General features: G+C 39.3%; 1 protein-coding gene across 4 annotated transcripts; it reads right to left on the bottom strand.

Moving 5' to 3' along the window:
- Positions 1–5,238: 5,238 nt before the first annotated feature.
- Positions 5,239–59,614, bottom strand: si:dkey-246g23.2 (solute carrier family 66 member 2). Of its 4 annotated transcripts, none has more exons than XR_007249159.2 (6): positions 59,417–59,614; positions 58,887–59,318; positions 52,592–52,725; positions 29,759–29,975; positions 8,165–8,690; positions 5,261–5,348 (listed from the first exon to the last, which is right to left on the bottom strand). XR_007249159.2 is itself a non-coding variant. In XM_048547051.2 (5 exons), exons 2-5 carry the CDS (start codon positions 59,096–59,098, stop codon positions 8,516–8,518), a joined length of 738 nt encoding a protein of 245 aa, XP_048403008.1. In that variant the 5' UTR covers positions 59,099–59,318; positions 59,417–59,614; the 3' UTR covers positions 5,239–8,515. The 4 variants fall into 4 exon arrangements, 1 of the variants encoding a protein (XP_048403008.1); XR_009446808.1 differs by lacking the exon at positions 5,261–5,348 and adding an exon at positions 10,981–11,142 and having other exon boundaries at positions 8,587–8,690; XR_009446809.1 differs by lacking the exon at positions 5,261–5,348 and adding an exon at positions 10,981–11,139 and having other exon boundaries at positions 8,587–8,690.
- Between the last annotated feature and the right edge of the window lie 1,334 nt (positions 59,615–60,948).

Here is a 60,948-nt window from a genome sequence, read left to right as displayed (position 1 = left end):
TGGGCACGAAATGCTAGCCTAGCCAGTAAAGCCCTCATTTCTTAATATATAAAATTATTTATTTGTTAAAAAAAATCTATGATCTGGTTTTTCAGTTAGTAACCGGTGGCTTTTTCTGTTGGTCTGATGTTAATTGTTGCACTGTAAATATTTCAGTATCTGTGGAAAATTAAAAACAAAATAATTATGAAGCCTGGCTATGAACTGAATGGCTTTATGTACCAGTGAACTTGTGATGATTTAAGATAATGTATTACTCAGCACGCTAAACAATAGGACTTCAAAAGTTTGTTTGAGAGGTTTGGAATTTTTTTAAGCTTAAGGGAAAGACTTATAGATGGGAGAATTTTAGTTTCACTTTGGGTAACAGTCTTGAGATGAGCTTGGGACAGAATACATACAGCAGTTCTGCAAAAGGATGTAGTGAGTTAGGTCCTTAGAGTGAAGTGTTAGTCTTGATTCCAGATCAGAGAGACTCATAAATAATTTTTTCAGATAAATGCAGATAACCTTGTGTATGATAGCTCCAGGAAGAAGTTATTGCAGCTTCAGTTTAGCAATTGAAATCCCAAGTGATTTAAACCTACTAAAGTGTTAGTTACAGGGATTCAAGTGTGAGTATTGTACAAATGGTATCTTGAGAACTTTACTAGTGGTGTACTCTGCACAAGCTATATTGTTTATTTTCAATTTACAAAGGATTACCTTGGGATTAATGGAATTATACTTTTATTGTATTTTTAAAACATTTTAATTCATATTACAAGTAGTTTGGATAGTTCTATGCTTGTTTCTTTTGGAATAAACGTTCTTTTCAAAGTTGAAATAAAATCTGCAGCAATGCATGCTTCTATTTCAGCGAGAGACCATTTTGTTGAGACCAAAACGAATAAAATTATGATCCATTAGATGGGATCCTGCCAATGGTGTAACTTGTCCAATAATGGCATCAGCTAGGATCACAATACAATATTGTTCCAGAAGAAACTAGCCCACATACCCAGAAAAAGGAGCTTATTGAGACAACAATCTTCCAACATGAAAGTAATTGAGACATTTTGAAAGCAATGTTAACAATTTCAAGGAGCTGTGCAGTTTGGAAAAGAGCTGTGGAGCTTAATACTGAGATCAGTCAACTAGCAAGAGCTGTGAGATTTATTTATTCATATTTTTTATTTCTTTAATACTGTTCTTTCATCTCACCACCAGACGTTTTACATATTTATTCGGTACTTGGTATTTCACTGCAAGCAAATCCTGCCTTGCTCCTGCCAGTTAGTAACAGAATGTTCTGCATGAAAATCAGAAACACTGTGGGGTATGTTTGTACAACTGGTTGAGGATAATTTAATTACAGGGTCTCATGCTGGAGCTGTCTTTAGATCTGAATTTCGAGTAGCTTCAATTATACACATGTCCTGCCTGGATATGAACGATATAATTCTTATTGAAAAAAAAAGGTTCTGTCCGGTTAATAGAATTACCATTTGGAAAAATTATAATGTACTAAATTTATCAGACTCCACTGCAATGCTTAATTTGTGGCACCACTCAAGCTTGGTTTTTTCAGTTCTGTGGAGATGTAGTTGTAGGCAAGCTACCTATAAAACTGGCATCCTGACACAATCCTGCTGTTGGGAAATTTCCCATGGTTAGGTGGGTAAAAGGATTGGCTATTAATTTTATGGAGAAGATGGTAATCCTGTAGAAGCATGCTGTAAAATATATGTATGCATCACAGGGTTAACAGTCATATTAAGACTTGCATGAAGGTTACCCTGTATATCACTGGGTGCATTCATTGCCTACTAAGTAATCTTACGTTACTTCACATTTTTGTTACAGTAAAGGTCTCTTGTCATGCATTGACCAGCTTGAGAATTTGTTGAATTGATAGGTAAGAAATGCCATTTAAGTATGCATTCACCAAACTTGACCACCTATGCAAACTCATTAGATTTATTGTGATAGAGTTGCCAGAATCTCAACTCTATTTCCTGCCTCCAACCTCTCTTAAATTCCTTGAAATTTCCTAGGCTGCAGAAGCATTATAGCATTTCTCCTCCTGTCTACCTCAACCATTAAAACCTCCTTTTCCTTCTTTTGAATCACAACAATAATAACCAGCAAACATTAGTTTAATAGTTTATCACTCAATATACGTGGGGCAGACTGTGCTTAAGATCAGACAGCTGGATACATAATTTATTAAAAAGTTAGGCTGTTATTCATTAGTGTTTATAAGAATGAGTGATGATCTTATCGAAACATACAAGATTCTGAATGAGCTTGACATGACAGATGTTGACAAAATGTTTCCATTAGTAGGGGAATCTTGAACTTCGACACATTAAGTGCAGAATGTAAAGATCTCCTTTAAAACTGAAATGAAAAGCCTGGAATTCTATACCCTCGAAAGCTGTAGACTCTAGATTGCTAAAAGGATTTAGAGAGGAAATAACATATTTTTGAAATCACAGGGAGCTGATGGCTATGTGGAAGTGGTACAAAAAAGAAATTGAGACTTGGGGCAGATCAGCCATGATCTTGTTAAATGGCAGGTAGGCTTCAGGGGCTAAATGCCCTAATCCTGCTCCTATTTCTTATGTTATTATTAGCTCCCCACCGTTCAACGAGGCAACCAGTGGATGCTTGACCCTTGGATTTTTTAAATACCTAAAACCAGATAAATGGGGCAGGAGCACCAAATTTATGAGCTACCATTCTCTACAAAAATCATTAGGTTGCAATTTTCAGAAAAATTTCTTTTAACTAACTATGTTTCATGCATCACATCCAAAATGAATGCATTCAGAGTTCTATTCAATTCAAAGTATTATTAACTTTAAATTAACTCATATGTTAGGGTTAAATTGCTTTCATAAAAACTAAAATTAATGAATCATCAGTATGAACAAAGATCTATATTTTTACAAAGTGTTTTAATGCAGCAATCCAATATTGTTCTCCATATTAACAATGGAATATCAAGCATGACATCAAATGCAACATTTTCCTGCTATTTTGCACAATAACATTTACTTGTCTGAACACAATTTCTTTCTTCTTTACAAAACAGTATTTGAAAGTAAACAGGTTGGTTTATATAAACCTTATTAAAAGTTACATTTGACACATAAGATTCAAAAGAAACAAAGTTAATTGTTTGCATTGATCAATATCAAATCATTTACAATATTTATGCACACATCTGCAGAAATTCTAAAAATCTTAGCATGAGCTTCAACAGATAGGATTTGTAACATTGTAACTCAATTAAATGATCAGCTGATCTGGCCAGGCAGGCGAAGCTGGCATCTTCATAATACCATCTTCTGCATTCTACTGAGCAACATTCATTGAATTGTGAGACATAACCCAGGGAAAAGCTCATTGGTTCTGTTGCATACAACATTTGGTATAATAGAATCCAACTGGAGTCAACTAGAAGCTTAACATTAATCTCACAGATGAGACATCAGTGACACTGGCAGCACACAAAGCAAAATTGGACATCTTTGAGGAAGTCTCAGATTTTCCATTGCCAACTGTGTGTTTCAGCAATCCTGATTCAGCAAGTGATGATTAACTAAGCATCTGAAATTCTCCACACAAGTTTCAGGTAACAAGATGATTTCAAAGAGAATTTCATCAACAGAAACTAGAAGTGAAGGTCCACCACTCAGGTTCAAATAGCTGACGATAAATTTCAGTTGTGCAAGATATTTCTCTTGGCACTCATGCAAATGTTCAGCTTAACCTCTTCTTGTGCTATTTCTGTCAGAATAACCAAAAACCTGTAGTTACTGCCTTAAATTCACTGAGGTATCCAGTAGAAATATGCACAAGCTTGTTCAATCACTGTGAGTTATATATTGTATCAGAAATGCCTGCAAAGAATATTTGTTCTGCATTAAAGCATCTTAAATATCATCAAGCAGCTGAACATAAAACTCTGTCACGCATATATGAATGAATAGCTGAGCTAAAATGTTATGTTGTTGTATTAAATCTAGACATCCTAACTGATGTTTTTTTGAGCACCTGCCTACACTTTCAGAATGTGTAGTGAAATCAGTCCCGCAGTGATAGTAGATATTTATTTATGCTAACGTTTAAAAGGATAAAACCAACGGGTTTCAGATTATACTGATAGGAATTACACAAGAAAACTGTTTCTGCAGATTGTGAGAATCTGTACACTAAAACATCCAAAGAGGATCAACATCCTTAAATTATTAAAAGACTTTGGCAATGGAAATGATGGATTAATGTCAATCAATGACACAGCACATCAATATACAACATTTCTTCTATTGTTATTGCAATATCATCTTCACCTATACTTGCATGTATTAGGTAACAGTCCAAAGTCAACGCATAAGACAATAATTGGCATAGACATCTCAGGTAAATTCACTGTCAGTGTATGACTCATGTACACAAAACATAATTAATTATGTAATGTAAAGTCGCCCAGCCCTGCTGGAGCTCTGTGAAGCCGAACCTGAGAATCATAGTAGCAGTACATTCTGTAACAGCATAAACTAAGAAATCAAACCTTTTTGAATGGTCAGGAAAAACTTCACCACTCATGATTGTCTATGCACAAACCATCTGATGCTAATTTTTGCATTGCACTAGTAGAGTCTGCTATATTTATGTAACTTAAATATACTTTAGAAGAATACAATTTTTAAACATTTGTGCAAAATGTTATAGACAAAAACAAAATGAAAATCCTATGTATAAGCCCCCAGATTACAAAGGTTGCAATCGCAGTAATTGCTTTGGTATTTCACCAGTGGCACGGTGTAGCTTTAACACCGTCACAGTGCAGTGGTAAGCTGGAGGTTGGTAAATCCAGTGAGCACCAACTCCATTATGTGTCTGGCACCAGCCTGTCCATGTTTCAGGGTGTTCAATTGTCTAACTTCCATCTGGAAAGTAGGAAGAAGGGATGGTTATGAAGCCCAGGCCCAAACTTCATCTGGAAATGATGGTCTTGGACTTCAGAGAGACCATGTACCCACACCACTTTCATGGGTCCAGGTTGTCTCTTGGGGCTAGTTCCTCTGGTGATCCTCATCTCTGCCAGTCTGCGGATTGGTATGCCTCATATAACTGGGATACTCATATCCAGGTGGAATTTGGAATGAGGAACTTACAATACATTCACTCCCAATTCACAAATGTGTCTGCTGGAAAATAGTTGGTTGGGAAGGGGCCAGCCTTTAAAAGTGGCATTTCCCAGATGTCAGTCATTTTCCAAACTGATCCATCAGATTCTTCCCAAAGGTACAACGATAATTTGGTGAAACAGCTAAGAAAATCCAGTATTTCATCACCTGGAGTAAAGGAATTGATAAGTTATGGAAAGAAGTTTAAATAAAAATTATATTTCCAGGTTGATGTAACATGACATTATAGAGCACCTGGCCAATGAGTAAGAATGAAGTAGATTCTCAAACAGTAAAATGTTGCAGGGCATTAGAATGAACTTCTTATTAATACTTTGATCAGATGATAGAAGTCTATATAGTGTACTGTGCCCTATTAGAAGTAAAGACAAAGGGAAATGTGCTTATACTGATAAAATAAATTAGCAACAGTATTTTGTTTAATAGAAAAGCAAAATACCATAGAGTCTGAGTTCTGATGAAAGGTAATTGGCCTAAAAAGTTAACTCTATTTCTCTCACTGCAGCTGCTAGCTGACAAAGTGAGTATTTCTATTTAATTTGTTCACTGGATGTGGGTATTGATGGCTAGGTCAGAATTTATTGCCTATCCCTAACTGCCATTGAGCAGGTAGGAGTGAGTTGCCTTTTTGAATTGCTGCAGTCCATGTGATGTAGGTATACCCACAGTGCTGCTGGACAGGAAATTCCAGGATTTTGACCCAGTGATAGTGAAAGAACAGTGACAAAGTTCCAAGCTAGCAAGGTGTCTGGTTTGGCAGGGACCTTGCATATGGTGGCATTCCCCTGTATTTGCTTCCCTTATCCTTCCAGGTGGTAGAGATCATGGGTTTGGAACCTGCTAGCTATGGACCTGAGTGAGTTGCTACCATGCATCTTGTAGATGATATGCACTGCTGCCACTGTGCTTTGGTGGTAGAGGGAGAAAATGTTGGTGGTGGTTGGGGGTGCCAACCAAGTGACTGCTTTGTCCTGAATATGCAGAGCTATTGAATACTGTTGATGTTGCACTCATCCAGGCAAGTAGGGGATGCCTCATCACACGCTGAACTTACACCTTGGATAGGCTTTGGGAATTAAGGTACTGAGTTACTTGCTGCAAAATTCCCAGCATCCAGCCTGTTCCCATTGCCACTGTATTACTGTGCTGATGTAGTTCTGGTGTTTTGTTAGACTTTTATTGTATTATTTTCATTCTATTTTTTGCTGACAACTTAAAATGAGTATTAGAAGTAAAATAAAGAAACAATGCTCATTTATAACTTTGAAAGCCCTTTGTTATGAAATTTTAGGCTGAATCTCAATTGTTGTCTATCCTTTGTTTGCTGGACAAAGAAATGTCCAGCAATTGAAAATCAGTTTGTCGGTTAGGTGTGGAAATTGGCTGTGAGTGACCCACGATATCTTCTCAAAGGAATTTTCAGGTGCACCACCTATTGTGTGAGTATGCTGCCCATCTGAAACAGGCAGGAGAATGCATGAGAATGAGAAATAGCTGGCTCTGGGACTGAATGGCAACTTTTAGCTTTGCACTACATCTACTTGTAGAGGGTGCTGTGAAGCCTAATCAGTGCAGTTCACAAAACAAATCCAAGAACCAGAGTTACTTCCATACAGCAGGAGTCTTCCTCCTGCATCTGCCATCAGCTGCCTTCCTGCCCCATTTGAGACCCACCTCTGAATTATGAATCTACCTTGCCTCACCAAACTGACCTGACTTGACATGCCAGCTCAACTCTTAGGTCAATCTATAGCCCTCCTGAGCCTAGCAAGTATAGCATTTTAATGAGGCTAAGGCTTCCATTGGCCTCATTCTCACATTGGCAAATGTGGGAAGGCAGCGCAGTCTCACTGACATCCTTTCTGTGCACTGCAGGCACCCAGTCACCTCTGATCATAAAAGAAAAATACTTCCCTAACTCCCATCTCCAGAAGGACAAAGTATTTACACTCTACAAAACAAAACAAACTTTGGATCTAATGACTGGAAGCACTGCTGGATGCACAATGTGCAGAATATTTTTGAACCTTGAGTGGTACAATGAATGCATTTATGTTGGACTGTTAAATAGTATCGAAATAAAAGTTAGCTTTTTATGATTGAAATATCTTTATGTTATCTTAAGTTTGGCAAGAGAAAGCTTTATTCTCCTTTAAGGTGCTTAAAAAAATCTGACTAAGCTGGAAATATCTTTTAAAATACTTTTCCAGGAACAATATGTTTTAGAATCAGAACTGTTTTCAGCAATAATGTCCATCTTTATGACACTCATTATTCAAAGTTACTACCCTAATTATTCACTCATAGACCTCACTGTGCATTTATGTTATGGCAAATTAAATTTTATGTTTAGTTGCTGTACTAATTGGTTGAACAGGCTAAGAATAAGGCTGCATAATTGATTTTTTTAAAGACAACAATGTAACAGTGTGAAATACAAAAGAAAGTAGAAATAGAATAAAACGTTGGAGGGGACATCAAACAGGACTATTTTCAGTGTTTCAAATGAACAACAGCATGCAATAAAATACTGGAACTGATTCTTGAGAAGGTCATATTGAAGAATATTTTCTCATTGATTTAGGCTCCAAATATGCACTGTATTTTTAAAATTTCCAAATTAGTTTAGATGAAACTTGTTTTAAAATATTGTCTTTAATCAGGAGACATGAAACGCTACAAATGCTATAAATAAAGCACGTATCAACTCTTTTTAGATTTTAGCAATTCGTGCAAGAACTATTAAAGGATTAAAAAGGAAGTAACTTTCTGTTTATGCTCTGACAATGCACGAACCGAAACCACCACCAGTGCATAGTGGAAAATGACAAGCGATGTATTTGCGGTGAGTATAGTTCCCACCAGCAGCCTGTACATAAAACTTAATCAATAATACAAGTTTAGTTTATATTAAGGCGTGAGGAGATTTTTCTTGTTTTCCAGCAACATTCATCTTGCCTGACCTTACTGCACAATTATCAAGGCTGAATGCCTCTCTGTTCTTGTTGCTGCTGTTCTTGTTGGCCTCATTGTACTGATAGCTAAATGGTGAGATTTTAAAGACACCTCTTCCCCACTCATGTTGGAAGTACAATTTGCTTCATGTTTTGGAGATTTTGGACATCAACAGAATGCACCCTGCAGGAAATAAGTTATGGTAGAATTTTTTTTCTATTAAGGCACTTTAGATACTTTCAATATTGTTAAAGCACAGGATATTCTTCCATAGAAATGGGAAGAAAAATATATTAAAGCGACATTGTGCATAGTATTATACCACCCTGGCAGTCATTCCCTGTCACTTTTCAATCTTATTACATATATTTCTCATGCTCTCCTTGTCCATAAGTGAAAACCTGAAAGAAAATTGCAATGTCAATGCAAATCTGAACAGTTCCACAAATCCAGAATTGTACTGGAGTTGCATTAATAATGAAGTAAGCTGTTTTAAAGATATCACCCAGTGTCCACAACAGCACCATCTTCACACTGAAAAAAAAAATTAAAAGTGAAAATTAATATGCTGCATTCAAGTAATGTGATTTGTCAAATACAAATTTAACATTATGATATTAAACAGCAATTACAGCAAGCACTGTTAATGTTAGAAAATGATCAACACTTCATAAATGCATCAGGAATTAAAAATGAATTTGAGTTGCTTTTAAGAAAGAATCCCACCTTTATCAAACCTGCCCCATTTTTAGGATTAAAACAAAATTCCCACAGAATCTACAACACTAAGGAGGTCATTTAAACTACTGTGCTTATGCTTGTTCTTTGAAAGAGCTGTTCAATTAGACATACTCCTTTGCCCATAGCCTAGAAAATGGCTTTCCAGGTATACATTCAATTACTTACTTTCAAAGATACAATTGAATCTGTTCCCAACATTCTTTCAGGCTGTGCATCATAGATCATAGCAACTCATTGTGTAAAACAAATCCGGATTATCTTATCTTATCTTATGTCCCTCCTCAGGTTCTTTTGCCAAATATGATAATAAATTGCATGTGTCTTAGTCGGATTTCTGCGCTGTACCTCAGTAAAAAAACTGATATTTACATCTCTATTTTTCTAAACTTTACAGATTTCATAACTTTTCACTCATCTTCCTCTCTTTGTTATAATAATTTTACATCATCATCAACGGTTGCTGGCCTGTTTCCCTTCCAATTTTTTTTATTTAGAGGTGATATCTAACTTTAGCATGTACGGGTTTTAGTTGAGGGAAATACCACTTCAAACAGGATGCAAAAATAGCGCTTATTCACTGTCATGCATTTACACTCCCACTCTTCTACTGGTAATAAAATTCACCCCCAAAACCTTTATTCCAAAGTATTAAATGCAAACTACGTGATGCAGGAGATAAAATGTGTTTTTCAAGGATTTCTTTTCAGGCATTTTGAGGGTTACTTTTTGATTTTTCAGAGCCATGTTTTCATTGCCTCTGAATAAATGAGGTCAGTCAGCCAGTTAGTAACAATACCTCTGTATCTATCTTGACGTGTGCTGCATTTTGACACACAGAAATGTAGAATTATAACAATTAATCAATATCCTCAATAATAATCAATGCCCCATTAAATTTAAAGCCACAGTACAGGAAAGCATTAACTTCCCAGACACTACAATCTTTACAAGACAACAAGGTTAGCACAAAAATTTTATTTCCAAAATAATGCTCAAGCCCTTCCACATACAAAAAGCGATCACACAAAATACACTTTCTTGATGTCACAGATAATGTGATTCCATCATAAATGCACAAAATGGAACATTTTTCTAGACACTTACAACCCTTTATACTGTATCTCAGATCTCAAACCCAGACTTAAATTTAATAATTAACAATATTCATTACAATAGTATACAATATAACTTTTCCCAAGCATAGTAACTCCTGAACATATGCAGTCTTAAACTAGAGACTCCACATTTATTTGCAAAGAATTCACTACCTCATTGTTTCAAAGTACAATTGGATTAGAGTTAACTGAATATCTCATTGATGACAAGTTAACAATTGTTCACTCTTCATTGTAGACCACCCACTGTTCCTCTTGCAACCTCTATCATTCCCTTAACACTCTTGCAGCTTGCCACTCCTGCCCAGTCCTCTTTAGCAGCCCCCTTTTCCCTCCACAAACCTTTAGCAATTGCCTTCTACCTTCCACCTACATTCGCCCTGCAGCAGACTTACCATTATTGCTTACCTAACTGCTTGCTGCTCTGACATTCACAGGTTGCTTCTTTCCCACACTCATGAATGAGCTTGTCAACAGCATGCATGGAAGAGAGCCACCCTGTGATTGGGGAAGCAGCATTTCACCACTTCCAGAGAAAGCAAGAACTGAAGATGCTGGAATGAGAGATAACACAGTGTGGAGCTGGAGGAACACAGCAGGCCAGGCAGCATCAGAGGAGCAGGAAAGTTTACGTTTTGGGTTGGGACCTTTTTAGTGGGGATTTAGTGTGTGAGCTGAATGGTGGGTTTTTGTGTAATCTGATGCTGTTGTTGGTGCGCTCGCTGAACATGTTTGTTAGTTCGCATTACTCTGCTGGGTAACATCATCAGGGCAGCCTCCGGTGAAGTGCTGTTGTGTTTTCCTTCCTCGAACCAAAGACCCCTTACCAATTATGGACAGAACCAACGTGATATACAACATTACATGCAAATTCTGTGTCAAACATTACATTGAACAGATAGGAAGCAAACTGGCCACAGGAATACATGAACACTAACTAGCAACAAAAAGACATGACCAATACTCACAAGTTTCTATTCACATGGATAAGGGAACCACCAAGTTGACTGGGACAACATCAGGATCCTAGGCAGGCCAAACAGAGACAAGCACGGGAATTTTTAGAGGCCTGGTTCTCCACCAAGAAGGCCATCAACAAACACATAGAACTAGATCCTGTATATACACTGCTGCAAAGGAAAGCCAGAAATGACATAATCAATTCCAACGGACCCCAGAATTTAAATACCAGGTGGGAAAACACAACAGTGCTTCATCAGAGGCTGCATTGATGATGTTACCCCAGCAGGGCAATGAAATGTCTGTGAACTAATGAACCAGTTCAACGAGTGAAGCGACCACAGCATCAGATTACACAAAAACCCACAACCAGCTCATACATTAAATCCCCTAACAATGCTATTTTAGCCCATCATCTGTAGCTTACATCAGAGTTTTAAAATATTAACATTAAAAAATAAATCCTCTGTGGTTCATTACGGCTGTAAGTGCAACTGCATTATCAAAGTAGAGCCTTCCATCTTCATTTCTCCAGTCCTAGAGATTAATTTCATAACAAAAGCACACAGGCAAGTTGGGCATAACCCTGGTTATTTCTCAGTCAATCACTCTTGCCACACAAGAAACATTGCTCTCTTTGGATCAGTTGACTATTACTTTTCAAATTCATCTAAGACTAAAATTGCAATTGTTTGTGAGCGACAGCTACAACAACTGCAGCTATACACTGCCTTTTACAAAGGCAAACATCCCAAATTGCAATCAAACAAAATTTGATACAGCCATGTAAGAAATATTAGAGTAGGTACCAAAAGCTGATCAAAGGGGAAAGTAAGGTAAACAGATAGGTTTAGAGAGGATTCCAGAGCTCCAGGCCAGTTAAGGGCATGGCCACCAATGGTGCAACAATTAAAGTTGAGGGAATATTACAGACCAATATTGGAGGAAGACAAATTGGAGGAAGAAGCTGGAAGATTGTGAGCTCAAGGAGTTTGCACAGATAGGATCAGCTAAGGCCTTGTAGGGATTTGAACACAAGGATGAAAATTTTTAAAATCAAGATTTGTTTAACTGGGTATTGAGAGCAACGACAGAAAGGAAACATCTGAACTTTTAAATTGAAAATTTCAGAGATCCTCCTTGCGACGTAAATATGTCAATCATAGTATAAGATCCAATATGGATTCAATCACTGTCAAAGGAATGACTAGTTTATGATCATTTTGGCTCTAGAACAGATAACTTGAAAATTTTACTGAATCAGAATCTACAACTTTAATGACCCTGAGAATGAATTTCATAAGTTTAGAAGAATTATAGAAATCCCAGGAAAATAAAGTTTCCCCAAATGTGTGTGAGAATGCCTCAGAGACTGACGCCTTTTACAGCAGTGGCATTTTCTACCACTTTAATTCCTCCTGAACTTGCGTAGAGGTGTGCATTACTCTGCTTCATACCTTCCACGTAATCTACTTTCTTGTAAAGAGCTTTTGACCTTCATAAACATGTAACCGAGTCATACTTCGGTAACTTTGATTGATGATGTACTTAAAATCATTAGGATGGGTGCATTTTTATCTGGAATAAACAATGGTGGACTTTACAAGGATCTTGATTTATTTCCTCCTTGATATTAAATGTCACTAGTATTACTATGCTAGATAAAGCATTTCAAATGATAGGTAATTACTTTTACCAATACAGCAGCAATCTATTAGATGAAGTGGATAATTACAAAGGGTTATACAAAATGTACAGAAGCATACCTCATTCCAGGCTATCTAAAGTAAAATGCGCTCTGAACAATTTTTCTTTATAACATTTGTTTCCTATTCTCCACTCCTAAAGGTACTGAGACCCTGCTAGGGAAAAATGTCTTGCCAAAGTAAAACTGAATTTTAGAAAAGTATTTTAGTATGACAGATAGTACTAGTTCCTTCTCACGCATGCACACTTCCTACAGAGGATGCTGAAAAACTGACATATTTTCCTTCTGTAAGTAGTGCATGCAGAGACCAACTGAAGCGGCCTAACATCATCTGGGTTGTGATCAATTAATTCAGCAGACAGCTGGGATCAATGCAATCGCTGCATGTGTTTTGACTCAGCTACTCATTGGATGATCCATTAAAGAAGTCAGCAAAAACTTTCAACCAATGTTTCAAATGAATTATGGAAGGTGACAATGATAAGGCTGCAAGCCCATGTAAATCTAACACTGGAGTCATTTCCGAGTTGTTCATCAAAAGATTGTGTAATTTGTTGTATTTCTAAGGTGCCCATGGGTGTTGAAAACATTGTCGTGAAGGCAAAATGCTGTCAGTGTTAGGAATCTGAATGAGGGTCTCATTTTGGTTGGTATGTGCAATAAAGTTTATTTCATCATTTCACTGATTGATTTTCTGTGAAATTTCTTAATAAATTGTCAAATCAAAGATAACTTGTGGTGATTTATCCACAACAAAACAAAAACACAAAACAGCACATAACAGGAGGCTGGCTTCAAGAATTATAGTATCTACAATGTAGTTAAAGACGCATTTACAGCAGTGATGGATAATAGAATCAATGACATAATTTTATCTCCTGGCCAGATCTAACGAGCAAGGTAGAAACTCAACTAACATACAAGAAATGCAGCATGAATCGTTTAAGCCCACGTTCCATTTAAATTCCACCAACGACTTCCACACCATTCTGGCTGCTTACTGAGACTGGGGAGGTGACAGAAATGGCAACTGAACTTGCCCCATGATGTCCCAGGGAAGTATGTGAGGAGGTAGCATGCAAAGGATAAGCAAATGCACAGCAGGAAAATAGACTAAGATATTTCACCATCCCTCTGGTACCCACAAGGAAAATCAAGGAAAAACGCTTTGATTATATTTTGGGCCTCTTTTTGGTCCTAATCTTCCCTGCCATTTTCAATTGGCAGAAAATTTACTTTGATGTCTCACTCAACTTTCCAAATTAAAATTACCATTATGCCCGACAGTATCAACTGAGTGACTCCTTGATGGATTTAATATTTCTTTATTCACTTACAAGATGTGGGCAACACTGGCAAGACCCATTCATGTTTTCCTTGACGAGGTAGTGTTTAAGCCACCTTACCAATTGTCAACATATTTCTACTTTTTAAAGAAATCCTTGTTTGTTTTTGAGAAAATATAAGAACGGCCGAAGCTGGAGTCAGTGATAACACAGTATGGACCTGGAGGAGAAGGCAGGCCAGGCGGCATCAGAGGAGCAGAGAAGTTGACGTTTCGGGTCGGGACCCTCCTGCCATTTCTGAAGAAGGCTCCCAACACGATACGTCAACTTTCCTGCTCTTCTGATGCTGCCTGGCCTGCTATGTTCCTCCAGCTCCACACTGTGTTATCTCTATTTTTGCAATCTTTATGAAAGTGAAAGGCCATAAAAATTTGAAAATAGAACATAGAACAGTACAGCAAAGTACAGGCCCTTCAGCCCACGATGTTGTGCCATACTTTTACCCTTTTAAGGTTCATCTATCCTCCACCCCTACCTTACACTATCATGCACATGCCTAGCTAATTGCTGCTTAAATGCCCCTAATGAGGGCAACTCCACTACCCTCTCCGGCAATGCATTCCATGCCCCTACCACTCTCTGGATAAAGAACCCGCCTCTGACATCTCCCCTACATCTATCTCCTCACTTTAAAACTATGCCCCCTCATATTAGCTATCTCCAATGGTTATCATTAAGTGTAACAGGGTTTTCAGAGTCTTGAAAATGAAACTTACTGTCTCATAGGATGGTTGGAAAAACCTGGCTTCCAGAGACAAGTGTTTCCATGTAAAGGCACAGAAAAAGAAAGTAAAATCTGCTTAAAGGATTCTTGATAACGTGCTACTGATAATATATGATCTTTTCCTGTAATGCTCTAGCAAAGTTGTAAATGAAGAATCGGGTATGTTACATAATCTACTTGTTTTACTTCAGGTTCCAGAAATGTGAAAATACAAGGAAATTATTGACATTTCATCTGTAGTACTTTAGAATCAACTTAATATTCCCCTAGGCTCCTTGCACTTCCAAGTAGGTCATTAGTCATGATTAGATAAGTAGAAATTTAGCACCTTCCGTTTACATCTAATGAGAAAATGTCAGGCTAATTTAGAGTTTGTATTTCTACTGCCTTTAAAATTCTGAATTAAAGAGCTGAGAGGAATTTTAACTTGGAAGAACGTGTGATTTGAGTGTAGATGGGTGAGGGGGAATAAAAATGCGAACAATATAAGTCCGTCAAAAGCTGGAAGCTCTAAACCCTTGCCTTCTGCATGTATTAGGCTATTTTGTGTACAACTCTCTTCAGGGAGCAGCATGGTGGCTCAGTGATTAGCAGTGCTGCCTCACAGCACCAGCTACCCACATTTAATACCACCCTCAGGTGACTGTCTGTGTGGAGCTTGCACATTTTGTGTGGGCTTCTATTGGGTGCTCCAGTTTCCTCCCACGGCCCAAAGATGTGCAAATTGGGTGGATTGGCCTTGCTAACTTGTCCGTAATGTTCAGGCATGTGTAGGCCAGGTGCATTAGCCATGGGAAATGCGAGATTATAGGGTAAGGGGATGGTCTGGGTGGGATGCTCTTCAAAAGGTTGGTGTGGACTTGTTGGGCTGAATGGCCTGTTTCTACACTGTAGAGATTTGAAGAAGATAAGTTTTTCTTTAAATGTACATGAAGTACAGAATTGGAAAAACATTTCAACGAACTTGCAAATTTAAATCTGCGTTCCTGGCTTTTTCATTTTCCTGAAACCATCCTGTAAAAATAAAGTGAAAACACAACAGCAGCCAATTAAAATGCTTTGAAATACTGCAATGAGTGCTCAACATTCCTGAGATTTTACTTTCTACACTTTGGACAATTTTTGAGTGACCTCTGAGCCACCCTTGATTGGAGTTCAGACAATACGCAGTATGATCAGCACAAGTAGCATAGCAGCTTGTCATTCAGAGAACTGTAACTGTTGAGCAGTAGGACTGCAGTTTACAGGAGGTACTACCCAGAACTCAGAGTGTACTGGTAGGGGCTGAATTTTGTTGACATGTTGGAACAGGAGCACTTCAGGGGCTCAGGGTGTTGCCTTGATTAGCAATTTGCAATATTCCAGAAAGAGATGCCTTCACTACTTGTCTTAAGGACCATGATGTCTAGTGCCTGTCAATGTCACCATACATTGAACCAATTTATCTCTGGATCCTTCCAGCTCTATACAGTTGACATAACCAATATATGTTTTCTGCCTATTGCTAGCCTTTTTAATATATAAGGCTGACAATCCATGTAGTCCTATTGCTGTTCACATTAAAACCTACACCTTCTTTCTTGTCCCTACCAAGCTCAGTTGGTTTCCTATGATCAACAGAAATCATTTTAAGATTGTAGCATTCACTTTAAAATTCTTCCATGGCCTTGTCTTCTCTGCTTATGTTGGTTCCCTCTAGGTCTGTGTGACAGAGGAGATCCTTGTGCCCTCCAATACAAACCTATTTCTCATCTCACTAGTCCATCACTGGGCTCCCTTCTTCAGATACACTTTCTTCATTATCTGAAACTTCTTCTTTCACCATCTGTACCATTCAAACCTTCTTAACATTCCCAAAACTGTCTTTAACACTGTCATCTTCAACTCTTGCAACTCCTCCTGACCCTTTTCTCTTTCATCCTCCACCATTCCAAATGAAGATCTCTTGCTTCTACTATTCTATAATACTTTCCGAGATGTCTCTCTGTACATACTGACCATTGTTTAAGTAGCTGCTGTTTTCAAATCTCTCTCAGTCTGTAAAGTTCAGAAATGTTCGTGCAAATAAGTTGGAGCTTCAATTTTGAAACAGGACCCAGAAAGGCTTCTGATTGGACCTCATTATACTTCATGAAGATTAGACAGATCCTCACTATTTTCCATTGGATTGAAGAGTCATATATAAAATTGCCTGTTTTGACAAGTAACATGCTGTCTCATTCATAGAGTTGCTGGTGTTGCTGGACATTAGCTGCTGGTGTTGGAAATGTATAGTCACTCTGCTGAGATTAATGGTGTTCAATTGAGATTAAGGGTAAGTGCCTTGGCTGTGACAGTGTACATTTATTTCACATCAAGCCTTTTACCAGCATGTTAGATCCTGACCCATAAATGATTGATCTGAGCACTGTATATACAAATGTTCCATTTTCCAACACTAATGAATATCACAATCTTTATCTCCATAATAAAATTACACTGAGTTGGAAATTTTAAGTCAATAGTAAATTAAGGGCACTTGCAATTTATCTCAAAGAACGCTACCTACAAAGGTCATGTGATTAATTAACATTTTTCCTAATTCCTTTCTGGGAAGGAAAACAGCCTTACCATGTCTGGAGTACATGTGACTCCAATTCCACTCAACTGCTCTCTCAAATCGTCTAGGAAGTATTGCTGCTGAATCAAACTACTACAAAGTCTTTAAAAAGGGAATGAAAACAGATGAACCATCCAGCATTGGCTTAAGCACTGGAAATAAAAATGGTAAATCCAGTCCTGTTAACTGTGCAGAGTCCCCCTTACTAATATCTGGGGGTTTGTGTAAAAATTTGGACTCCTATATCATGGATGATTCAAGTAACAGCCTTACATGATTACTCTCATGGGTTTATAACTTACAGACAATGTTCCAGGCACCCTCATTCAAAATCCTGAATGTCCTGCCCATCCTCCAGTAGAACAGACCCATTAGAGGTGGAGGCACAGTGGTATACAGTTAGGAAGGAGTTGCCTTAGTGGTCATCAACATTAACTCCAGATCCCATGAAGTATTATGATATCAGATTAAACCTGAGAAATAAATGTCCTACTGATTACCACTGACAGCTAACCTCCAATCCCCTCAGCTGATGACTCAGTGCTCCTCCTCAATGTTTAACATCACTTTGAGGAATTAATGATGTGGCAAAGTCATAGCATGTGCTTTGGGATGGGGGATTTCAACGTCCACTACCAAGATTGTGCTCTGTGCACAGCACCTCTACTGATTGAGCTAGCTGGGTCCAAAGGGGTCTGGAGGAAGTGAGCGAATGAACAACAGAGAAAAAAACTTACTTGATTGCATCCTCATCAAACTATCTGTTGCAGACACCTCAGTCCATGGAAGTGTCAATAGAAATAACTATTTTATAGCCTGTCACAGTCATTGTGGAGACAAAGTCCATCTTCACAATGAAGATTATCTCCATAGCAATGTGTGACTTTGGCCAGATCTAGCAACTCAAAAAAGAACAAAAGCAAATTGCTGGAGAAACTCAGCAGATCTAGTAGCCTGTGAAGAGAAACCCAGTTCTGAAGAATGGTCAATGGACTTGAAACATTAACTCTGCTTTCTCTTCACGAACGCTACAAGACTTGTAGAGGTTCTGCAGCAATTTTGGCTTTTGTTTGTTTCAGATCTCCAGTGTCCGCAGTTCTTGGTGTTATTCTAGCAACCCATAACTGGGCATCATTGAGACACTGTAGGCCATCAGCTGCAGCAGAATTATATTCAAGCTCAATCTGTAACCTTGCGGGCTGACATATGCCCTGTTCTACCATCAATATCAATCCAGAAATAACTTTGGCTTGATAAAATATGTAGAGTAATATGCCAGGAGCTTCACCAGGCATTGGTATAAAGAGGTGTCAACCTGATGAAGCTACAATACAGGCTACCTGGAGGATGAACTGTGGAAACAGCAGTAAGTAGACAGTGTGAAGAAATTTCACTGCCTATGGATCTTATGTAAGTTCTACAGTCGTGCCACATTTTGTCATGAAGATGGAGGCAGACAATTAAACAATTGACAATAAGAGAAGACTCCACAAATATTCCCATTACAAATGGTGGGGTACCCAGAGCATCAGTGTAAAAGACAAGGCATTTGCAACTATTTTGAGCTTGAAGTGCCAACTGGTTGATCAGTCTTGGCTTCTTTCTCAAGCCTCTAGCATGAAAAATGCCAGTCTATAAAAGCATAAGAAATAGGAACAGGAGTCGATTGTTCCACCCCTCAAGCCTAATTCACCATTCAATAGATTATGGCAGATCTGACTTACCTCACATTCATTTTCCTTTCCTTTCCCTGAAACCCTTGATTTTTGAACTGATCAAGAATCTGTCTACCTCAGCCTTAAATATATACAAGGACTCTACCTCCAGGGCTCTCTATGGCAAGGAGTTCCAAAGACTCACAACTCTCTGAGAGAAGAAATTACTCTTCTTCTCAGTCTTAAATTTATTCTGAGACTATGCTCTTTGGCCCTCAACTCTCCCATGAAGGGAAACATCCTCTCAGCGCTTACCCTGTCAAGCCTCTGAAAAATCCGACATGTTTCAATGAGATCACCCCTCAGTCTCCTAAACTCCACTGAGTACAGTCCCAAACTGTTTAATCTTTACTCATAAGACAATCTCTCCATACCAGGAATCATCCTAGTGAACCTTCTCTAAAATGCCTCCAATAAATGATAGAATTCCTCAAATAAGGAGACCAAAACGGCCCACCAGCCTCCAGATGTGGTCTCACCAGCACCTTGTACAGTTGCATTAAGACTTCCCTAGTCTTATACATCAGTCGCTTAAGCTAAGGGCTAACAATCTATGAACCTTCCTGATTGCCTGCTGCAGCTATGTGCTAGCTTTCTATGCATTGTGTACAAGTAGGCCCAAGTCCATTTGTGTTGCAGTTTTCTGTGGTCTCTCTCCATTTCAATAATACTGTTCTTTTGTTCTCCCTTCCAAAATGAATGGTTGTGCATTTTCCCATACAATACTCTATTGGCCTACATTTTGCCTTCTGAATTAACCTATGAATATTGCTCTGTAAACTGTCTTTATCCCTCTGGCAACCTGCCTTTCCATGCTGTTTTAGTGTTGTCCGCAAATTTGGCCACAGTACATTGACTTTCTTCCCTCGAGTCATTAATATAGTCTTCAGGTTCTATCAATTTCATGAGATCAAAGCACTGGACATTGCAGAGGTTATGAGCCTCACAAGTTTTCAGCAATAATTATTGAAAGTTTGCTCCAGTACGGCTAAGGTATTGGCATCTGCCAGGCCATATGGAAACTTCAATAAAAGCAAATACTGCGGATGCTGGAATGAACACAGAGAGCATTGGGAAACTCAGCAGTTCTGGCAGTATCTGTAGAGAGAGAAAAGGGAATTAACATTTCGAGGCTGGTATGACTCTTTGCCAGAACTCTGTTCAATATGGGAATTCGCCCAGCTATCTCATGTCCACAAAAATGTGTGACAAATGCAACCTGGGCAAATACCACCCTATCTGTCTGCTCCCAATCATCAATAGTGCTATCAAGCAAAACTTGCAACGGAATAACCTGCTCACTGAGTTTGGGTTCTGCCAGGGCCATTCAGCTACTGATTTTGTTACAGCTAGGGTCCAAAAATATACAAAACAGCTATAGGTGGGGTGAGAGTGCATGCCCTTGACATCAAGGCAGCATTTGATCAATTGTGGCATCATGCAGCCCTGGAAAAACCAGCGTCATTAGGAATCATCAGGAAAACCCTCCTGGTTGAAGTCATACCTAGCACAGACAGGATTTATTCACATCTGGAAGCGAATGGACTTGTTAATGATAGGTAGCATGGGTTTGTGTGGGGAAGGTCATGTCTCACCAACTTGATTGAGTTTTCTGAGGAGGTGACAAGAACGACAAATGAGGGAAGGGCAGTGGATGGGCTTTAGTAAGGCATTTGATAAGGTACCTCATGGCGGGCTGGTACAGAGGGTAGAGTTTCATGGGATCGGGGGTGAGCTAGCTAGTTGGATACAAAACTGGCTTGGTCATAGAAGACAATAGACAATAGGTGCTGGACTAGGCTATTTGGCCCTTCGAGCCAGCACCACCATTCATTATGATCATGGCTGATCATCCACAATCAGTATCCTGTTCCTGCCTTACCACCATAACCCTTGATTCCACTATCTTTAAGAGTTCTATCCATCTCTTTCTTGAAAGTATCCAGAGAGTTGGCCTCCACTGCCTGCTGGGGCAGAGCATTTCATATATCCATCACTCTCTGGGTGAAGAAGTTTTTCCTCAACTCTGTTCTAAATGGCCTACCCCTTATTTTTAAACAGTGTCCTCTGGTTCTGGACTCACCCATCAGCGGAGACATGCTTCCTGCCTCCAGAGTGTCCAATCCCTTAATAATCTCATACGTCTCAATTAGATCCCCTCTCATCCTTCTAAACTCAAGTGTATACAAGCCCAGTCGCTCCAATCTTTCAACATATGATAGTCCCGCCATTCCGGGAATTGACCTCGTGAACCTATGCTGCACTCCCTCAATAGCAAGGATGTCCCTCCTCACATTTGGAGACCAAAACTGCACACTATACTCCAGGTGCGGTCTCACTAGGGCCCTTTCTCACTAGAAGAAAGGAGTAGCTATGGAAGTATGCTATTTGGAATGGAGGTCAGTAACTAGTCATGTTCCACAGGAAACAGTGCTGGGACCTTTGTTCTTTGCATTAGATATAAATGATCTGGAGGAAAATGTAAGTGATCTGAATAGAAAGTTTGCGGATGATACCAAAATTGGTGGAGTTGCAAAGAGTGAGGAGGATTATCAAAGATTAAACTGAATATAGAATGCAGATTTGAGCAGAGAAATGGCAGATGGAGTTTTATCTGCACATTTTAGGATCAAATTCAGATATGAATTATACAATAAATGGCAAAATCCTCAGGAGCATTAACATACAGAGGGATCTGGGTTTACAGATCCCTAAAAGTGGCAACACGGGTGGATAAGGTGGTCAAGAAGGCATATAACATGCTTGCCTTCATTGGTTGGGGAATCGAATATAACAGTTAGCAAGCTATGTTACAGCTGTATAAAACTTTAGTTCGGCCACATTTGGAATATTGCATGCAGTTCTGGTTGCCACACCACCAGAAGGATATGGATGCTTTGGAGAGAGTGCGGAGTAGGTTTACCAGGATGTTGCCTGGTCTGGAGGGTTTTGTTATGAAGAGAGGTTGAATAAACTCAGATAATAAGGTGTGGAGCTGGATGAACACAGAAGGCCAAGCAGCATCAGAAGAGCAGGAAAGCTGACATTTCAGGCTTAGACCCTTCTTCAGAAATGTCAGTTTTCCTGCTCCTCTGATGCTGCTTGGCCTGATGTGTTCATCCAGCTCGACACCTTGTTATTGCAGATTCTCCAGCATCTGCAGTTCCTACTATCTCTTGAATAAACTCACATTGTTTTCACTGGAAAGGTGGAGGCTGAGCGGTGACCTGACAGAGTGAGATATGACCTCCTATGGGAGGCATAGATATGTTGGATAGTCAGAGGCTTTTTCCAAGGGTGGAAAAGTTAACTACAAACGGCACAGGTTCAAGTTGAGGAGTCGAGGGTTTGGGTAACAAGTGCAGCAGAAACTTCACACAGACAATGGTGGGTGCCTGGAACACACTCCCAGTGGGGTTGGTGGAAGCAGGCACCTGAGCAACGTTTAAGGTGTATCTTGATAGACACTTGAATGGGAGGTAAACAGAGGGATGGAAACCACATATGGGCAATAACAAACAGGTCTAAATAAGGATGAGGAATCCGTGCAGGCTTGGTGGGCCTAAGGGTCTGTTCCTGTGCTGTATTGTATTGTACTGTATTGTATAAAGTAAGATGGTTGTGAAGTTGGAAGCCAAACATCTTCGAGAATGATTGAGTCAAAAGCCATCTCTGTGGGAGTTCCTCAGGGCATTGTCCTTGACCCAACTACCTTCCATTGCTTGATCAATGACTTTCCCTCTATCATAATGTCAGAAATGGGAATATTCACTGAAGACTGTTCAACATTCAAAATCATTTGTGACTCCTCAGATACTGATGCAGTCTGTGTTCATATACAGCGAGTCCTGGACAAAGTTCGGGCTAGGCTGGATAAGTAACAGGAACATTGGCACGACCTGGTAGGAGACATCAGCTTGATTAAGAGACAATCTAACCACTGCCCCCTTGTTTTTCAATGGCATAATTGTAGCTGAATCTCTCACTATTAACATGTTGGAGGTTATCATTGATTAGAAACTGTTCTGAACCAACCATTTAAATACGGGAGCTACAACAGCAGGTCAGATACTCTGAACTCTGCAACAAGTTATTCACCTCCTGTCTCCCCTGTCCTATCCACCATCTACAAAGTACAAGTCAGTGGACAGATTGAATGTTCTTCATCTGCCTGGATAGCTGGAGATCAAACAATGCTCAAGAAGCTCAATACTGTTCAGGACAAAGGACACCACTTGTTTGGCATTCAATCCACCACAACAATCACTTCCTTAACCACGAAGGTACTGTGGCAGCAGTGTGTGCCAGGCATCATTACTCTCGCCCCTCCCCCACTGAAGTCTCCTCTTGAGATTTTCTCAAGCATTACGTTTTTATTTTCAGAAGACAAGTTTTTATTCTCAGTCACTCCTTTATGTGGGAATGCAGTTATTTATGAACATTATCTTCTGCATCTGTGTTGACAAATCAGGTATTTGGATTTGTACAGAATCAGGCTTACAGAATTCAACATTGTTCTCAATAATCATCACTGCTTCATTTAACATAAGGCCACAAAACACAAGGAAAACATTAATTTCAAGGCACCATAATATTTAAATTGGCACATGATCAGAGACATAGATCAGCAACAATTTTTTCAAAGAGAAGGACAACTGACAAATGCACCAGTATAGAAGAAAAAAATCACTTTGATCACACTTAAAAAAGACTGGGCAGGTCAGAATTAAGCAGTTGCATGTTTGTCTCCAACACAGTCATTGTACTTCAAGTAATTTGATGAGTGACTCCTTCAGGTAATCAATTTGCGTAAATATAAATCTTGAGGATAAAAAACGATTCAGCATTAAATTATCCAATTGACAGAGTTCATTGCAATAGTAATGATCGTAGAAGACATCATTCCTTTGTTGAAAAGGTTCAAAACTGTTCTCCCCCATTTTCAGCCACACTAGCCTCTTTTGCTGCCACCACTTACATTGTCTCTGCAGTTCTATTTGCATCTGCCTGTACTGCTCACCAACAAAGTTTTTCATTGTACTTTGGTACAAATGACAATCAATGAATCAATCAATCCCAATTTGCCCTTCTCCTGTATTTGCTGTTGATAGGTGTCAGCAGCAAGCAGCATAGAGACCAGCCTCTAACAGAATGATCAGTCCCTTGTTAATTTTAAGTATTTGATTTATGGAGCAGCTTTTCATTGAACGGATTGCCTTGTCTTTGGAGGATAGACGGATTCTTATGTCACCTCAATGTATTTTCTACGTTGGTAAGTACCACTAACTGAATGCACTACAGTAACTCACCAAGATTCCTGGGCACCATCTTTTACACCATCTGGAAGAACAAAACGCAACATACAGCACCACCTGCAAGGTCCCTAACCAGAAACACACTATCTTGACTTGGAACTATATCACTGTTCCTTCCTTGCTGCTGAGTCAAAATCTTGGAACTCCCTAACAGTACTGTGGGCGTACCTACAGTGTGGACTGCAGCATTTCAAGAAGGCAGCTGTTCACCGCCTTCTTGATTGAGCACAGGGGAAATTGGGGATTGGCAATAATTATAGTATTGTCAGCAACATCCAAATCCCAGGAGCTCGTACTTTAAAAAGGGATGCAGCAACAGTGATATCAGCAAACAGATATGCATCCAATCGCATAAAAGTATTCATACTAAGCAAGCCGGGAAGATAAAAGCACTTTCACTTGCAATTTAAAATTTCACACAGAGAAAGAAATATTTATGATTGAATTAAGTTAGAAATTAAAATAGAGATAAAAATAGTTTCAAAATGAAAAAGGAACTTAAAAAAAGTCAAAAATTATGGGTTTTTCAAAACTTGGGAGAAATTCGACATTCCACATAAATAAAATAAGCTTTTCAGTGCCAGTGAGAGTATTTAATAACAGTTATGAAGTTAGTATGCTGTTAAAAAATCAGGTTTAACTTATTTAACAACGTGCAACTTTTTCAAGGGTTTCTGCAGCAAGTCTAACAGACAGAAAAAGAAATTTCATTAAATCATGCTTGTTGTGGAGACTGAAGATTCCCAGAGCAGCTGTCACTCTCAGTAGGCTAATGACAGGAAACACTGACAGTTTCACTATCATTATCACTTCTATTATCTGGGCTGCTATACCTGTCATCAAAATGTAACTAAAACATGGACAGAAGTAAACTACATAATTGGAGATAATCTGTAAACATTTCAACAAGTTAGAAAATCCAGAACAATACAATTACTTAGCAAAAATAATATTGGTAGGGCGGAGGAGAAAGTTCTGCAAAAATATTGGCCTGGATACAAGAAGCACTTCCTAGTCTCTTTGGTCTGTGTTGCATTTTTATTATCCAAAGGAACAAACAGAATCTGAATTCAATATTTCACTCAGAAGACTGTCTCCGTATGTCTCCGTATTGATATGTCACAGCATCACAATAAAGCATTAGGTAGGACTCCACTGACAGGAACAAACTTTCTAAACCAGTGGCACAAACATTTGTTACTATTTTTACAAGAAATAAGCTTGTGTTTAGATTTAACTTTTTTATATGATCACAATTTTTTTTCAATAAAGATAATTATGCAAAATATTAATCTTTTAGTATTTTATCACTGATTCTGGCGGTCAGCTCTGTATCTCATGAATAATGCACAATATGAAAAATAAAATTAGAATATGCCTTACTTAATTAATTGAGGTACAAAATTTTATTATTCAACTAGTAAAGGAATAAAGAAGATTATTTGTAATTAAAAGTTTAAAGAAACTACCAGATATCCGTACTTAGTTATTAATCACAGCAATTTTAAGTATGTTGATTATAGATTTGGCAAAAATATATTTCCTGAATTTTTCAGATACATTTTTACATTTAGAAGAGATATACATTGATGTTGATGCATTTTGGTAAGTAAGGCATTTTAAGAAATATTAATTTAGTTGCACCTCATTTCAATTATGACTTGTACCTTTGGAGAGCAGTCTACTTTTGAAGTAAATGCTTTGAACTTCACAGTTTGAGAAAGTTGCAAGAAAGAATATATTTGGTTTGTATACTTTTAATTGAGCCTTCTATGCTCTTTTATTCTGAGGAAGCATTGCACCATCATTGGCTTTTGTCCTTAAAAACATGATGGGATTTGGCCTACTGACAGCTATCACTGAACTACATTTACAAGGAGATTTTAAAAATTACTGAAAGGCACAGGAACAAGTTGCAGATGGACACAAGTGTAAGATAGATATCTCACATTGACTGAACTCATGGTTCAGAAGGTATGTGTTAAAAAGGCCAGACAAGACATCAAGAGATATCTCATAATGCCCACTTCAATAATTTGGGGGTCTTATTAGAAGGACATTAACATTGCATTTGAAATTCATATATGAAGTTGTGTAGATGCCATTCAGTATAGAATGCTACAGTGCAGTAAGAATAGTGTTCCTATCATTAACATAGTTGCCTGATGAATGCACTGGTAGAAATTCCAATGTAATGGATTGTTCATCCATAAATCTGCAACCCGTACAGTGAAATTTGGCACAAGATAGATAAAATTCTAAATGCTTAAGCTGTAACAACCTCAGGGTTCAAATCATTTCTCCATTTTTTGAATGCAGTCTAACCAAGAGAAATAGAAATATTTCATCAATAAGCAGATGTGGTCTTATTGAAACCCTGATGTTGGTATCTCTCCCATTTCATATCCTCAAATAAGGCAAAATACTGACGATGGTAGAAGTATGAAACAAACCCTGAATGATGACCAAATTCAACAGTTCTGACAGCAACTGTGGAGTGAGAAATTGAGCTAGTGTTTCAAGTCTGGTATGACTCTTTTTCAGAACTGTTCTCAAACAATTTACTAAATTTCTCTCTCCACATATGCTGTCAGATATGCCAAGTTTTTCCAGTGTTCTCTGTGTTTGTTTCATTACAAATCCTGCTCATTTTAACTTTATATTGGTTTCAATGGAAAGCAAAATTGAGAGCCACAGTAGGTGTCTGAACCAGCACGCTGATTTTACCACCAATAGCAAAAATATAAGTTTGCCCAATGTGTTGTTTTTTGGTTTTATGCCACCTCTTTACACCTCACTGGAAATAGCTGGACAGATACAGAGTCCAATATTCCCTTTGGAAACGCGAATTTGCCAATAATCTCCCAAAATTTTCATAATTAAAAACTATGTGCAAGATTGTAAAGACCACTAATCCATTTATTTGTTTGTTCCCCTAATGAAATACGTAGCTCCTTTGCCAAGTGCAAGACTACAAGGATGGTAGAGGCAATAATCATCAAGACTTTTAATAATTATTTACATGAATACTTGAAACACCATAGCATACAAGGTTACGGGCTACTGGAAACTGGATTAGCGCCCCTTTCCATGCTATAAAAACTGTGACTTCATGGCTCTACATTGTAGTTATCACAAATTTATTACCGTTGTATTGGTATAAGGTCAGGATTTGGGGATGCTCAATTATTCACCAGTTTTGTAAGGCACTGGGAGCTTTCCTTCATCATGATGAATAAGAGTTCTTCTACATATCACAGTTAACCACATACAATATGTAGCCTGGAATGAGGTCATTCAAGCCAAACTATGCTTCACAGTTTATATTCTACTCTAGTCTTCTCTTATGCTTCCTTATCTAACTATCATTATTAATCTTTATTTCCTTCTTCCTATTGTTATCATCTTAAACATTATTGGACATGTTAAACCTCAGACTGAAATGTGCCTTAATAAATCATATTTATTTTATTGGTTTTAATAAGGTGGCCTCTCACTGAAATATAAATATGCAATGTTGCAGATTTGTTCTTAACAATCAAACAGGAGTTTATTGAAGCAAAAAACCAGACTATTTCCTTATAACATAAAGTAAAAGATTTTGAAACACACAATGGCATATTATCTAATTGTAACTTTTCATATGCAACCTTCTGTAGAACTACCCCAAAACTCAAATTAAAACTGGAAACATCTCTATGGGTGTTACCTCCAGCTTAAGAAAAAGGCAAGACCAGAAATTTCTAACACAAGCATTGAGACACAATTGTATACCTTGCTAGTCCATTAACACTCCTAAGGTAAATAAAAACTCATTAGTTCTGAGAACTAGCTGTCACAATCTACTTTTAAAATTCACCATGGCTACAGAAACACTTAAATTAATTATTACTTCCTTCAGACACACAGAAAAATCCATATGCCACTTCTTCTAAAATCAAAAATTCAAACTTAACTCAATTGATAATCAAATATACATATAAATCATAGTTTATATCATGCTATACTTATCCAGTTGTCCCTTAAATGCATCTGTACCATCTGTCTCATTACAACCTGTAGTAGCAAGGCCCACATTTGTATAATTTACAGAAATTTCTTTTGAAGTCTTTAACTGATGTCTTGGTTGCTAAGTCATAATGATGGCCTTTAGTTTCTATTTCCCACAATTGAAAACATTCTCACTATGTCTACTCCATCACAGTTTTGCACAATTTCAAAGACCTCTATCGAAGGTCCATAAGATGATCCCTCAGGCTTTTCTTTTCAAGATAAAATTGCCCCATCTTGTTTATTGTTCCTTAATGGGTATACATTTGGTATTATCCTTGGAAATCTGAATTTCACCTTCTTCTTTTATTTACTCTATATAATGAGCATAATTACATCAAATTTAACACAATTTCTATGTTTCATTCCTCTAGAAGATGATCTGACGCCAGAATTTTAAGTGGAAATGGTGGTCCCAACCTTTTGCTGAAAAGTTGAGGGACAGCCCACCTTCGCATGTTTGGGATGTCCCAACCTACCTTTCAGCTGATAGTTTACTAATTAGCTTGGACTGAGACTTCTGCCCACATTCCAGATGAAATCCTGCCTCTCAGAGTTGCCTGACAATCAGTCATCCACCAAGGCAATAGGTCCTGTTGAAACTACAGCCAGTTCCATTTAAGTATCATCACTGAAGGTTAGACAAGAAGATAAGTGGGGTGATGGAGTGTTTGGGGGGGCTGCGATTAGAAGGAATGTGGTGAAGAGAGCAAAAGTGGGGATTGCCATGGTAGGGGAGTCTCCATTGAGGATATGGTACCCAAAGAGAAGGGATCTAACTGCACCCCACCCCCCCCCCACCCACTGCTTCAGTGGACAAGAGGAAGACCCCAATGGTACATTTTATCCCATTGAGATCCCAAACTGTTCTCCTTGGTAAGAGTGTATGGCATTGTCATAATGGTGATGTTTAAGTTAATCCTCGGTATTAACCCTTTTAGATTCTTGCCCTGTTATACAACATTTACTATTTGTTTGCTGCCTTGAAGTCAGCTCAATATCCATTTTGCTCCGAGCTTATTCATCAGTTTATTGTACCTAACAAAAAGAACCATTTGGCACTTCAGATATTTTATATTTACAACAGGCAGCATGGTGGCTCAGTGGTTAGCACTGCTGCCTCGGACTTGTTGGGCCGAAGGGCCTGCTTCCGCACTGTAGGGATTCTATGGATATATCCCTGGCCCATGCTTAATGTTATCTTTTCCTAAAAGTTAATGATAAAAATGAATATTGGTGCTTTCTTTTACATTAGCAAGCATATTATTTGTCAAAATACTTAAGATCTTACAAAACATTTAAACTTTACTGGTGAGAACACTTTTTCACCTCATTCCTGCTGTTGACTTGTTCTTGAAGTTTTGGAAAAGCTGAGGCATTCCTAACATGGCTTCAATGAGGACTGCTGAGAAGCCAAGAGTTTCCACATAAAGTTGAGAGTCAATCAGCAGGTACGTAAGAAGGAGGCACAACACAGTGAAGGTTAAACAAAACTGGAGGTAATCAAGAAAGCGGCTCCAGGCCCAAAAATATCTTGGATCAAAATCTATGGAGAGAAAAAAAAATTCTGATTGTACATATAACAACTGAGCATCATTAGAAGTAATGAACAAGCACAATGAGAACAGAAATAATCGCTACATTATTATTAAAAGGATTGAAACCAATGTATTTGGAGAGCTTTCAATTATTTTTATAAGTAATATATCTATATATGTGTCTTATGCTGCTATTTGATGTTTGACGTGAGGGAAATGTACATTTTAAGTCACATTACAGAAGCTACAGTATCTAAAAAGATTCTATATCCCTTCTTAAAAGCAATACATGGACTGCAGCAATATCTACACGGCATGAGAAGACATACCTAACAGTAGGTTGTATGCTGCAAAGACTGGTGGATCATTTCACCATCATATCCCTTCAGCTGCTTGCAACAAGTCAGGTAATGAAATACCCAACTGGCCTATGACTGCAAACTTCTCAACAATATCTTACATTAGATATGATTCATAATTGAATAACATTCGCTCCATAATCCTGACTCTGCTAAGAATTATGCTGACAACCAGTTTAGTATTGTTAGTTGAGCTCACAATACAATGCACTTGTGTGCACAGAAGTTGTGTAAGCTAATACCCATGGTCCTGCACTTACAGACTGAAGGAACATGTGGGGACATTGCACCCATTACAAAGTAACCAAATAGCTGAAAGTGTTTCTCTGGTTGACTTCTTAGGGCAATGCCTTGACCAATCAGCTTCAGCTTACCTTGATAAAATGTGAACATAACATCACAGTTAGCCATCAGTCATTATTAACTCATGTAATCTGCGTGGCAATGCCTCAACAATTCACAGCCTATTTGCAATCAATTAGCATTCTCCACTCATGCAATATAAATCTCTTTTTTTCCTTTATTTTGGTATTTCTTACAAATTTTCCTGATGAACATAATGTGAAAGGCTTCAACAAAATTTGTCTTTGTTTTCAGCAGTATTGATGTTTTGTATTACCACCTAAATTAGATATTTTTCTGATGAACTAAGTATTGAAGTAATTTAATTCTCTAGAATGAGTTCTGGGCACCGAGTGCTCTCTAAAGAAATGGTTCCCAGCCTTTTTAGAATAATGTAGAAAGCATTTCTGTTCTAATTGTGCATGATCATTACTTCCAACCAGACTGAGAAACTGACAAGGCAATTTTTCAGCATTGTAAAACACAGCAAAAAATAGAGAGGTGACACATGACAGGAGACACTAAAGTTTGGAAAAAAGCAGAAAATAATAATCAAGCTAATGAACTCCTGTAAAATGTGACCACAAGCTTTAATAATCAGTCATAGACAGAAACTAATTTAGTGCTGCTTGATCTTCATTGGACTGGGCTGTACAGAGTTGTGAAACAGTCTTTTGAAAATTCAATAATGTAGTGACAATGGTTTCAAGCACTGAAGGTATGATTCAACTCTGGAGAAGTCCATCAATCACCTTTACAGTATTAAGAAAACAAGAAATGCGCATATTTGTATCCCTAAGGCTTCCTTAAAGAAAGGAAACAAAGCGATTAGTCAAATCTTGTCAGCACCATGCATTTTTAATAAAACTAGGGAGAGCTGCCAAATTATACAAAGGTACATTTTGTTTAGCTGCTCACTCAATGCATGACAGGAGTACATAATGGTCTAGATTTTGCTGTTGTAATGACAGTAAATCTGTCAGTGCCCATCATCATTAAAACAATGAAGCTGGCAGCAACTAATGATGTCTGCACTTGCACAGTTAAAGGTGAAACACCATAACCTACAAGCAGAGATAGCTGGGTTCTCCACAGATACGCTGTTGAAATTCATGCAAAAGGAAATGTTGAGAAATTGCTGAATGGATAAGAACTTTCTTTTTTAGTCTGTAAATGATGGTTCAAACATGTGGAAAAAATGCTGCCTTTTTCAAGAAGTATTCATGAGATTTTGGTCATCTTCCCTAACATCTCTGTGTGTGGCTTTATATCAATTTTGTTTTGTAACTTTCCTATGAAACATCTTGGGGTGTTAAAGATGCTACATAAGTGCAACAACACACCCTGTTAACTATGTGCAGCACACCAATCCAGATTGCAAGTCTCAGAATACAATGTTCAACAATAGATGAGATCGTATTTATTAAATAATCCAGACTGTGCTAAAGATTCCAAAGAAAACCAATTTAAGTTTATCAGTCCGGCTTACAATGTGATGTAGCTGCCTGTGTTTTAATGTAGGCAAAAGCAATTCTTACAAACATTGCATATATTTCACTGGGGACAAGAAAAGGTTATGGAGATTGGCAACCTCTCCTGCAATGTCATGGCAAAACCCTGACTAATCGAATTCAATCTGAGCAATAAATCGCCCACATTCCGTGAATGAATAAAGAAATTGCACAAGCACCATGTAAATGCAAATTTTGGTTTTTTTTGTAAGGTCAATGCAAGTTTTGCCCTTTTACCTTAACTAATTTGAACATAGTGTTAGAACATAGAACATTGAACATTGAACAATACAGTGCAGAACAGGCCCTTCGCCATAGGTGTTGCGCTGACCTGTGAACTAATCAAAGCCCCTCTCCCTACACTATCCCATCATCGTCGATATGCTTATCCAAGGACTGTTTAAATGCCCCTAATGTGGCTGAGTTAACTACATTGGCAGCCAGGGTGTTCCACACTCTCACCACTCTCTGAGTAAAGAACCTACCTCTGACATCTGTCTTAAATCTATCACCCCTCACTTTGTAGCTGTGCCCCCTTGTACAAGCTGACATCATCATCCTAGGAAAAAGACTCTCACTGTCCACCCTATCTAATCCTCTGATCATCTTGTATGTCTCTATTAAATCCCTTCTTAGCCTCCTTCTCTCCAATGAGAACAGATCCAAGTCCCTCAGCCTTTCTTTACAAGACCTTCGCTCCAGACCAGGCAACATCCTGGTAAACCTCCTCTGCACCTTTTCCAAAGCTTCCACATCCTTCCTGTAATGGGGCAACCAGAACTGCATGCAATATTCCAAGTGAGGCCACACTAGTGTTTTGTATAGTTACAGTGTTGTACAGTGTTGAACTCAGGCAGAAAGCTTGTGGGTAAGGGTTGATGACAGCAGAAAGGAACAGCCAGTTCCCAGTTGTGTGAGACTTGAAAATTGTTTTAATTCCAGCACCTGATGTGCCGCCTTCACTTACTTGCCCATTTGAAAGTAGAATGAAGTGGAAACTGGCTGATGGGCTGAACATAGTGTGGAGCTGCAGCAGACTGCTGGTAGAGATGGATTGAAGAAATGGTTTTTGGACTTGAATATGTCGAGGAGAAGATCTTATAGGGATGCAGAGAGGGAGGGTAAGGAGGATCCTCTGTCTGCCATGGGCTAAATCTTCCTATTGTGGTCCATGGAACACTCCCAAAAGTTTAGGTCCCAAAAACATAGCTATAGAAAAGTTGATCAAATGCTTTGCTGTAGGGGCCCTCTCTTGGTCTAGAGCTGCACAATCATTTCCTTACTGAGGCCATTTGTTTAAATAGTAGTTAGCCTGAAAAGCATTATTAGAGGTCTGGTTTAAAATTAAATTTGGCTGTAAAACAAAAGAATGTCTCATGATGTCCCTGCTAATGCTGCCTGATTTGGATTAAACAGCTTGAGTTACAGTGATAAAATCTTTCCTGGCCATTTACCGACATGAAAAATTTCAATGGGTGACCTTGACGCATACAAATAGTACCAACACAGGGCAAGAGAATGGAACATATGTCACAGCTTAATCAACTGTACAAAAACAAGTTGGCTTGCAATCTGAGGCCAAGGAGATTATGTTACACTGGGGAAAAAGAATTGTGAATTAAGCCCGAGATCTTTAGCAGAGGTCATTCTTTGCTTTGTTTTCCTGCTCAAGAGTAAAGATAATAAAAGGATAGTTTTGAAAGCAATGCAAGGACAAACCTCAGCAATACATTTGTTAAGCTGAAACTTCCCACACTTTAGCTAAGTTTCAATTTTGGGAAGTTTTATGGAGGGTTTTTTTTCTCAGAGTCTCAACAATTTCTCATGAAATCGTCCACTGCTCACCTCATTAGTTGTGCAAACGAATAGCTCCACAGTGCCCTCCTTGCATAATTATGTAGACAGCAGAGATGAAACTGCTCACACATGCCAGGACTTTCTGGCATTCAGGCTGCAGGCACTATATTCAAGTCCAGTTGTGCATCAGTTCAAAAGCTGCAAGCCAGGAACAACCAATCCACGTGTTTTGCTTGACCACAATTCAAAATGAGATGGCTGAGAAAGGCAAGTTGACATACTGGTTCACGGACAGGGAACTGGAGGTCTTGGTGGATATGGAGTGGTAGAGAGGAGGGCTGTTTCCTATCCTTGAGAGACCACAGGTTGGCACCAGACAGACACTGCCAACTTGTGTGGAGATTGCCACCTGCGTCAGTGCAGTTTTCATGGTAAAGCCATGCTGTAAGAATGCCAATGACTCTCTCCATTCTCTGATGGTGAGTGCCACAAACTTCTCTCCCATACCTCACATTTACTCTATTTCTACCACCATGCTCACCTTCCCATCAAGTTTCATGGTCCACCACTCTTACGATTGCATCTATATCTTCCTTCAATGGCTCTCATCCACCCTATCATCTCAAACTATATAACCTTCAAGCTTGTGCTTCTTATTCACTCAACACGGACACATCACCATCACCACTACAGCTCTTCCATTCCTCTATCCCACTGCAGGAGAGAACAGGCTCACCCCCTGGAATGTTATCTCCACAGACCCTAACTGAACTTCCTGTAAACAGCTGACTGGTTGGACTTGATCTGCAGGGCTGATCATGGCTAACCCCGCCCTGCACCCCCCCCACCCCCCCCCCCCCACCCTGAGATCAAACAATATTCTTGATTGAGTGTGGCAACACCTCCAAGAGGCCATAGTGCCCTTTGACTAGAATAAAGACCTTAAGACATGGCTATCTGATTAAATCACATACACTGTGTTGTAGCACACTCTGCTGACATCTGCTGGAGGTGTGACATTGATATAACACGATGTGTACAATGTTTGCCTGTTCAACTGTTCAGTGCTGGCAACAGTGATAAGTTGTCTGGCTTTCAGTCGCACTGAAGGCAAAGCAAGGCAAGAAAGAGATGCTATGAGCATCTAAGAGTTAACAAAATGAGTCAGTGCTGAGAAGTCAAGTCTAAGAAACCTGAGAAGCACATTGTGCAGATCCAAAGGACAGGTGTGTGCCCCTGTGTGCAGACTGACCTGGCAAGAGCTTCCTAATATAAAATGGATGCAAGCTCCAATGGTGAAATGCTGATGTACTGATTGACCAGGATATAGTGGGGCAGTGGCTGTTTTGGTAAAGAAAAGGTAGAGGTGGTTGCTGTCCAAGGACTGTGCCATGAAATGCTGGAGAATGATGGTCAACAAAGAGTATTTGTGAAGTCACTGGTGAGTTGCAGCTACCCGGAAGAATTGGAAACGACATATAAATGAGGAGACCTAAGCTAATAATGAAATGCAAAAATGCATTACTTTTTCCTAGCAAGACTCTTGAACAACTCTTGAAACTTTAAGGAGAAAATCAGACTTTTCCCCTCAACTTCAAGAATCACATTTTTTCATTCACATTGTATTTTCTCAAATTTCTTGCTTTTTCCATGTCATTCAGAAAAATTCATTGATTGGCTTCTTCTCTTCGTCCTTTAAAGCATTCTCAGAAAATAGGAGGGAAGAGACGCATGCAGCTGTATTATTTAATGTCACTGTTGTGAAGATTCCAAACCTCTGTATTTCCTATTTCAGTTCATTGGTTCTCCAATATTAATATTTGTCTAAAACAATGCTCTGCAAATCCTTTGACTGGGCGTACATTGATTTTTTTAATAAAATTTTTAATAACCCTGCTTGTTAATTTGAAATTCTGATCAATAAACATGTCAACCTGCAAACGTATTGTTCTTTCAGTAACTTTTAGCTAAACTGAGCAACACTTCATATCATCTTGATTCAAATTAAACATAAATACATTCAAGAGCCAATTTTGTTAAATTGCGTTGGTTAAAACCATTTAATTTTTTAGATCGACTCTCACAATGTTATATATTTCGAGGGTTCAAATTATAGAAACAACAGAGCAGTGAAACTGCTCAAAAAATACTGACCTGCCATCTATAATCCTCTTGCTTACCTACCCCTTTCAGTTCTCACTCTCTTTCTGGGCTCCATCTCCACCAATCTGCTCACATCTCGTTTTCCACCACCACCTCCCAACCTTTAACATAAACATATTTTCTTAGCTGTTATCAGATCTGATGAAGAGTGACCAGATTTGAAATGTCAACTTTGCTTTCTTCCCACAGTTGCTGCCAGGTCTGCTGAGTTTCACCAGCAATTTCTGTCTCAGCTCTGATGATATCTTGCTTACAGAAACATCCTATTCTGCATTTCGGTAACATTGAGGTTCACCACTGTCTTGATGAAGAGTCCAGGCCCAAAATGTCAACTGTCCTGCCCCCCGATGCTGCCTGACCGGCTGTATTCCTCCAGCTTCACACTATTAACTCTGACTCCAGCAACTGCAGCTCTTGCTATCTCAAGTTTTTGTCTGAGTTGCTCTGTGCTATCCTTAAAGGAAGGTACCCAATGTAAAAACAAATATAAACGTCTATTCTATCAATAATGCAAACAGTAGGGATGGTCAGAAAAAATGCTCATTGTAAATGCAAAATACTGTAGATGCTGGACATTTGAAACACAAAGATAAAACGCTGGTAACATATAACAAGTCAGACTGAGTTAATTATCTCTTTTGATGAAGAGGATGCATGCAAAATGTTAACTTTTCTGTTCTCACCGCTGATGTTCACAGTCCTGTTACTGTTTTTATCTTTAATATAATTTACTGTGATTAATGATTCATATATTCATAATGGATCTTCAAATATTGTCCTAACACTCATTAGTCAGTGCACTAATTATGTTTCATGAGGCTTTCAATGTTAGAGTGCTCTTAGTTTATTTCCAAAGCAGAGAATCATTTATCTGAAAGAAATGGATATGTCAACAGAGTTTTCTTGTGTTGGGTCAGGTAGTTTGAAGATATAATTCTATAGCAATGACTTTGGTACACATATTGCTTCTTAAATTTTTTGTAAGTGTATACACTAGTACAGATACAAATATCTAACTGCACATATCAAGAATACTTGAAGAGCAACTAAATGATATGGTCATCAGTACAGTAATATGTGTTTTATCTTGATCACAAAGTTGTTTAGTTTTAGAATGCAAGCCAGTTCTCTGCTGACAGTCAAATTTTCACATTTTTTTGAAGAATAATTATAATTATAATTGATGGTGACAGCTAATTGTTTTATTTCACTCAGAAAAGGAACTGAAAAGTTCTGCATACAAAATTAATTGGAATAAATTGTTCCAGCTGAAACTTTGCTCAACGAAAGGGTATTTCCCTCCCAATATTTATTTAATTTGTTGAATAGTCAGGATGAGCACAAGAAGTAATTATTTTAATATAGCCAACAAAGTCTATATAAAATTCGTCAGCTAACAGAACAGGAAAAATAAATCTGTAACTCTGCACATGTGAAATATATGAATTTGGGAAGTATATAGACCTGACGTTACTTATTTATTTATTGAATCTAGATAATTCTTTTAGATCTAAGTACAACAGTATGCTATAAATTCTTAACGTAATACACTACTGGAGTTTATAATGAACTGTACAACAAAATGGTTCAATATTAAAGCTTCTTTTGGGGAGCATCAGTTCTGGAATCTACTTCCAATTACTACAACAATTCCCATTTGAGATGCAACAGACTACCAGGGAGTTCTGACCTCTTTCTGGCTCACTTCCCAGTAGATAGAGGGGTAACACCAATTGAATGCTAGAAGCAAGCTATAGTGAAAGCAATTTGAATATTCCTTCCAACAAAGGTAGAAGGAGCAACTTGATTTTTGACTTGCACAGACTTTTAAGTATTGTTATAGTTGTAGATGGCAAGTAATTACCTGTTACACATACTCAGCATGACAGACTGTCACTCAGGACAAATGTTGTACATGCCTGTCAGGCACAACTCACAGTACTCATGAAATATAAAAGCAGGTTATCCTTCAGAAGATGACTCAGAGAACCATAGAAATGATACAGCACATAGGTGGGCCATTCTGTCCATCTCGTCTATGCCACCCCAAGGATACAGCACATAAGGGGGCCATTCTGTCCATCTCGTCCATGCCACCCCAAAGATACAGAGATTCACTTTCCACTCCGATCTTCCTGCACACAGCCCACAGTCATGCAGCCCACTGCACTTTAGGAGTAGATCCAGGTACTTTTTGTAAGAGTTTAGGGTCTTGGCCTCCACCATGAACTCAGTCAGTGAGTTCCAGGCATCCATTTCCCTCTGCGCGAAGAGGTTTGTCCTCAACGTCCTCTCTAATCTTTCTGCACGTGCGTATCATCCTTTCTTTTTGTACTCTCTGCCAAAGGAAACAAGTTCCTCGTGTTTACTTTATCTCTACCCCTCACAATTTTGTATACCTCAATCATGTCACCCCTCAGTCTTCCTTGTTCCAAAGAAAACAACCCCAATCTCCAATCTGTCCTTGTAGCTACGATTTTCCAATTCTGGCAACATTCCAATAAATGTCCTCTGCACTCTCTCCAGAGAAATTACATCCTTCCTGTAATAGGTGATCAGAACTTCACACAATACTCCAGTTGTGGCCTTTCCAATGTCTTATGCAGTTTCATCATTATATTCCTACCTATGTATTCTAAACCTTTTCCAATAAAGGATTCCATATGCTGTCTTTACACTCTCATCAACTGGTACTGCTGCCTTTAAGGGCCTGTGCATTTGTTTACTAAGACCTCTCATTTCATCTGTCCATCTCAGTATATTTCCATTTATTGTATATTCCCTTTTAGTGTTTGACCTCTCTAAATGCACTATCTCATTGTAATCAGAGTTAAACTCCATTTGCCACTTTCCTGCCCACTCTACCAATCCATGTATGTCATTTTGGAGCTCACAGCTGTCCTCTACACAATCCAATACACATCCCAGTTTTGTACCCTTAGCAACTTTCACAATTGTGTTTGCCACATTAAAGTCCAAATCATTAATGTATAAAAGAAACGCAGGGTTCCCAACAACAAGCCCTGCAGAGCACCATCTGAAACAGATTTCCATTCACAAAGGCAGCCATGAACCATCACCCTTATTTTCTGTTACTACGCCAACTTTGGATCTAATTTCTCACATGTGGATCTACTTTGGATTTAATTTGTCACATTACCTCGGACCACAAGAGCATTTGCCTTTTTGACCGATCTGCCATGTGGCACCTTGTGAAATGCTTTACTAAAATCCATGTAGTCAGCTCATTGATCCTCCTTGTCATTTCCTCAAATAATTCAATCAAATTTTAAAACATGACCTTCTCTATACAAAGTCATGCTGACTATACCCTATCTAGTGCATGCCTTTCTAAATAACAAAGTGTGGAGCTGGATGAACACAGCAGGCCAAGCAGCATCTTAGGAGCACAAAAGCTGATGTTCTGGGTCCAAGGGTCCAGGCCCGAAACATCAGCTTTTGTGCTCCTAACATGCTGCTTGGCCTGCTGTGTTCATCCAGCTCCACACTTTGTTATCTCGGATTGTCCAGAATCTGCAGTTCCCATTATCTCTGCCTTTTTAAATGACAGTTTATCCAATCTCTCAGGACAGATTGTAACAATTTGTCCAGCACTGAATTAAGACAAACTATCTATAATTGTTTGACATTTTCTTTGTACCCTTTTCAAACAACAGAACCAAATTTGCATTCCTCTGCTCCTCTGGTACCTCCCCTGTGTTTAGCGAAGATTGAAAAATAATCCCCAGAGTATCTGCTATTTCCTGCCTGACGTCCTTCAACATCCTGGGGGACAATCTATTCGGCCCTGGTGACATAGCCACTTTAAAGGATTCAAACTCCTCTAAAACTTCCCATTATGATTATTTTGTCCAATATTTCACAGTGCTTCTGGCTGTTTTAATGAAGAAAGCCAAGAGCTCACTGTGGACCAATGTTCTTCTGCTCTTCATGCCTTTTGTGAAGAAGTGATGGCCAAGCATGATAAATAATGGTTAACCATGACCACTTCTTGAACATCTGAGATGAGACATACTTGTAAATAGTTGCTTAGGAATGAAAAATAGGTCATTACACTGGCAATAGAAAATTTTCAAGGACACATCAGGCATTGTGTCGTGGAAATTCTATCCAATTCCACTTGGCAATGGGCAGTCTAAAGTCAGCCTGAAAACATTGCAGAAATCAAACACAGGAACAAAAATAAAAGCTACTCAAAGCTCAGCAGGTCTGGCAGCATCTGTGAAGAAAAGATCAGAGTTAACATTTCGGGTCCGATAAACCTTCCTCAGAACAGAAGTCAAACACTCTGATTCAAATATAAGTACCTTTCAGATTTTCAACATTATATTTACATTTAATGGTAAGTTTTTTATTGTTCAAAGGAAATCAGTTCAATTATACTGATGCAAAAGCATCATGATTGATTCCCATCAAACAGAGCAGAGTTTTGACTTCATTCTCAAAGAGGTAATTGTTCATGAATCAAACTGTGACCAGTGTAAAACAACTCGAGTACTCAATTGGAGAAGAGATTATTCTGTTCTGGTTCTTGCATTACAGACACAACAGTGTTCCTAAATACACTTCATAGGCAAGGTGAATATATTCAAGATTTGAGATATGGGGGATGAAAATCACAAACAAAAAAATCCTTCCTGTAAACATTCCAAATTGCTACTGGTTTTATGGCAGCTTCTCTAACCTATTAGATTAAATGACAAACTGCTCAAATAAGAAACACACTGACTGAGGACATTGGGCCCAGTTTTAAACCTGTGTCAATGAGTAGAGTGTGAAAGAGTTAAAAAGTTACTCGACATTTTGATGGGCTTTGACGACTCAAGGCTGATGGTGAGCTGCAGGATAAGGATCTATAATTCCCAGACTTCAAATAAGGCTTGAGATGTAAGGGGATTTTTGCCTCAAAGAATAATAAATCAGTGGAAAGCCTTCCAAAAATGAGCACAAAAGAAATGTGAATACCTGGTTCAGAGTCAAATGTTTTAAGCTTATGAAAATTAAGAGAGCTGTGCTTTTGGAGCTGCAGCAATATGTACTGTAAAGACAACCAGGTGAGGATGAATGATGTATGATACAAGGTTAGATACATAACTTGTTATTTCACTCAATATAGCTATATCTTGCCAAGAGGGACTTTAAAAACCTGGCAGAAATCTCCCAAGTGTTTGGATAGCTTTCATAAAATACATGACTGAACAGATTTTGCACAACCCATACAAGGGGAAGAATGGCCAAACTGGCTTTCATGTTTCATTTTTATCACCTGCAGTAGTAATAACCATCTTAAGCAGTGAACTGTGTTGAACTGTCTCGTATCTCCCTTATACATTAGCAAACTTCATTAGTCCACTATGATTAAAACAAAAAACACAACATAATTCTAATTATCATGGATCTTCATGCTTCCCATCATAATGTGACATCTCCAAACTGGTAGATCTCTAATTCATCAAATCACTTTTAAATAGAAGTTGCCGCTTATCCACAGAAATCAAAATATCTCATTTTGTCCTTTTTTTTTGAAGAATCCAAAGAGTAGATTGATTTCTAATAAATAGTTTTTTATTGATTATAACCTAATGTAGCTTTTACAACACATGACAGTAAGTCTTCTGTTCATACATTAAATCAGACAGCACTTGAAATTGGTAAAGAAAACCATTGAAGTCTCAGAACTTATTATTCTTCTGATTCTCAGAGAAGTTTTACAAGGAAGGGTTTAGGTATAAAATAACTTGTATTATTTTAATGTTTTACTGTGTTCTCAACATCACACATAATGCTTCACATCCATTTACTTGATTTCTTAAGTGTAGTTTTGTGAGGGAATGTGCTAATCAAATTGCACAGAACAATGTTAGCAGCTAACAAGATAAATGATCAATGCCGGTAGTGTCTGTCGCCACTTCAGACACCTGAAGAGTTCTCCACTCTTTTTCAATAGTATAGATTCTGCAGTGAAAAATTTTTGATGAAGAGCAAAAGATTTGCATTGATAATTTGAGATGTTAAAGGCTGCGCTGAAAGATTATTGAGTTGGCTGTTTGCAGCCTAATGTGAGGTCTCCCAAGATGGAAATTGTTCCTTAGCTCTACAATCCCCTCTCTAAACTTGCTGCCTTCCTCTCCTCCTTCTAGACAATCTTTTAATCTGCTTTTGTTGACCAATCCTTTGCTCACAAGTCCTAATATCTCCCTAATTAAGACAAAACATGTAGGAGAACCCGAGCATGTCTGCCAGCATCTGGCGAAAGAGAAATAGGGTTGATGTTTTGAGCCCAATATAAATGTTCCTCAGAAGTAACAGACATGGGAAAGTGATGAGTCTTTTTGCTACAGAAAGAAAGTCAGGAGGATCAAATGTAAAAGATAGTAAAGATGCTCCAGAGCAAAAGGCAAATAGATGCTAATAGTAATAAAGAAGAAATATAAATGAAGTGGAGGTTTAATAGTTGGTGTTGATAGCAGAAGATAGAAGATACTCATTGCTAACAAGACACTGAAAATGATGGGGCGAAGGGGAGGTTTAGGCAGGAGGGAGAGAAAAGTAATCAAAATAGAGGACAGTGTTCATATTGGGAAGTAGTTGAACACAACGTTGAATCCTGAAGACTGTAAAGTACCTTTGGAAAATGAGATGTTCATCCAGTTTGGGATGATGATCCCTCGAAGGCAGAGGCTGGAGGGATGGAAACTGATGAAAACCCTATTGTTGTTCTGGGTGTGAAGGGGAAGAGATGACAACAGAAGCATGGGAATTGGGTCAGACCCAGCCAATGGCCCTGTCAGTGGTAGGAGGAGCTGGGACCAATCCACATTTGGTGAAAAAGAGAAAATACATTGGAAGCACACCTCTGGATAGTGACATCATTGCAGCAGATATGACAGAGGTGGCAAAAGTGTGATAATAGGATAAAGTCCTGACAGAAAGAAGGATGTGAGGAAGTGCAGTTAAAATAACTGTGGGACTCAGTAGTTTTGTAATGGATACTGGTGGACAAGAAGGTACTAGTTGGAGAAAGGGCCACTGAACCCAAAACATTAACCCTGATTTCTCTCCACAGATGCTGCCAGATCTCCTGAGTTTGTCCAGCAATTTCTGTTTTGTTTGTGCAAGAGAAAGGAACAGTGGACTAAGTGAAGGGGTGGTTTCAGTGAAAGTGAGCGAAGAATCTGAATTTGCAAGCAAAATTGACTAATTATTCCTGTTTTTGAGGGCAACAGGAAGAAGCATTAATGCAGCCATTGATGGATTGAAGACAGCGTTGCAGGAGAGGGCCCAAATTGGACAGGAACAAGCAATGTTCCACACAGCCCACAAACAGACAGGAATAACTGGGACCCTTGTGGGTAGCCATAGCCATGCCTTTTAATCGGAGAAAGTGAATCAAGTCAAAGCAGAAATTGTCTAAAGTGAGAATAAGCTTAGCCTCATGAGAATGAGACGCCCCCTCTTCAAAAGGGAGCAGAGAGTCGTCAGACCATTCTGGAGGGTCTCGATATGTAAAGGGATTGAATGGCCACTGCAAAAAGGAATTGGCAGGGGCCAGAAAACTGGAAATTATGTAACCACCAGGACACCTCCCTTTGGTTTCCTTTTTGCCCTTGACCTTTTCAGTCGAACTATCAACTTGCACTCAGAGTCACTGAAGTGCCTGAGGATGTATTATGGTGTTAATGATGCTCTACAAATACATGCTGATGTTGTTGTTCTTGATCATCAGTCACTGACCCCTACCCAAAAATATGAAGGTGAGGATTTTAGTTGGCACAGCCAAATCTGGCACTGATATTCATAGCCTGACAACACTCATATAAGTGATAGATGAAGAATGTCCTTCAGGAAACAATAATGATTAAATTTATGTGAAAAAAAGATACCAATTGGCTAAATAGTTCCAAATTCTCAAAGTCAACCCTCCCTATAAATCATCATGTCTGAACTGGTCATTAATCAAAATATTATGTATTTTGCAACATTTAATTTTAAATGCTCAATAAGACACTGTGCCCTCACCACCCCACCTACCCCTCACCCCACCCCTCAGCCGGTCTTGCTGGCTTAATTACCTCCCTAAAACTGAGCCAATTTTAAAAATCTACTTGACAGCGACATATAAAACTAGAAAGAAATGTGCAAGAATCCATGAAACTAAAAGGTTTGTCCTTCCAAAAAAACATTCAGTGGACATGAAACTTAACATAGTCCTTGAGATTTTTGTCATAATAAAAAAACATTATTTCACACTTTGCACTGACTGATTGTCTATTCTAATTATCAGTGAAGCAATAACTCAGTTAGTTTCAATACTGTGTGGAGCTGGAGGAACATAGCGGGGTCGGGCAGCATCAGAGGAACACGAAAGTCAACATTTAAACTAAAAAAATTTAAACTAAAAAAATGTAAACTAAAAAAAAGTTAAAAATTGCGAGAGTTGGTTTGGTATAGTGATAGTGTCCCTACTTCTGAACCAGGAGGCCTGGGGTAAAGTCCCATGTGCTCCAGAGGTGTGTAGTAACATCTCTGAGCAGGTTTATTAGAAAATACCGAGAAATATGGCATATAGGCAGACAGTGAGATCATCGTGTTTTCACCAGATTAATAATCCAGAGACAGAAATAGATAGGGGAAAACGGTTGCAGAGTCCAACAGTGGAACCAACTCGAGGAGCTGAATTGTCTACTCCTGCTTCTGGCTCTAATGTTATCAGCTCTGATGGCTGTTTGAAGAGGCGGCAGAATCAATGTCAGCAGCACATGCAAATACCTAGCAGGGGCAGATTTCTCTTGTCAAGTGGCAGTCCAGCAGGTGCAGGCAGGCTCTGAGAGTTGCCTGGGCAAGTAGCCATGTTTGGCATCCAAGCCATAAGGTTCGCATCTAACTTATTTTTGTTCAGCAGTTTGGTCTGTTGGATTTTGCAACTTGTCACAATCTTCAGTCCCCCTCAATCTTTTACCCCATCATTCCTCCTCCCATTACAATTCAAATCTTCTGGGATCAACCCTCACTGCATTCTGCCATCCTGCCCAATTCCTTTTAAAGTATAATTCAAGGTGCCAGAGCAAGGATGTTACTATTGCAATGCATCAGCTGTGCCCTATTACAGTCTGCTCCAGGCTATAAAGGAATGTTGGGAAGAGCCCCACATGATTAATAGAAACCTCTAGACGAAGCAATTTGGAGAAATGAATTTGTCCGACATGTACCTGCTGGCTGGCCACAGTCATGTGACATCTACCTCTGCTGTAAATACTTGTACTTTAGTTTGTGGCAGCCATTAAATAACATGTTACTTGAAACATGGTGTCACAAATGTGAGGGGATGTGTTTTAATGAATTTTCAGGACCGTAAGTGAGTCATCCATTGGAAAAGCCAAAGTCTGCAAATTTGAAATGCTGGCTGTGTTAGATGGCTATGAATTTTCCATTTCCCGATATAATGGAAATGAAAGGGGATATGAGACAAAATTGGATTTTATTTCAGTCTCAGCGTAATAAATATGAAACACCTACAAAATTGAATACAATCCCAAATAAAGTATATTCTATTCTATTCTTAATTATTATTAGGAGCAACCTGTTACCAATGCTGGGGAAAGAGGGCTAAATGCTGTATTGCATTTTAAACGTCAGTGGGGAGCAGAGAGCATAAACAGGAAAGAGTTTGAAGATTTGGAGGGCATATTTTGAATCCTGTATTATGAGGACCATGGGGTTGCTCTCTCATCATAGAAAAAGACAACCGGTGGTCATTTAACCTGAAGGTCACCACTCTTTGGGTGAGGGAAAAGGTTGAGAAGAGGAGCCTTCACGGCAACTTCAGTCAGTACTGGAAGTAAACCCACATTGTTAGTGTCACTCTGCTTCACAAGCTGACTGTCTGGCCAACTGAGCTAACTGACCTTCAAATCCTCTAAAATGCTATTTGTGAATAGTATGTGTCCGACAGGGGCATGCTCAGTGTGAGAGGCAGCATAATGATTAGTAGTGATGGCACTGACATATCCTGCTGAACCCTGAGAGTCTGGACTAGTGAAAGAAGATCTCAAAGATGGGACTGTTACAGGTATAAGAAGTTGCTAATGCAAACTGAATGATTCTGCACTCAGATTGATATAGAGTGCCTGCATATTGTCTTTGTCTGCATTTTAACCTACACCTGTTTTGAAGAAATAAAGAGGCAGTGGACCACAAGCCACTTTAGAACATTTAACATACAGCACAATATAGGCCCTTTGGCCCATGATGTCGTTCCAAACTTTTACCTAATCCTAAGGTCTATCTAACCTCCACGCCTACCTTATACTATTATCCACATATCTATCTAACAACCGCTTAAATGCCCCTAATGAGGCCAACTCCACTACCCTCTCCGGCAATGCATTCCACGCCCCGACCACTCTCTGCATAAAGAACCTACCTCTGACATCTTCCCTATATCTACCTCCACTCACATTAAAACTATGCTCCCTCGTAATAGCTACCTCCACCGTAGGAAAAACTCTCTGGCTGTCTACTCTCTCTATACCTCTGATCATTTGGTAGATGTCTTCAAGTCACCTCTCATCCTTCATCGTTCTAAAGACAAAAGCCATTCCAGGCAACATCCTGGTAAATCTCCTCTGCATCTTTTCCAACGCTTCCACATCTTTGCTGTAATGAGGCGACCAGAACTGGACACAATACTCCAGATGTGGCCAAACCAGGCTTTTTACAGTTGGAGCATAACTTCATGGCTCTTGAACTCAATCCCTCTATTAATGAAAGCTAACATATCACACGCCTTCTTAACAACTTTATCCACCTGGGTGGCAGCTTTCAGGGAGCTGTGAACATGAACCCAAAGATCCCTCTGCTCCTCCATACTGCCAAGAATCTTTCCCTTTTTTCTGATGAAAGGCCTAGGCATGAAACATCAGCTTTTGTGCTGCTAACATGCTGCTTGGCCTGCTGTGTTCATCCAGCTCCACACTTTGTAATCTTTCCATTAACCCTATTTTCTGCTTTCAAGTTTTTCCTTCCAAAATGAAACACCTCACACTTTTCAGGGTTAAACTCCATCTGCCCTGAGCCACATGAGCCTAACTCTGCATCCTATCAATGTCCCTTTGTAACCTAGAACAGCCCTCTGCACTGTCCACAATGCTACCCACCTTCGTACAGTCTGCGGACTTACTAATCACCCTTCCACTCCTTCATCCAAATCGTTTATAAAAATCACAAACAGAAGACCCAGAACAGATCCTTGTGGCGCACTACTCATAATTGAGCACCACATTGAATATTTTGTGTCCACTACCACCCTTTGTCAGCCAATTCTGAATCCAATCTGCCATATTTCCCCCATCCCATGCCTCCGTACCTTCCGCATGAGCCTACCATGGGGAGCCTTATCAAATGCCTTACTTAAATCCATGTATACCATTGTGCATCTTCCTTAAACCATTTCAAACTGCTCCAAACATTTGCGAACAAAGTTATTTCATTTGCAGAGATATCACCTGGACATGAAATACAAGCAAGGGGAACAGATGTACATGTTTTCAAAAGCAGAACTCCTAATGATGAAAGTTGATGATGTGAAGACAGAGTGTGAAATCTTCCAGGTTCAATGAAAAGAAATCACTTGGCATGCTTTGGATATTATCAACCCAGCAGAGACATTGAATCCAAGAGACAAATATTTTGCTCAAATCAAGAAGTTTTTGCCATAAAATGCAACTCTCCAAATGTTCAAGAAGGAATTGATAAAAGAATGTCTTGAAAGTACCAAGGAGAGTGTTGGACATATAGAGATAAACTCATTGACTAGGGTGGGACCCTATTTATAGGAAATAAAGTCATTATCCTGAGATCCTGAAAAATATCAATGCAAGCTAAGGCAAGTACTGACTCCATCCCTGCCCACCTCCTATCTACCAGCCTCATGCCCACCTCCTTGACCTTTCCGTTTTCCCTTGACTGACCAACCACCATCCTAACACCCAACCTAGACTCATCTTTACTGATTCCATCTCCACCTCCTTGACCTATCCGTCTCCTCTCCACCTATCTACTCCTTTAACCATCTTCCATCTGCCTCCTCCTCTCTCTCTATTTATTTTGGAATCCCCTTCCTCTCCCCCATTTCAGAAGAAGGGTCCAGACCCAAAACATCAGCTTTCCTGCTCCTCTGATGCTGCTTGGCCTGCTGTGTTCGTCCAGCTCCACACCTTGCTATCTCAAGCACTCTACTGATTAAACTTAAGCATTGACAAGGACCACATTAGCCACTGCATTGAGTGTAATTAATACAAACGAAGCAACTAAAGAGCCACTCAGGATGCAGAACACCCAGACAGACCATGGATGAAGCTTAGTGAGGATCTTTTAATGCTCACGTGAACTGATTATCTTGTTACTATCAATTATTATTCTGACTGATGGGAATTTGACCTGCTACCGGTGAGACTGTAGAATGCCTGAAAGCATACTTCAGTTGTTATGGCATTCTAGACATGGTGGTGAATCATAAATAATGGGAACTGCAGATGCTGGAGAATCCGAGATAACAAAGTTTGGAACTGGATGAGCACAGCAGGCCAAGCAGCATCTTAGGAGCACAAAATCTGATGTTTCGGGCCTAGACCCTTCATCAGAAAAGGGGGATGGGGAGAGGGTTCTGAAATAAATAGGGAGAGAGGGGGAGGCGGATCGAAGATGGATAGAGGAGAAGGTAGGTGGAGAGGATAAAGATAAGCTAAAGGGGCGGGGATGGAGCCTGTAGAGGTGAGTGTAGGTGAGGAGGTAGGGAGGGGATAGCTCACTCTGGGGAGGATGGACAGGTCAAGGGGGCGGGATGAGGTTAATAGGTAGGAAATGGAGGTGTGGCTTGAGGTGGGAGGAGGGGATAGGTGAGAGGAAGAACAGGTTAGGGAGGCGGGGACGAGTTGGGCTGGTTTTGGGATACAGTGGGGGGAGGGGAGGGGAGATTTTGAAGCTTGTGAAATCCACATTGAAACCATTGGGCTGCAGCGTTCCCAAGCAGAATATGAGTTGCTGTTCCTGCAACCTTCGGGTGGCATCTTTGTGGCACTGCAGGAGGCCCATGACGGACATGTCGTCTAAGGAATGTGAAGGGGAGTTGAAATGGTTCGGAACTGGGAGGTGCAGTTGTTTATTGAGAACCGAGTGTAGGTGTTCTGAAAAGCGGTCCCCAAGCCTCTGCTTGGTTTCCTCGATGTAAAGGAAGCCACAACGGGTATAGTGGATGCAGTGTAGCACGTTGGCAAATGTGCAAGTGAACATCTGCTTGATGTGGAAAGTCTTCTTGGGGCCTGGGATGTGGATGAGGGAGGATGTGTGGGGGCAAGTGTAGCACTTCCTGCAGTTGTGGGGGAAAGTCATAATGGCCCTCAATTCACAAATGCAGAATTCAAGCACTTGTAAAGGAATATGAAATTGAACACCACACATAAGATCAGTACTCTCCCCAGTTAAATAGAAAGATTGAGGCCGTACTAAAAATTAGAAAAGGGGGGATAATAAAGAAATCAAGGAAACAGATAATAGACTTCTGCAAGGCAATCCTAAAGTGGAGATATACACCTACTGAAGGCATGAAAAGTAGTCCAGTCTAATGAAGAATGACATTTCGGGCAAACGACTCTTCCAATAGTTAGAAAAATTACGAAGTCAGAAGTAATAATAGGAGACAGTGACAAAAATCAAGGTGACAATGACAAAAAAATCCAAAGTTGACTGCTGAAACTGCAAAACTATTGCTGAGCTTGAATGCTACAAACATGCAATACTCCATACAAAAGTAAGCTTATGAGAAAACTTGTTTAGAGCAGCTGCGTGTAAGTGAATGAGACAATATATTATCATAACTTCAAATATATGTTGAAAAATCATACAGAAAATGATAGAAACCTAAATGAGTGAGTAAGTCCAATAATCTTCACCCAGAGAGTTGTGAGTGCATGGAATGCTTTGCCAGTGGTAGTCGTGGAAGCGGAGTCATTAGTGACATTTAAGCAACTGCTCGACATGTACATGGACAGCAGTGAATTGAGGGGAGTGTAGGTTAGGTTATTTTATTTTTGGATTAGGATTATTCCATGGCACAACATCGTGGGCCGAAGGACCTGTACTGTGCTGTACTTTTCTATGTTCTATGTCCTATAACTGTAGACTTGTATGTACAACTAGAGAAGCTGTTTCTTCAATGTTGGCTGCTGATCAGAGAAATATGATCTTTCTCCATTTGCGCTGAGTTCGGTTTTAGAGCTCCATCAACACCAGCAAGTAAATTGGATTAGGTACAACAGCCTACCATGGCTACAACAGTGCCATAAGAACAAGACGCCTCTAAGGTGGATCTTCATCTGAGGAACAGGCTGATATCAGATGAACAGCCCAAGACAATGCAACCTGCTCAGTTTAAAGATTATGCATGTGGTGCATGTGCAGAGACTTATGAAATTGAGGATGATTGGAATTAAATCACAGTTTTGAGAACAAATGATTATTTTCTTTGACCATGGATATTTAAATATTAGATAAATTGGTTCACTTGTAGCTGCAAATGGTTCTGCATACATTTTTTTATGAAAATAGAAATGCATTTGAACACAGTGAACTGGGTGGCTTGCTGTAGTCACGTGATATCTGCAGTCAGTGCTTACACTTTAGTTTGTGGCAACCATTAAACAAATTGCTTAAGTAGACATACATGAGTCATTACATGCAACAGGATATCACACTCAGCAGCCTGATCTCATCTCAGCTGCTGATGTCAAGTTCCTGTCAAGCTATTGTGGTAAGAAAAGAATTAAGAAAATATGAGAACATGAATCTGACATGGATGTTTTACAAAATTCACTTTGCAAATGTAAATATTGCAGAAAATACTGTTTCCACTTTGTTTACAAATGCATCACAATTCTTTACAGGCACCCTAAATGGTCATCGACCAATCTATACTAGCATGCCTCATACTTGGCACTCATTGATAAATGCATGTGAATGTTAGACTGTAGAAGATTACGTTGTTGCATGATTATGATTAGTCTTTATTTAATGCTATCGTGTGCATATCCATTTAGACAGTTGTCAGTCTGCGGAACATTGAAGAACATGTTAGTTTTGCAGACACTTTAGTCTATGTAGTGTCAAGCGTTTTAGATTTAAGATTTCAACAAGAGATGCGGGGGGGAATGTGAGGAAGAACTTTCTAATGCAGCACATGGTACTAGCCTGAAACTCTCTAACTTTGAGGGCAGCAGAACAGAAATGACCAATTACTTACATAAGTGCCTAAATAATTTAATGCTGTAGGTTTGCTAACCTAGATTATGATATTTGCATTTTACCCGTGAAGCACATAATCCATTGATAATTAAAAACTAAAATAGAAGGCAACCACATTTTATTTTATAGCTCAGTGATAATTTAAATAGAATAGCTTCCTTGTAAATTAATTGGACAGATGCTATTTATTTTTGAACTGCTTTCAGAATAATTAACTTTCTGATTTAATTCTGCCTTTGGTAACACAATTATAGTACATGCAGTGACAATGCAATTTATGGTGGATCACAAAACTGATGCCAAATTGACTATTGTCCACAACTCAAAAGCAAAATATGTTTAAAATGTTTTGTTTTGAGTTGCACAGAAAGTTAAATTTTCTTTCATGGATCTTTATCTAACAATAACATTTTAAAAATTATTTCTAGGTATGTACCTACATCAAATTCAATTTTGGTTCAGTTCAACCCCACACAATTTGACCAGATCACAGTAATGTTATTTCATCTCACTTGTTTTTGCACTAAAATACATAAAAAACATAAAATGCAATAGAAAACTTTAGAAATAAACTCAATAAAATTTCATACACAGATCACATGTTTTCAATAAATAATGATTACATTTTCATGACTAAACAATCACGCTAGTGTGTGCAAAGGCAAACACATCTAACGTTATATGAAGCATTTTAAAAGTTCAGACTGTTATCATTTAGAATTGATAATTTTAGATCACACAACTTATGCCTTTGGAAGTTTTCATATCTTCTTAAATAACAGAATGTTAATTTTGGCTTCAGTTCATTTTACCAAAAATGGAAGTAATCTATCTACAACAGCTGCACTCCTCAATAAGCAAATTAGCAAATGATGTGCCTGTTCTGTCCGCCATATCTATGTCAAGTGTCAGAAGAACCAGCTTTCTGAATACAATGCGAAATGTCCAGGATTTTGACATTCTCACATAAATTCTGGTTTTGCATCATTTTTTGTGCTTATCTGAAAAAGGGTAGAAGTTCCAGCTCCAGAATCAAACAAGTTTCACAATGAAGGCAGCTTCTCTTCTTTTATAGCCCCAAATGATAACTATAGAGTGTAGTACACAATAGTATCAATACATGAATGTACAAACCTGTAAAAAAGTGTCTACTAGTGCTCATTCTGGATGATCTCTGTACAGTACAACACAAGTGCAACAAGGCCAGCATGGTGATTATTAAGACAATACTCTGCCAGAGGAGAGTCACTTCAAAATGTTTCCCAAACCTGCATAAATAATGAACAATGTTATTAAAAATTCACATGTATCATACAACATACTTGAAATGTATTGACATAAAAATAACAGGATTATATATACACATCCTAATGGTGAATTTAATTTGTCTGGATTAAACAAAATGGAGTTCCAGAGACTCACACTGAATGCAAAATGTTAACCTATTTATCTGTCGACAAATCTGTAGGGCTTCTCCAGCACCATTAATATTTATTTCAAATTTCCCACACCTGCAGCATTTTGCTTTAACAAAAACTGAGATTTCTGCCTTTGTTTGATTGGCTCACCTCAGGTAGGTCTGTGCTACAGTATGACAGCTAACCACCAGATACCTTAATATAAAAGGGGAAAAATTAACTGGGCTTTGATTTCTACTTGACAATTCCGATCTCGCATCAAACGAAAGCAATCATATTCATCCAGGATAGCAAATAGCATAATGTCAATTAAGTTCCTGCTAAAGCTTGAACATTATTAATGGTCTCTTTGACAAATATTGGAGAATATTCAACACCATGTAAACCATACTCCAGCAACGAGTCAAAACTGACAGGAAAAGAATGTCAGACCTTTAAATGATTTGTGAAACATGGGCAACATTATATCTTATGTGCTGTTTGTTTCTATCAGCTATATCCACATTTTATATCGAGTCATGACTACAGGAGTCCAAAAACCAATTGTTAAAAAAATATTTCTATGACAGGTTAAAAATTAGCACTAAATTCAAAGTTGGCACTTCAGTGCTGTACTAAAGGAGTGATGTACTGTGAGAGATGGTGTCTTTGGGTGTAATGCTAAATTGAGTGCCCTACCTGTCCACTTGAGTAAAAAAAATTGTCTGACATGTTTTAAAGAACAGCAAGGGAGTTATTTGATGTCCTGGTCAATGGTCAATATTTATCCTTTAATGACTGTCACAAAAATAACAGTCTGTTTGGCCATTATCACAATGTTATCTGAGTGAGTTTGCTGTCTGCATATTAGCTGACATGTTTTCTGTATTGTTTCTCTGCCTGTGAAGGGCTTTGTGCTGTCTGGTGGTCATGAAAAGCCCTGCATAACTACAAGTCTTTCTTTGTTTCTTTCACAGCACTGCTATCCTGTAACTGACAACTGCGATTTATTTCAGTAGGGAGAAATGTAATTGTGGAAGGCAGTAATCATTTTAAACATCAATTCTTGTATTTTTCACATTAGTGCAAATAAATTATTTTATTGTTACGTTATGTGCAAAACAAAAAACTGGAACTAATGGCTATCAGGATGTATACATGGGGTGTCATATTTAATTTGTGCACAGCAGTCAGGTGTCAAGTAACAATCTGTCAGTTTGTCAGCTACACTCAGAGCAGAAAACTGTACAACGAATGAAGGTCCGGTAAAACATGATTATTTCTAATCTCGGGAACCAGATGACACAACATGGTGGTTGTGAGTGTCTTTGGGTAAAACCCCAAACATCTTAAACAAATTTAATGCTTAATTAAAATAAAGGCATCCAGCTCGTTTTCTAAAATCTAGTCGAGCTTGCATTTAGCATTTAACTGTAATTCACTATCACTGGCTTTTTCAGCCTTAGGAGTAAACAAACTCTCTACTCACACAGCTACATTTAGTTCATTAGATATCTTGTTTGAACAAACTTTACTGGCTAGCAGGACTGACTCAGCTTTGTACAAGTTTGACGAGTATAAATCCAGGCAGTTTTGCCAAACCAATGAAGTCAACAGCTTGTCACTAAGTTCAGCTGGTGTGAGCTTGGAAATTTGGTGAGTAAGGGAATTTAGTACCTAGAGAAAGGAGGCACTGTATAAACTCTTAGGTTAAAACTAAAATAATTAAGTCATAATAAGAACTAACATATTAGCAGCTGGTAAGAACAGCAAAACGTCAAGTGGGGAGCAAGAGGAGGAGAGAGAGCAAGAGATGGAGAGAGCGAGATCTATCACAATTGTGTCTACGTCGCAACTTGAATAGTGGAACATCTAAGAGAAACAGGTAAGTAATCAGTTGGGAAGTATTTAACTTGTTTTTTTCAGAACTCCTCTAATTTCTGAGAAAATTACAAAAGACAACAAAAAACAAAAATGACCGGATGATTAGTCAGTGAATATGAACTGGAAGGCTCTGTGCATATATAGCTAGATTAACTCACAACCTTTAGAATTGGTGTCATAATCATGTTGGTGTAGAAAAGTAGAATTTTGTTTCAAACCCTTGTACATTTGCAAAGATGGTCCACAATCTCTAGTCATTCTCAGTGGCCTCAACCAGGGATTTTGATTCAATTTACTGCCTTTCATCTTCATTTCAAGGACTTTTGATTTTCTATATGACTGCTATTTATCTGGAAATCCTCTCTTTATAGGACTTTTTCTCTGTTTCTGTAGTGAACAAGGTGCTACTGCTTTGTCATGTTCCTTGAGGTATCCCAGTCTCCCTTATAGGTAACATTCAACACCACCTGCACTTGTGGAATGTCTTTGACACACACCTTGAAATGATCAATGAAGTTGAAACCCACTCCCGGTGTCTTCGTGGCCTTTTGGGAAACAATGATGCCATCTTGAGGCCTACCTAACTATGTCAGAATGATCCGCGGTGTTTTCTTGAAGAGCAGATCAATTTTAGGCCCTGATGTCCACCCAAGAAGCATATTGGTTGCTGATTCCAATGTGAGTTTCTCCCTAGATTGAAGGAAGTCTGACAATTGTTCATTGTTGACAACTTCTGTGATATGATCTCTAAGTAATCAGATATTTACAGGCTCCAGTGCTTCAATACCCTTCCAACCGGTATAAATCTGTCCAAAACACCCCAATCAATTCTTCTTGTTGCTGAGGTCATTGATTGAACCTCACTCATTCCATGTGAAGATTTGTCTTTGAGCTTAAGTATGTCTCAAACCCCTTCATTAAAGCTTCATCTTCTGTGATACGTTCTTCAAAGCTTTGCGAAACTAGAACAATGAATGATTTATTGTCACATATATTCAGGGAGATACAGTGAAAACTGTTCCATTACTATTCCAAAACTATTCCCGTTTAGCTGTTGTGCCTTGTGTGCTATCATCTGACTTCAAATCCAGGCCCTAGAGGATTCCTTATTACCACCGCACTGGACACTTCGCTTTCTCATGCCAAAGTTTAGATCACTGCTGTGGTGCATTATTTAATGATATCACCGTGAGCAGTATTTTCCACAGCACAATTCTAGGCTGTGGGTATTAACACACAAACTGTTAGTGTTTGCTGGTTTCACTAGGTTACAACTCATCCGGGCCTTTAGCATCTCCAGTCAATCTTTATACTAGAATAAGGCTCCCTCACACTCTCCAGTACATCAACAGTCTTTATTTATATTTATGTACTATAGATCAGTGAATACAGCTGTCTAGCATAGTGCTTAGGACCTCTCTCTTTACATGCTTTTGTTCTCTTTGATCCGATCACTCATATTCCATTATACTACAAATTTGGCTACAGTAAAATATCTCACAGCACTTCCCAAAAGTATTATCAAACCAGTTTGGACATTGAGTCCTGTGAGAAAATGTTAAGGTCGGCTTTGCCAAAGAGATAGCTTTAAAGGAGTGTTTTAAAGGCAGAAAGAAAGTTGATCAGGTTAGAGACAAAATTCCAGAGCACTGGCAGCAGAAGATAAAGTGGTGCAACTATTAAAATTGAGGATTCTCAAGAGGCTCAAATTTGAGGAGTGCAGGTATCTCACAGCAAAGTAACATGGAAGAAATTACATAGATTGGGAACAAGGATCATTTCCTTCACAAAGGCTGTACTTTGTGATTTTCCTGAGAGCTACTTCTGGTTTTCAGGAGGTCATCTTTCATTCTCACAACACATCTTCCCAGTGATGAACCCATGTATTGGCACTATCTTTTGTATTTGTGTTGACACATGGCATATTTTGACTCAGACAGAAACAGAATAGAATAATACATCAATATCTTCAATAATGAACCTTCCATTAACCTTAAAGCTACAACACAAAGCAAAGCACACTTCAACAAATACAAGTCCATACCTTTATCAGACTGTACCATCACAGCTAATGCATTTCCACCTAGATGGAACTTTTAAAGCAGGCAGTTGCTTCCCCATATATTGCATCTTAGATCTTAATCTCAATTTTACAAATTGACAGTCTATTCATGACAATAGCATCCACTACATTTTCCTCACATAGTAGCTTCAGAACTTAAAATTTTTCTCTCTGCTTTGCAGCCTTCCTTTCCCTCTCCCTTCGCAGCGTCTTACTTCCAGACTTATAGCCCCTTCCCCCCCAACAACCTCTTCCTCCTCCCCTTGTATCCTCATATCCACCTTGCACCCTCCTTCAATTGACCTTTGCAGTCTCCTTCTCCCTCCCTTGAAGTCTCCTTCTGATTGCATTGCAGACTCCTTCTCTCCCCACAGCAGTTTCTCCACTCTTGCAGACTGCTTCATCTCCCCCTTGGAGTCTACCTCTTTTGCAGACTCCTATTTCTCCCCCTTCCACAGTCTCATTCTTCAAGCAAGTTCTACCTTCCTTCTCCTGCAGCCTCCTTCTCTACCCCAGGCCAGCAGACTCGGGGTTGCCCTCTGCACTTTCCTTCTTGTGAACCAATCAGCAGCAAATGTGGGTGAGAAACAGCCTGTGAATGGAGAAGCAGCTACAAGGGTGACCATTCTCTAACTGGTTGCCCTCTTCAGTGATGGTTCATGGATATTTTGGCAGCTGCCACAGGCAAACTCCAGATCCCCCAAACACCCATATATTTTGAGCCCTGATAAAGAAGTGTGAGGCCATAGCAGGACTTAAAAGCAAGGAAGGAAATTTTTGAAATGATAGTTTGCTTGACTGGGAGGCAATGTACATCTGCAGGCTAGGGGATGGCTGTACATTGGGTGGATGGAGTGAGAAAGGACACGGGCAACTGAGTTTTGGATGTCTTCAGGTTTAAGAAAAGTGGGACACTCAAAGTCAGTCAGAAGTACATTGAAATAGCTCAGAGGTCACAAAGGGTACTCCCAAGATATTTAATAAAAGTAGGACTTGCGTGAATAGTGATACATAAATGCGGTACCAAAGCTTGAGCGTTCGTCTTCATCCAGTGTGAATGATAGTTGGAATGTTTTTTCTGGATAAGGTAAGTAAAGGGAGCAAAAACTGTGAAATTCTGAGGAATCCCTACAGTGTGTAAGTAGGCTATTTGGCCCATCGAGTCACACCAACCCTCTGGAAGGGAGCATCCCACCAGACCCACTCCATCCCTACATTTCCCATGGCTAATCCATCTAACCTACACATCCCTTGATACTAGGGCAATTTTGCATGGCCAATCCACGTAGCTTGCGTTTCTTTGGGCTATGAGAAGAAACCCATACAGACAGAGAGAAATTGTGCAAACTCCATAATGACAGTCTATGACAGGATTGAACCCAGGTTCCTGTTGCTGTCAGGCAGAAATGCTAACCACTAAACCAGTGCATAAGGGCTAGCGCATGACTGGTATAAATTACAACATTTAAAAGATATTTGGACAGGTACATGGATGGGAAAGTTTGAGAGGGGTATTGATCAAAGACAGGCAAATGGGACTATTTCAGTTTAGGAAACCTGGTCAGCACGAACAAGTTGGGCCAAAGGGCCTGGCTGCACACTGTGTGACTCTATGACTTGGTGATGTTTGTTGTTTTTTCTCACTTAAAAGTTAAAGTGAGCCAAATGACTTTTGGATTTGTAATTATTTCAGTGATCTCCATGTTGTTACACAGGCAGTTCTGCATTCAGGTAAAACTACATGGAACACAGAGCTCCTGAATAGAAATACATCTTTGAAATTGTAAATTATTTTTAAATCAACCTGTGAGGGCATGGGATTCCAGACCTTTGGTACAGGTGGAACTTGAAGCCAGACTTTCTAGCCTAGAGACAGACATGCTGTCATTACACCACCACAAGAATCTATACATTTATTGGTAATCATCTACCCTGGTTTATTTTGGTACACTTCAGGACAGGTGGGACTTGAACTTGGACCTACTTGCTTGGAGCTAGGGACATTGTCAGTGTGTCACAAGGCGCAGCAAGAAAAGTTGAGGAAGCGTTGGGTAAATGGGTTCAGAACCACGAGGAGAAAACTCACCAAAAGAAGAGGCGCAGGATATTGGCCACCAGCATCACTAAACACACATGGGTGGAGAACCCCTCGGCGCTGCCACTCTTTTGGATGTCGCGATATTGCGGGATGTAAGGGGCTGCACCGCCGAAGATCATCAGCAAGGAAGCGACCCAGGACAGAAGAGACCAGGCGGAATCCGAGCCCAGCTCAGACAGGAAACTGTGGGACTCTGCCATTTGAGGCGATCAACACCCACCAAAAGAAACGGAAAGTGCTGACTTCAAGTAAAGCACAGAGTACTTTTATGGAGAGAGCAAGCCACAATGTGGCTTCGTGGATGAGCAGGAGGATACGGTCATGATAACACGTTGACTTGGTACTTCACTAAACTCCTTTTACCCCGCTGGATCAGGAAGTTTTCTGTGTTCCGACGTAGCGATCGCCCTTCTTCCTGTTCTGTAGGTTTAAGAGAGGACAATTATTGAAACAAAACCGCAGCGTTATTGGTTAATTTTCAGTTCGCAGTGATGGAGTTTGGTTTAAAAATGATCTACCAGCCCCTCTCCAAATGTGCGGCTCTTCAAAGCCGCGTTGCTTATTCTGCTGCAGCAGTGATGGGGGTGGGGGGGGGGGGGGGTGTGGTGGCGGATTTACAAAGCCATATGTTCACCCACTGACAAAGAAACTCCACCCTGCCCTTCGCTGCATTGGCGAAACAAACTTCAATCTCCGCCGACCTTTTCGCCAGCCGCCCCGACGTTTATTGCATGTCCAATAAATCGGCTTAGGCTTGACCTGGCATGCTAGGACGTATCCCGGAAATTGTTTCAACGACAAACTATCCAAAGACCGCACTTCCTGCATGTAGACATTAAATACTGTCAAACCATCCCTGCACACTTACTGTACTAAACCCTGACACATTTGCTCTCTGCAGACCGTGGAAATAAAAGCCGCTTTATAAATCCAACAAGGCAGCCGCTTCCTCGGGTTTATTTTTGGGGCGGTGGGGATTTGATGCTTCCACTTTCTGCTCAGCTTCGTTCAAACAAAGTTTCTAAACTTGTAAAGTCTTGTCGGGCGCTATGCCAAACAGATTTGTACCACATGCAGCCTGTGCACTGGACACCGCACGTCCATTTATCGTTTACACTTCCTTTGTATTGAATCCCAAGGCGGACTTGATGTGATTAATAGGACGCCACTTATAACTGTTGGTATTAGCGAGCCTGTGTAAGTATGTGTGTGTGTGTGTGTGTGTGTGTGTGAGAAAAGTTTCATCGAGTCATCCTTTCGGCCCATCGAGACTGTGCCTCCCTGTCTGCACTGATCCCACTTTCAGTCACTTCACCCATAGCCGTAAAGATGGTGACATTTCACTGTATGTAGATATAGATTGATGGACAAGAACGGTAATTCCCCCCCCCCCCCCATTGTTTTTCTAATGAAGGGTCTAGGACCGAAACGTCAGCATTTGTGTTCCTAAAATGCTGCTTGGCCTGCTGGGTGCATCCAGCTCAGCACTTTGTTATCACAGTAATCCTCCCAATTGGTTGCATTGGGTCAAAGCAGAAAGCTACTACAGCTGCCGGAGATCCGACACTTATAAACAAAAGGGGAAATACTCCTCAGGTCAGGAAGTATCTGTGTCAACATTTCAGCTCTGTGACCTTGAAATACTGCCGGACCTGCTGAGTACTTCTCTCTCTCTCTCTCTGCTCTGTGAACTGGGACGTTCTCCTGAACTTGTCCTCGTTTGCCCCTGCGCGTTGACTCAAGTTTCACTCGCTGTTAGAAAAACTCAATCAGACAGTAGTCAAAACCCGTGTTGGAAAACCCTGCCCCCAGCCGTGTCTATTTATAAACATGATGGAGGGGGCTCCGCTCCGAAAGCTGTGTTTTCAAATAAACCTGTTGGGCTATAACCTGGTGTCGTGTGACCTCTGTTATTTATAAACATGACCGTGTTATGCAATTGACGGGCGACAATAAGATCCGGTGTGTTGGATTTACTCTGCCGTGCTTAGGTTAATGAAATTCCCTCTTCACGGCTCGATGTTGCAGTGCAGAGTAACGGGAACCGTCG

The sequence above is a fragment of the Stegostoma tigrinum genome, chromosome 16 (assembly GCF_030684315.1).
Source record: "Stegostoma tigrinum isolate sSteTig4 chromosome 16, sSteTig4.hap1, whole genome shotgun sequence".
In the NCBI taxonomy this organism is placed as follows: domain Eukaryota; kingdom Metazoa; phylum Chordata; class Chondrichthyes; order Orectolobiformes; family Stegostomatidae; genus Stegostoma; species Stegostoma tigrinum.
This window is presented reverse-complemented; position numbering and strand designations above follow the sequence as displayed.

What these genes read in the sequence shown, in the direction of transcription:
- si:dkey-246g23.2 (XM_048547051.2), bottom strand. Translation starts at nt 59,098, where the DNA reads ATGGCAGAGTCCCACAGTTTCCTGTCTGAGCTGGGCTCGGATTCCGCC. An exon ending in TAGTAGACACTTTTTTACAG is followed by an intron (nt 29,976 to 52,591) that starts GTTTGTACATTC and finishes TTCTCTCCATAG; the next exon opens with ATTTTGATCCAAGATATTTT. An exon ending in AAGTCAACAGCAGGAATGAG is followed by an intron (nt 8,691 to 29,758) that starts GTGAAAAAGTGT and finishes TTTTTTTTTCAG; the next exon opens with TGTGAAGATGGTGCTGTTGT.